Genomic DNA, 72,089 nt, shown 5'->3' with positions numbered 1-72,089 from the left:
CCTACTTTATGAAAAAATCATGGTACATCATTCTGTATCATATTACGAATAGATTGCATATACTTTCCATCTTGAGAAGTGTAATTTTGCAAATAGTCCTTCATAATAATATATATTTTGATAATAAAGTATGATCTTTATAATAAACATTTTGGGCAAAACTAAAAGGGTAGTATTTCAAAAGCACTGGTGGTGGTCGTGGGGTAATCCCCATATCTCGCATCAATACTTCGATATTGGAGATATTGATTTTTCAAAAAGAGAATCATTACATGACTTGTCTTCAAGGTATTAAATTTATAAATATATTTTTGTAATAAAAATATTGTTTAAAGGGCCTGGTAAGCTATCATAGTCGGTGACTCACCAAAGGACTCTCCACATCTTTCCTCCAGTTATCTTCTTCAGTGCGTGCCTAGTTTAAGTGGCTGAGGCATATCATCCTCTCTTTTAGGTTTGTATTTTCTGTAGTTGGTTGTCTCAGACAACCATACGAAAGGAAAAAAGGATATCCATTATTATGATTTCTTCCGCCAACTGCTGACATTTTGCGTGTCCTGTATGATATGTATTTTACTTACATGTTGAGTCACAGAAAACGTACGATGTTCATGGGGTTTCGGTACTATTTTCAAGATTTTTATATAAATTTTAATCATATTTATTCCCAAAGGTTGATACATGTATAAACCCATTTTTGGCTACTCAGATTTAGTGTTCTTCTTTTCTTGGGGTGTGGGGTGGTTGAAGTTATATGCTTTGTTCGTAAAATATAGAATTTTCAATAATTCCTCCAAACAAATGAAAATACTTATTTTGAAAGATAGATGACGAAGCTTCTTCATCATTCATCTTTGCTAATGAAGGTTATGTTATGCATATAACCATTCTAGATTAGAACTCTAAGGGACTATCGCAATTAAGTTTTGAATGATCCAATATAATGGTGTATAAGAACACAAATAAAAGAAAGCGGAAGCTTCGCGTATTAATTGAAACAACATGCATGCAAAATCCAATCTGATGCTTGTTTTTGTCTTCATGTTTATCTGTAGTTTCTGATGTTAATGAGAACTTCACAATTGCTGAAGGTTTGTAAACGAAATGTAAACCCAATAAGCGAACTGAACTCTCTAGAGGTGGATTCTTCTAAAAGAAGATACAAAAGACTCATACATCCGTGAAGATTTAATACAGCAATAAAAAGGCATATCAATTGTACCTCCTTAATACGTTTCATGTTTCAAACATTTTACAACCCTTTTACGCACTGGCCATCTGTAACTGATAATTTTGTGTGATTAATTGAATTCTTGCAAAACACAGTATTCAAATCTACCAGTCAACATTTGTGACCAAGCTATTAAGCACAGTCAGTTCTACGAAATATTGATTAAAATGATCCTCATTTAAGAGGGCAACGTGATGTAAGCCAGCTGCAAGTAAAATTCGGCGATACATGTCTTTTCGACACGCAAGTATCCGCAGAAGAATTCGATGATTTCTTTTGTAATCTATTTTCATGTATGATTTGAGGAAGCCCCATATTTTTTGTTCAAAAAAATATGGTGCAATTATAGCGCGCGCGAGTGTGTGTGTGTGTGTGTGTGTGTGTGTGTGTGTGTGTGTGTGTGTGTGTGAATTAGATTTTTAACGTAGCTTTAAAAAATATTTAGTCATATCGCTACGACGTCTGCGGTGTGGCAGTTTATAGTGTTGTCTAGCACTGGGGCATCATGCCGCAGACATGATGCCCCACCCAGTCACATTATCCTGACACCAGTCCAACCGGTCCTAACACTAACATCTTACTACTAAGCGCCAAGCGAGGCAGCTTTTGGTACCATTTTTTTTTTAAAACAGGATTTGAACCCGCGACCTCACTCATCCGAGGCTGACTCTCTAACCTCTTAGGCCACCAGAACGGTCTGGTGTAATTACAGCAAGGGAGTTGTGATAAATGTATCGAGATCATAATTCTTCACTCTGTGTGTGTGTGTGTGCGTGTCTAAATGTGTAACTAATAATTGAAAATGATAGTTTGTATTATAATCTGATTTGGATCTCAATATTTTACCTTCAGTCAGTGAGTGGTGTAGCTCTATATCTAATGGAACTTCCTCAGCGACTTTATAATTTACATTTGTGGTGGTCAGAGCAACTCGTATATTATTCATCGAGAGAGACAGATACATACATGCATGGACGGATGGACCGACGGATAGACAGAGAGACAGAGATACAGACAGAGAGATACACAGACAGAGATACAGACAGACAGATAGATAGATAGATAGATAGATAGATAGATAGATAGATAGATAGATAGATAGATTTTTCCAGCAATGTTTATTAATAAAGGAGGACTAGAGATAATTATTCTGACTTTGATGACAGTGAAAAAATGTTACGGTTAGATAAATTCACTCTATGATTGGATAAAGTAAAGAAGGGGTTAGCTTCCCAGACGAAATTCAATGTATTAAGTTCTCCCTCAAGAAATTAGTCCGTATTATTTTTTTGTGGGAAGCAAATATCATTTGTTGTTAATACGTTGCCAAAGGGATGCGTGTCTGGAAAGCGAGGGACACGGAACTTGAAAGGTTTGTCTCGATCGCTATAATATGTTCATTGATATAAGTCCTTAATTATGTGCAGTATTTATTCGATTTAAAGTCATATTTCATTTTTCCGTGAGTGAAGAACTTACTTGTTGCATTCATTTGTCTTGAATGTTATATGACTAATGTATTCAAAGAATGTCATACAAATCGTGTGAATTTGTGGATTCATCTCTCTTATAGACAGATATTATCATGTCTGAAATGAATTGGTTGTTCCATGTTTGCCAATGTATATCAGACCATTATTCGTTGTGTAATTAAGTGGAGAATTAATTTAATCGAAAGAATCGGCGAGGGCCGACGTACATTATTCAGCTAATGATTTACAACCCATAGTCGGACGTAATAGTTTATCTAAGATATCTAATTATGCCTTGGTTCCAGTTAGGAATGCTGAGTAGCAGCTACACAAATAAATTAATTTAATGATAATATGGCTGCTAAATGACCATATTAGCCTTTGTCTATAGTGTTACGATATGACGACATCTGACAAAACAAGAGTGGGAATATTATTCGACGCTTGAAAAGAAAAATCTGACAAATATTTAGGTTGCGTTTTATTTATTTGAAGGAAAACATACATCCATATGAACATGACGCAGTATAGAAAGAGAACAGACAGCCAAGTCACTGTTGATGACAGGGAGCAGTTGGAAAGATAGAGAAGAGAAAGGGTATGCGACTACTTTTATCTGTCACCAACAATGAATTTGGAAGGACCGGAAGCAACTATGCTATGCTAGCATGCTGAGCAAAATAGTAGAACCATCACCCGATTATATGATGAAATTCGTTTTAATCGTATCACAGAACGGCAAATGCATTTCGTATAATACTATTTCTAAGAGAAAGTGTATCATTCAAATGTCACGTTCTATTCCATTTTGTTTATGAATTTGATTAACTTGATATGATTAAGATACAGGGGCACGTGTTGTTTAATCTATATCCCTGCTGAGACTTCTGTTTCCTATCCCATAGTTTCATATTTTAATGCATTGTTTGCTCGACGCAGGCAATAACTATACGATCAATCATCTCCTAGATAACGGTAACCAACGCATCACATTTACAAGTGTCCCCCCCCCCCCCCGACAGATTACGTAAGGTGATCTGAAGAAAGCATTGAAAATACAGTAGGTGTTCAGTTGTGAACAAGTTTAAACTTAAATGATATAATATTTGTTGGCATGTTTATTAAAAACTTGAACAGCTCCGGTGGCCTAGTGGTTAGAACGTCCGCCTCGGATGCGGGAGGTCGTGGGTTCGATCTCCGGCCGAATCATAACAAATGCTTACAAAAATGGTAATAACAGCTGGCTTGCTTGGCGCTCAGCATTAAGAGGTTAGTGTTATGACTGGGCGGCCTGGTGTCAGGATAATGTGACTGGGTGGGACATCATGCTACATGTCTGCAGCACCAGTGCTAGACATCACTATAAACTGCCACACTGCATACATCGTAGCGATATGACTAAAAAATTGTTAAAGCTACGTTAAAATATATCCAAATCACACACACATTAAAAACGCGTTTTTCATGTTAAATTACAGGAAAGGTAAACATGCCATTTTTGCGTATGAAAATACTCAACATTTCTCAACATATTTTAGATATATGGGTAAATGTGCGACATGCATAGAATTACAATGAAGCAGTTGTTTCCTGAAGTTAAATAAAACCATTGCTAGTTTGAGAAGTTGCAACTACCAGCTACTATCTAATATAGCAATGGACTGGTAGAGCTGTGACAAGGTACTGATGCGTCTATTTTCCTTTAAATTACATTCGTCTACCCGCAGGGACCATCCATAGACTAAGCAAATCACCAATTAGTTCGACGAACTTATTGGCTTTTGAATCTCTCTCTCTCTCTCTCTCTCTCTCTCTCTCTCTCTCTCTCTCTCTCTCCATGTTGTGACTGACTTGAGCCAACGTCTTTTATTTGGACAGGTTTAAAATATCCATGTATATATATTACTGTACGTGTAACTAAGACCTAAGTCAAACAGACTTTAATATTGACGTGTCTGCTACATGTAGACACGTTTAGGAAGAGAACTATGTTTTACCAAGACATGCTTATAAAGAGGACCATGTTTTAAAAAGACATACTTATAAAGAGAGCCACCTTCTCCCAAGATATGTTTATAAAGAGATCCACCTTCTCCCAAGATATGCTTATAAAGAGATCCAATTTCTACCAAGACATGCTTATAAAGAGAACCACGTTCTACCAAGACAAGTTTATAAAGAGAACCATGTTCTACCAAATCATGCTTATAAAGATAACCACGTTCTACCATGACATGCTTATAAAGAGAACCAACTTCTACCAAGATATGCTTATAGAGAACAATGTTTTATCAAAACAGGATTTTTTATGAGAACCACGTTCTACCAAGACATGCTTATATTGAGGACTATGTTTTAAAAACACATGATTATAAAGATAACCGCGCTCTACAAAGACATGCTTAAAAAGACAACAACGTTCTACCAAGTCATGCTTATAAAGAGAACCACGTTCTACCAAGACATGCTTATAAAGAAGAGAACCACGTTCTACCAAGACATGCTTATAAAGGGAAATACGCTCTACCAAATCATGCTTCTAAAGAGAACCACCTTCTACCAAGAGAGGATTATAAAAAGAACCACCTTCTACCAAGACAGGATTATAAAGAGAATCATGGTTTACCAAGACATGCTTATAAAGTGAACGAAGTTTTAACAAGACATGCTTATAAAGAGGACCATGTTTTACCAAGACATGCTTATAAAAAGAACGATGTTTACCAAGACATGCTTATAAAAGAACGATGTTTACCAAGACATGCTTATAAAGAGAATCATGTTTTCCCATGTCATGCTTATAAAGAGGACCATGTTTTGCCAAGACATGCTTATAAAAAGAACGATGATTACCAAGACATGCTTATAAAAAGAATGATGTTTACCAAGACATGCTTATAAAAAGAACGATGTTTACCAAGACATGCTTATAAAAGAACGATGTTTACCAAGACATGCTTATAAAGTGAATCATGTTTTCCCATGTCATGCTTATAAAGAGGACCGTGTTTTGCCAAGACATGCTTATAAAAAGAACGATGTTTACCAAGACATGCTGATAAAGGGAACGATGTTTTATCAATATATGCTTGTCAAGAAACGCACGTTTCTACACAGCCAATCCGATCACGCATTTCTCTTTTTGATAGCAACTGCATACAAAACCTTTGCTATAAAGTATACGGTACTGTTTATATCGGTGCCTATGCATATGTTACACAAGACTAATTACTAATATCATCGCGCGTGCCAATATTTGATACTGACGGGGTTGTTGAGAATCATCCCATCTGTCTCAAACGTGGTTAATTCGGATTACCTCAGGATTGTTGCTTCATGCAAACAGGATGTGATGAATAACAAGTGAGCAAATAATATCGGGAGCCACTTAATTAACCCGCGAAGGCAATATCATTGCCAGTATACTTGACAGACGTGAAATAGGCAGATTAACTGCGAGGACTGATGTCGATATTTCATATATTGGCTAACCATTGTGGTGCCATGATATAAACTGAATAATTAGACACACACAAAGAAAAGAAACAGAGGCTGGGTTACACTGACTGAAAATCTCAGAGAAAAAATATCAGAGAAAAAAAGCTTTGTAAATTATTATGTCCTCGTTGTTATTTTTATATGTATGTGATATTTCCTCGCACTGATCATCTAAGACCAAAACTTCTACACAAAAGTGTGGTTTAAAATTATTAAACCAATCTATGCATCTTTATCGCGCTTTTTATATGCTTCCAACCTCGAACAAACCCTCCACCAAATATAATCCCTCCCATATCCATTACATTGTGTGTTGTTAAAACAATCCAACCACGAAAATAAGACGCTTAACACCCTTAACACATATTGTGTGTACATGGAAGTAAATGTATGTAAACTGTAACCGATATCGTCACAAATTATATATATATATATATATATATATATATATATATATATGATACAAATCATATAGCGAAAAACAATCCTTTCATGTGCATTGGATCCAGCAGGGATCACGTGTGTCAGGGATTGATTAAGATAAATGTAATAAACTGACTACGAACAGTTCGAAACTAGTATTTAACTAGCCTGAGCGCTTTCGACTATTTAATGAGTCTTTTTCAAAGGCAAATACAAAACATAGAAAAGACAAACAAATAAAACAGAAAAACAGTAATGTTTGCAAAACTTTACATGGCTGTTTCTACAGGAATTACACCTTTAACTTTTTTATGTTTCAGCTAGTTTATTTCAACTTGCTGCTGATACTGGAAAATATTTTTGTTGACCTCGAAATTGATGAGCCATAACGGAATCTGTTATTTTATGTACATTTATGTAAGTGCAAATTATATCCCGGATATTTCATTGTTATAATAGTCATTATAGACTATTAAGCAAATTTAGAGAATTATTTAAAAGAAAATGTGTCGGCTGCAAAATATAATTTTATTAGTGCATGGCTGTCTTTTTCTAGTCTTCTTGGTTTAAACCGCATGGTTTCAATGTTCTAAGACGGCGTATCCAGCAAGATTCCTTTTCTTTCCTGATTTGGGAACTCCAGTTGGGGATGTGAGCAACTGCAATAAGTGTTATATCACTGATAGTGTGGCCAGGGGAGGAGAAGTGTTCTGCGACCGGGCTTCTGTACAGCTTCTTTGTCATCCAGTCAGATCATTGAAGGTTGATCCTTTGTGTAGCTTTTCAGTTTCTCTGACATACTGAAGGCTACAGTTCTTACATGTGATGAGATATCTGTGTTGCACGTTTTGTTTGGACTATGTTTAGTTTTTCTCTAGTCACTGTGCTAGAAAATATCCTGGTCTCTACCATATGTTGACAGGTTTTGCACCATTCATCGCCACAGGGGCCAGATTAACTAGGGTGGTCTTGATTAGCTATTGGTGTTAGCTTCTCCCTGACTAGGATGTCCTTGAGATTAATTGTCTCCAGTTGGCTACTACAGGATTGTTAGGGAGGATTAACTTTAGTGCGTCCGACAAGTCCACGATGGGCCAGTGTTTCTGATTGATTTTACCTACTTGGGGTTGTCTGGATGATAGGTCAGGATAAATGATATCATATCAGCCTTTATCTTCTTTCCTATCAGACTTTTCCTTCTTGCCATATTTTAGTAGGTCATCGAGGTTTGTTTGTTTAGCCCTTTGTGTGGCCTCTGTAATCAGCTATTTGTAGCAGCCTCGGTAAACGAAATGTTTAGATAGCTCTTCTAAGAACACTTCTCCTCCCCTGGCCACACTTTCAGTGATCTAACACTTATTTCAATTGCTCACAACCCCAACTGGAGTTCCCAAACCAGGAAAGAAAAGGAATATTACTGGATACGCCTCTTAGAACATTGAAACCAAGCGGTTTAAACCAAGAAGACTAGAAAAAGACAGCCATGCACAAATAAAATTATCTTTTGCAGCTGACACATTTTCTTTTATATAATTCTCTAAATTTGCTGAATAGCCTATAATGACTACTATAACAATGAAATATCCGGGATATAATTTGCGCTTACATAAATTTACATAAAATAACAGATGCCGTTATGGCTCATCAATTTCGAGGTCAACAAAAATATTTTCCAGTATCAGCAACAAGTTGAAATAAACTAGCTGAAACATAAAAAAGTTAAAGGTGTAATTCCTGTAGAAACAGCCATGTAAAGTTTTGCAAACATTACCGTTTTACTGTTTTATTTGTTTGTCTTGTCTATGTTTTGTATTTGCCTTTGAAAAAGACTAATTAATGCGTTGAAAGCGCTCAGGCTAGTTAGATACTAGTTTCGCAATGTTCGTTGTCAGTTTATATATATATATATATATATATATATATATATATATATATATATATATATATATATATATATATAACTGGCGAAGGAAAATAGAATAATTGAGAATCTATTGTATGGTGTGCTCATGTTCTGTTTTTGAAGTAATCGTGCGTTGGTGTTTATCTTCTGGGTCACTTTTATAATCATACATTTGCATATTTACGTTTCATGACGTGGATTTATTTCTTCGGTTTGTTGTTTATTTCTTTGTTGTTGTTTTTACACGGGAAGACAAGTATCCATCTTGCTTACATTGAATCGCATTTTCTCAAAGATTGTACATTCAGCTAATGAAACTAAATGGTCGTTATGTTTTTGATATTTTGTTTCATTTTATGTTTTTTTTTGTTTCTCTGTCGATATTTGTTTCGAATTAAGCGTCTTTGTAAACATTTCTTGGTAAAGATTTTGTAGTGAAACGTTCTTCTTCGTCGTCTTCTTCATCGTCTTCTTCATCGTCTTCTTCATGTTCTTCTGTTTTTAAGGGTGTGATATCATTGTGTCTGTTTGCAAGGACACGGTCTTATAAACTATTCTTGTAAAAAAATTTAACTTACAAATCTACGGCAGTCAGAACGTTACTTGTACCAGAAAAAGAGGACGAAGAAAGAATGGGAAAATACTATTTGATCCAGGTATGAAAATGTTTCTACATAACCTAATGATGTCTTCCATAAATCAGTTTTTGTGCAATGTTATACGCCATGAATTGAAGAGGAAATAGGAAATACCATTCAAATGGGTGCGCGACGTATGTGGAAAAGTATCTCTTTTACAAAACATTTGTTACAAGTTGTTTGTATATATCTGCATGCATTCTCGCTTCCAACATGATTGCATTACCTGTCTGTTATAAATTGGAACATCATCTAACGTTATGCACGAATGCAGAGTGCAATGTTTAATCACTCTGCAGAGGAACAAGTCATTAATTGCCGTATACAGGTCTTAATATGTCCTAAAATATAATGGCGGCCACCGAGACACTATACGGTGCCGATTTCCGAGCTGAAACAATAAACTTTATTCAGTCAAACGTGGATATGATCTGCAATTCTAAATAATTGCAAGAGCCCTAGATATTGATAGTCTGTATTGTGCATGTTTTCGAACGGTTTATAATGTATGCAACTCAAGTCCGTACAAAACGACCCCATACTGCAGGAAACCAATAATTGATTTACCTGCGGAAGTAAATGAAAAAGTGCAGACACCATGCATATGCACATGTGCATCATAGTGCACTGCATGCCCTTAACACGATTTTGAAACAAAACGAATATGCCTAAAATGCCTACAAGTTGTACAGTGGTCGGACAAATGAGAGAGAGAGAGAAAGATATACATACAGACAGAGAGAGAGAGAGAGAGAGAGAGAGACAGAGAGACAGAGACAGACTAAGAGAGAGAGAGAGAGAGAGAGAGAGAGAGAGAGACGATTTTGAAAACACGAATATGCCTAAAATGCCTTCAAGAGAGAGAGAGAGAGAGAGAGAGAGAGAGGGGTTAGCTATGCTTTACTGATAGTTTAATGCACTAACATCATCGTGGCTTCTTTGAATCCTAGAAGTGACTCATGAAGTAAATAACAGCAATTTGTCGTCTCAAATTGTCCAAAAAATGAAAATTACGCAAAGCTGTATTAGTACGTGCGCTAACCATTTTATTATAATTTGCAACTCAATTAAGAACATCAATTCCCTTGATGCTCAGTTTGTTATATTCATTTTAAACAATTGGTACACGAACCGATTTTCTCTCGTTTCTGCTCCTTTCGCTTCCGATTCGTTTACCAGACATTACATTTATGAAAGACCGATATATATATATATATATATATATATATATATATATATATATATATATATATATATATATAAGAGTGTGTGTGTGTGTGTGTCAAGTATTATTTAACAAACAGAGGCCAGTGGCGTAGCAGCCGCCCAAACAACAACACGCTTCCCCCCCACCCCGAAATTGTAAGGATGGGTCGAAGTCTCGACCCAATGGCGGCACGATAATCTTATTAAACATTCGAAAGTGTTTTGTTTTTGGTGTTTCTTTTGGGGGGAACCATATTAAGCTCTGTTATGAGCCGAAGATATCTTTCTACATCTCTGACAGAGGCGCGTGCAGATGCCTTCTATCTTCTATTTTCAGCGCCGCAAGATTGTAGCGAATGTTTAAATAATTTTCATACATAACAATATCGGTTTCAGCTGGTTCAAATTCCACAATTTTGTGATGTCAGCTGGTTTCTAATAATGGAATTTTAAAAGTGATTTAACAGAACATTGGTTGTTTAAATACGCTACGCTAGTACTTAGTGAGGTTAAGCGATTAGTGTTAGGACTGGTTCGATTGGTGTCAGGATAATGTGACTGGGTGGGACATGATGCTACATGTCTTCGACATGATGCCCCAGTGCTAGACATCACTATAAACTAACACACTGCAGAAATCGTAGCGATATGACTGAAAAATTGTTAAAATTGCGTAAGAACAACGCAAAAACACACACTGGATTAATGAAATCATAAATAAATATGTCTATATATGTTTATGTGTATGTCAACACAAAACTGACCCCAGGAAAAGGCGAGAAAAAACGTCATAACCATAAAGAATCATACAAGATTTCGAAATTCAAATGATATGTGGATAAATAAATTATTCAAACCTTGTAAGATCCTCTTATCATAACTTATATATATATATATGTGTGTGTGTGTGTGTGTGTGTGTGTGTGTGTGAGAGAGAGAGAGAGAGAGCTCTCATCCCCTGACAACGATACCATGAAATATATAGTTCCTGTATGTTCAAGCGAAATGATCTATTTTAGTCTAGGAAAAAAGAAGATAAAATACACGTACAAGAAAGATACTAGTTATAAAGGTCAAAGAACTAAATAACCACAAATATATAACGAATGACAAAATATACTCAAACTAATTTGAAAGAAAGAAAGATGAGAAAATAAACAGACCGCATATCACTAAGGTGGCGGGAGGCCCAGTAACCTAGCTGGTAGAGCCTCATACATGCAACTGAAGGTCGCGAGTTCGATACCAGCCCAGGTCGGCTTTCTGTAAGTGTTTTTGGGAAAGGTATTTAATTCTTGCCATGGATATGGCCAACAAATTACTAAAATGTGCTGTCAAAACCAGCAAAAACAAAATAAATTTAAACAGGGGTAAGAAAATATGATAGACATAGTATTGGTTGCAATAAACGTTTCATTTTATGAGCAATAACAGCACAAAGACGTGTCTTACAATGCGTCTAAAACTTCACAAACAGTCACGCTTGCACCCGCATTACAGTTTCAATTATCTCTAGCATTATTTAGACATAAGTAGGAAACTTGCCTTAAAACACTATTATAACTTTTTCATGATCATTAGTATTGTACTCTTAAATAACAGACGGATACATCTTCAGTACACGTGTCTTTTATTGTTTATTCTTGCCATAGTGACGAAGTCTTTTGACAGTCTTAAAAAGGTGGTGTATGCAGTTCGTAACTACAAGTTCGATAATGTGAGTTCTAAATTGTTTTTTTATCATTAAAGCCTAACATTCTATCTACACCACTAGTCGATAAGAGCCTAATAAATCTATCTACACCACTAGTCGAGAAGAAATTGCATCATTGTCAAAGTTACTCAGAACATATGTCCCTTAAATCACTGTTTAGTTGATACCAACCGTTAACCTTTTATCCCAGTCTTCATATTGGAAATCGCTTGAAATGAAAAGTAACGTAAGCCAGTACTGTCACATGTTCTGTTGTAATTCATTACGAATTTTATTCATATTATAAATAAATTATTAAAATAACCATTTTCTTTTCGGTCCCATAGCATTTAGCACCTCAAAATCTAATTAGCACTCTATGGCATGTACCAATAGCCATGCTGTCGGCAGATTTTACTCGAGCGAAAAAAAAATATATCTATCATAAACAAGCATACCGAAACTAAATCATAACTCTATCTTAAATTCTGGAAACGATCCAAAATACCTCTCCAATTAAAGTGAAACATACACTTCGTTATCGCAAAACCTCAAAAATAGTTCTTCATTAGAGACGTGGAGTCAACCCTTGTCTAACGCAGCGGGAAAAGCTTGATCAAAAGCCATATGTAATTATATTTCCATTCCGCGATTAGACTGAATTTCCCCCATCAACTGCAAGCTGGCACGCCACAGCACTATAGCTGTGGTATAAAAATTAAACTAGATGCTGATGAAATAATTATTACAAGAGGTATGCAAAACGGGTGCATCATCGCTCGTGCACCTCGCGACCTCGGCATACGATAATCAAGCTACCGGGCGATCGAGTTGGTATAAATTCTCCATCCGCTCCGACGATAATAATTGCAGACGCTGAAGTAACACAAACCGCTCGATGTGCTAAAAGCCGGATTTTCTCTTCCTGCGTAGCTAACTGAATCGAGGATTATTAGAGAGAATTTTACTCGACCACTTCCCACCTTTACAAGCCAATAATGTCTGGTGTACAAGGTTTTATTGGAAAATGGCGGGAAGAGAGCAAAGACGGCTTTGATGAAATGGCCAATGCTTTGGGTAAGTCAATTATTTAATTTTCGTTTCCGTTATTATAAGCGAGTTTATACATTCCAAAAATGTAGTTTGGTGACACTTCTTATCGAAACAGAAGATATCAAGCAAAAACGATATTTTTCTTGGCAACAGCTCATCTCGTTGGCATTTTCAGTCCGAAATGCTAACGACTGAAGAAGGTAATAACCCAAATAATCGCTGCGTTTATTTAACATTGGTAACGACTTTCTCCCTCATCGGGAGTCATAACAGTGGTACATAGTCGGAATTCCACTGTCACGCCTTCGCTAAAAATATATCTGCTTATTAACTTAATTAACTTAAAAACTTAACTGCATAATCTGGCCTTGAATTTCAAATGAGAAATTCGAATACACAGTAACTCTGGGCTGATTTTTAGCAAACACGTGACAATTATATGACAATTTAATATACAATGTTTTGATAATTTTGTGAGAAAGAATTACATATTTTAGCAAGTTTTTTTTTTATTTTAAAACAAAAGGTTGAGACTTTTGTGACTTCAATGTTTAATAAAAAAAAAGGTTGCTGAATTAAAACTTTTCAGTCTCAAATGGTTCTATCATAAATATTTTATAATCACTAGCACAGTAATTCCAAACAAACCTTAATCGCGTGGTCGATCCCACGTAACTTACCTAACGATTGATCTCTGCGATTTACGACATCTGTACTCTAAAATAAAGCTTTTAGCAGCGAATATTCCACCTTCTTGCAAGTCTTTGTGCCCAGTGAACATCATGATTAAAAGACAAAACATAAGAATCCTTTAGGACAAATCATATACGCTATCATTAGAGTAGCCTAGATGTTTCAGGGCAGAAGAGGCAGAGTCAAGGCTGAAGTCAGCACTACTTCAACACTGAACAGCACGTGACGTCTTGAAAGGGTGAATGGATAATGATGTCACTTGCCTTGAACGAAAGATCTTAAGGCGATCAATTTACAGGAAAGGCAGAGAAAATAGCTTTATCAAAATGCCATGACTTCCTCTTTTAGATCGGAGAGGAAATATATAATTACCATGAAGTCTTACAAAATTTCAGAATGGTTCGGTATCAAGCTAACACAAATTACCAATTAATGTTTAGATCGTCAAAAGGCTATCTTTTTATCAAAATTTTAGAACCTTTTCTTCATCTCTCTAATGAAATTCGTTATGAATTTAAAAAGAATACTAATATTTTTAAAGATGCCTAGAGTGTTTATACAGGTGTTTATACAGGGCTCGCAATTATCAATATCCCACTAGTCCGATGCTATTAAATTTCCTTATGGACTAGAAGATTTCATATTTTCAATGGTCCGATGACTAATGAAGTTTCATTTAACGCCCGCGGCTAATGAGGAAGTACCGTTGAAGTTTCATTTAACGTCCGCGGCTAATGAAGAAGTACCGTTGAAGTTTCATTTAACACCCGCGGCTAATGAAGAAGGACCGTTGAAGTTTCAGCTGGACTACTAAAAATTCTCAAGCTACTAGTCTTTCTTACAACAAAGAAATTTATGTTAATTTCTAGGCCTGTTATACAGAGACGTTTCTCTCTGTGATCATGAAATTTTATGAAAAGTTCATTCATCTCTATAGTTTGTCATTATCTCAGCCCTGTTCAGAAGGAGATACATATTATATATATATATATATATATATATATATATATATATATATATATATATATATATATATATATATATATGTTAGAGAGAGAGAGAGAGAGAGAGAGAGAGAGGATAAATCCATATACAGAGGTTGATAAAGCAAGAAGTCGAAGGAGTTTTACAACCTACGTAAAATAATGATTTAATTTTGTTCGGAAACACCAGAAAACAACACCGAACACAATCATCTAAAACTGTTTAATGATACGCTAGTTTTGTGGTCATTTATACTGAACAATCTTCGATTTTTAACAATACGCATAACACTGCTTATCCATATAGGATATTTGCATATGCAGTCATTAGTTATCCTTTTAAACTTTAAGTGAGTTTCTCTCTCCTCAGTGAGTATCTCGCCTTTGCCTTACTAAATACCACACCGCCCTGCCGGTATATCCCGTCGCTTTACTAAACACCACATTGTCCTGCAGGTATATCCTGCCGCCTTACTAAACACCACACTGCCTCGCTTCGCATTATTAAATTCCACACCACCATGCAGGTATATCCCGTCGCCTTTCTAAATTCCACACCGACCTGCAGGTATATTAATTTGCCTTACTAAATACAACACTGCCCTGCAGGTATATCCCGTCTCCTTGCACCGCCCGCCAGGTATATTCCTTCGCCTTACTAAATACCACACCACCCTACAGGTGGTATACCTCTTCGCCTTACTAAACACAACACCGCCATGCAGGTATATTCCTTCACCTTTCTAAACACCACTCCACCCTGCAGGTATATTACTTCGCCTTACTAAACACAACACCGTCCGGCAGGTATATTCCTTCGCCTTACTATATTAATGTGCACTATGGCACAGAAACCATAAATTCATTTCAATTGAAAATCACTAAACCAGATTAAAGTTAGTAAGGAATAATCATTGTTTTCTTTTTCTCATGCATTACACTAGGGTTGAAGTCAATGTGCTCAAAACTATATCACGCGGTCAAGTGATTGGTCATTCAAAAATGTAATCAGGGGATAGATAATGACTTATTTGTACACATTAATGGATAATGGTGATACTTTAACTGACTAAATATTGATTAAAGTTTTATTTTTAAAAAATAGTAACGTAGGCTGAACATTTTTATTAATTATAAAAATATAAAATTTCTAAGCATTTCTTTACACTTATAAATTAGTTGCGTTTGTGCACGCCATGCACTGTTGCTGTGACGTCATATGTTTGAATGTATGATTACTACTGGACTTTCGTGTGTTCTGAACGGCACTCATACATAAATTAAAGAATACATCAAGGGACGAGACAAAACTAGTCATCTCTCTGTGCATATATATTTTCCTCTAGGCGTCCATGCCAAAGTATGTACGCATGTATGCATGTATAGTATGTATGTATAGAGCTTAAAGGCACAGAACAACAATCCTTGCTTTATAACCAAGCACTAGGTTGTTAACGAAATTGCAATAGCGTTTTGCCAACATCCCGAGGAAGGCGACCGCCCAACCCCCATATACCTACCACCACCCCTAACCAAATTGAAAAAAAAACTCTTGAGAAACAAGATAAAAGGTTTGAATGTCTCAGAAGCTCCCCAGAAAGTCATACCAAACTAACGATATAGATCAAACAGTGTTACACTCTTAAAATACAAAGTTTTCCCCATAAACCGCAGGCTTTTAAAAGGCTACGTCTTTTTCAGTTGGAACAACATCGCGTTACGCATCCCACAGCAAGCAGGTTTTATTTCCCTTAATCATCTTTTACGATATGTTGTAGGGACCTGTCCGGCCTGTTCCACATCCGATAAGCCGACATGTGGAAGCCTAGCAAGCAACTACTGAAAAAACAAATTTCGTATCGAAAAATGTATATCACACCAAATTAAGATCCTATACCATTCAGTATGTCACCTTATGATATTTTACTATAAAACCCTAGTTAGTTTGTTATCCTTTATTGTGGTGGTGAAAGCTCATTTATCAATATGATAGTTAATATTTAATTTATGTTATCTTGTAGTATCTCTCCATAAGTCTGCCTACTGATATCAATAAAATAAACTAGAGACGTGACCATTCAATATTTTTAATATCATCTAACAGATGGTTACCAGTTATTTATCGACATCAAAACGTGCAGTTGTGGAGCATTAATCAGGGTAATGAGCGTGTGTGTAATTAAGAATTTTAACGTAGCTTTAACAATTTTGCAGGCATATCGCTACGATGTCTGCAGTGTTGCAGTTTATAGTGATGTCTAAGACTGGGGCATCATGCCACAGACATGTAGCATGATGTAATCCCAGTCACATTATCCTGACACCAGTCCGACCAGTCCTAACACTAACATCTTAATGCTGAGCGCCTAGCCAGGCAGCTGTTAGTACCATTTTTTTAAAAAGCATTTGGTATGACTCGGCCGGGGCTTCGAACCCACGACCTCCCGCTTCCGAGGCGGATGCTCTAACCACTAGACCGCCGGAGCAGTCTTAATCAGGGTAATAAACATTGTAACGGTGCACATGTTGCAGAAAGAGTCATAAGCGATTTAGCTAAACTAATCATTACCCCCAATAGATCCTGTACAAGGTGCGCTGCTATGATGATAAAACGGGGGTGGGGGTTCCAAGTTATGTAGAAGAGGCATCGCAAATGCAGACGACAAAAAGAGACGTACAAAGAAATCAGACCTCTGTCCATTTACGTATTAAGTGTTGAAAACCTAAAATATTTACAAATGTGATCAAATAATCAATTATATTGTTTTGCCCTAAAGCACATATATAATGAATGGAGATTTATCGCTTCTGTTTCACCGAAAACTCGACTTAGGGCTATGTCAACATATAGTTGCACTCGAGTGGGGCTGGTTGCCGTGATCACAATGATAAACCACATCGATAGTTTGGCATATCGTCATGAACAGAAGGTTTTACAACTGAATGTGCAAATGAACAGAAAACATAGTTTGTGCGGAATGCTGCGTGCAAATATGTTTTACAGCCGTAGCGTATTAACGGGAGTGGGGGTGGGGGATGACGCGGCGGTTGCCCTGGGCGCAAAATTTTGGGGCTTGGGGTTGCCAAAACATATTTGGGCCATCATCGTCGCCTCGAGCGCTATTTAGCCCTAGTACGCCACTTTTGTGCAGTGTTACGGTAGTTGTGTTTAATTAATTCATCTTCGTACCATAAAGATACACCAGTGTTACGGTAGTTGTGTTTAATTAATCCATCTTCGTACCATAAAGATACACCAAAAATAAATATATATCACTCACATATGTAAAAACAACTACTATGTCTTCCAGTTGGTAGCTAATTGTAAACACCGTGCAACATATTGTCTCCGTGATGTTAGCTTTAGTGAAATAATAATTTGTTAGACCCAACATTTGTAACGTAACTAATACTTTGAAAGCTGTACAAAAGTCATAAATCTGCCTATTAGTGGATTCTCGTATATATCATATATTATAATAAAGATCTGGTTAATATCCATTCACATTAAACCATGCATTAATAACAATAAAACGGAGCTTTTCAAAAGAACTTACGCGGCCATTAAATCACCGGAAGTACGGTCTGAATATATTTTACGGTGTGGCCCTTGGCTACAGTGTAGAAGAAGAATATCATGAAACGCCTTAAAGTTAGAAATCGTCTAGTCACTCTACTGTATTTGCCAAAACTAACTATTTTCTTTAATTACACCATCAAGTTATAATTGTTTACGCGTTTTATCCAGCCATCAGTATTACATAAATTATTTTAAACACGGGATACTTTGTGAAAGAAGAGCACTGTGTAAAATATTCAATTGCTATACACGGGATACTCTACGACACAAATATATATGCAAGATATGATTCATTTGCTACACACGGGATACTTTGCGACACAAATAGACTATGCAAGGTATGATTAATTTGATATACAGGATTTCTACATTAAGCGCTCATTACGTACACAACCTATCGGAAAACAATTATTAAAATGATTTAATGGATGCACGTCCTTTGTCAACGGTCATTTCAATTTTTTTTTAATTCTGTAACATGCTATCGGTTGTTGCGTATTTTTAAAAAGTCTTCATATGGTGCATACAAAGATTTGCACCAACTTGTAAACTCCACAAATGAAGAGCTTGAGCTCCAAACATGAAGAGCCAAGTCGTACAGATCATTCAGTAACGACATGCCAGTACCGGGTATAATTTTCTTGAATTTGATTACAAATACAAATAAAAGCGGTTAAATAAATATTTATTTCGTCATTACAATTTACATTACAACTAACTCAATTAATAAAAAAAATAATCACAGATACAGCGTTGTTTGATGGAAGGACTGAAACAGTTTATTGAAATTAAATTAAATTTGTATGGTCCGAATCAGTAATGGACCGTCTTTGCTATGGGCCAACTACAGAATGGCTCGACCGTGACAGTCATTAGTTCGAACTTAAATTTGCATGGGCCAAATATGTAATGAGCCGACTTTGTTATGGGCCTACTCAGGATTGGTCCAACTATGTTATAGGTTGTGAACTCCATGTAACCATGGGGATACGGACTACATGCAAAATTTAGTAAACTCCAAAAAGGAAGAGCCTGACAACCTGCAAACCATTCGTCTCTGAAACAGAATATTGACAAAAAAATTGATCCAATAACCACGTGGAATTTTACTTTTACCAAAACACGTGTTAAGCCATTTGTAACGAAAAAGTTTGCTTACTTTCATTCAGAAGCAAGACATACATGAGATTGACATGAAAGTAAAGTCTTAACATACATACATGTCCGCTGAAATATAACGTTATATAGTAAATCAGCTGAGTCTTCATAAAGTCATCAAATAATAGTGCAAAAAGGTGACATTTTCTAACCGTTTAATACTGCAACAAAATGTCGTCAAATACAGGTAGAAACATTCAAATTACTCCAGAAATTTCACTTTTAAAGATTGCTCATATCAGGAGATCCTTCCTTCTCTTTTGTGATGTAATGGACATATACAGTGCAACATGACGATGCCTAGGAAGAAACCTTATAAGAACTGCAAGTAGCCGGGACAATCGGAACATACTAGGGCCTTACCGAAATTAATCCGAATAACACGAGAGAAACAAAAGAGTAACCGCCCTTGTATATACAAGTAACACATATATCATATGAAGTATTTGTACACATGTTACGCAATCATTACTTGTCTAGACCGAAACGTTCCAAAATGTCTGGTTTCAAGCACTAAGTAAAAAATATCTGTCGTTGACATAATTTTTATGTTAATTCCATAAGGATATCACAATGCTTTCAAAGTAGTTCTATTTTTTCTAGCGGACTTGAATGTTCGACTGAGCTGTCGGATATTTTCAGGCGATGTCTTCTCTTTTTTACGTTGTATCACTCTATCTGGGTACTTCCGAGATGGAATTTTCTAGGAGAACCAATACGTTTTCCAGATGGTATTCATTTCTTTACAATGTGCAGCATGTTGTCATTGTGATGATAACATTAGCAAAATAGAACTTGAAAGCTCCAGCATTTGCATTGTTTGTAACTAAATAACAGAACGTACATGATATACAAAACTAACCCATTTATCTATATCTACTAATTAGTTGATTTTCCGATATATAATCCAGTATTATAAACCATGTATAATAAAATAATGACTGATCTTCATTCACGCTGAACCTTATAATAATAATAATAATAATAATAATAATGAACTTTCAATAGAAACAACGATGGCCATTAAATCATTGGAAGTGCCATCAAATTATGAACACGGCATGCTTGTTGACCACGCTGTAGATAAATAATATCATAAGGCGCTTTAAAATTGGTCATCGTTGATTGTTTGTGCGTTGTATTCTAGCCATTGGCAGCATGTAAATTACGTTAAATTCATTACAATTTTTATTTTCTGTCCGGAGATTCAGTACAAGCGCTGGATGTAAGATTGAGGTACAATCAGCTGAGGTTGAAAATTACATTTCAAGTAATAAGGTAGTCATTGGTTTGTATTTATGAAATTACTTTCGGTCTGTACTTCAATATTGCTTGTAGATGATATTTGTTCTGCTCTGTACGACTTTCTTATTTCAAATAAAATCTATAGCAAAGAAGTTTTTGAAACTTAGGCAGAATGTTGTGATGTGTAAAGTGAATGTCATCCACGAATGTTTCTTATCCCTAAGTAACACAATTAACGCAAACAAAAGCACAAAAATACCCATGGGGGAGTAATGCAGTTAATAAAGAAAAAGCACATATAAGATGTTCTATTGTGATGCTACGAGATCACTATGTTTGGAGTCTGCTTTTACAGAAGAAATGTCTGGGTTAAGAACTAAAATGTAAAACATAAGATTAAACTCAAGGTAGACTGATAAATTTCCACAATATGAAACGTAAGCTCTCATATGATTGACACTGAAACTGTGCTATCACAGTTTATATGTTCCAAGTGTGACCTTGGCACACATTTTATGAACAATGATTGGTCTTTTCTCCTTCATTGTATATATGTGTGAGTTCATTATCTCTTGGTAAATGATGGTTTCTAATTGATGTCAACAATTTGTTTAACATTTTGTACCAAGACTGCATAGCATTGCTCAGGCCATGCTTATTTTTTCACAAACATTATTTGTATTGCCCTATTCACTCGTTTACATATGTGATGTAAATACATCATATACATATAACAGTTTTTAGGAGAATTTCCATAGTACCAACATTCAGTACCACTCGTGCCGAAGACATTGCTCGCATACCAACACCAAACACGTTTGTGTTCTAGTGTTAGTAATAGAAGGAAGACTATTGAAATATATATGTAGATTTGGCATAATGATAACTATAGGACTGTGTTTCGCCAAGTAATTAACAATACTATGAACTGTATCGGGATGCCTGTATTAATTGTCGATTTATTTTTATTCTTGTACATTCGGCATTTCATTTAATCATAGCAAGGTATGGGATTTAGAGGTTGTTTGAATATTTAAGTCAAACTAACTGCAAGCCTGAATAAGAAAACGATGTTCTTCATTCAAGGAAGAATACTACATATTTTGTGTGTGTGTGTGTGTGTGTGTGTGTGTGTGTGTGTTACGTAGCTTTAACAATTGTTCAGTCATATCTGCAGTGTGATAGTTTATAGCGATGTCCAGAACTGGGGACATCGTACCGCAGACTTATAGCATCATGTCCCACCCAGTCACATTATCCTGACACCATATCGACCAGTCCTAGCACTAGCTGAGCGCCTAGCGAGGCAGCTGTTAATACCATTTCAGAAGTCTCTGGTATGACTCGGCCGGAGTTCGAACCTGCGACTTTCCGCATTTGAGACGGACGCTCTAACCACTAGGCCACCGGAGCGGTCATGTTTTCCATCCGATGTAATAAAAACACATGAAACCTAGGAATAATTGTTTCTTTTTTATATCTACTAGCCGTATTTTCTCTCGATTTGCTTTTATGAAATTATCTCACATCATCCTCTGATAATCTTTCTTGATAAATACTTGGTTATTTATATTGGTTTTGCCTGCAGTCTGTACTGCGGCAGACGAGGGCTGAATAATATCCTTGACACCATATGTTTCCAATCATCATAAAATAATTCAGCGACGATGCTGGTTGCTTGGAATGGTGATTAATTTCTGCGGCAAATCTGTCACCTGTATGCATTCATCATCGCATGAACTAGTACATTCGAGTAACTAAATGAACCATAATCTTGACAGGGCATAAGCAAATGCACGACAAGAGAGAGGGAGAGAGAGAGAGAGAGAGAGAGAGAGGCGCATTTTTTTAACATATAAACCTCAATAATTTCATCCGGGCCTTGTATTCTGTGCGTACCAGATACAGATTAAACACCAGTCAGGGAGCAAGGGACAATTTTTATGCACACATTTAATGTTGCATTCACTGGCCTAATATAACAAAAAATATAAAATAAATAAAAAAAACAAGTGAGGTCAAAATGATCCGTATTTTTGGATAGCTATATTAAAATTAAGCATAAGAATGTTATTCGCTTGACCTGTGTAGTCAAAGGCAGTTCAAAGCAGACGAGTTTATGCACCAAAACCTCAAATTTATGCCTGTTTTTTTTTTCCGGTCAGAAGGTCATTGTTTGACGCCATGTGATGCAAACAACAGTCCTTTTCTTAGGGGATAATTCTACAAAACACGTTTGTACTAAACAGATGATGCAATTGAAAATAGTTTCCATCCAAGCCGTTTTGGAGATGTTATACTTGCCCAGAACCAACGTGCTTACTGCTATCGGGGGTGGGTGGGGTGGGGTGGGGTGTGGTGTGTGTTGGGCTAGCTCTTTTTCCTATCCGACTGTTGATATTTCACTATATATAGGCATATACTGCAGAGTAACTATAGGAGGTGTTCATACCTCACATAAATTACAAGAACAATACAAGCCCGAGAAACCAAGTTCAAAATATATCCATATCTTTAATTAGTAAACAATAATAGCTGGAGAAGTCACACCATTACCTTAAGTTCAGAAATTTAACAGAGGCCAATTTAAGAAACTATCCCTGCCACCTCAATAATGAATTTAACAGGGAATACCCATTGAGTTGCGAGGAGAGACGATGTGCATACAGACAACTGTCGGTTGGGATAGATGCAAGATTTTTGTCCTGATGTTAAAATTAGGACATACATGTATATACTTTGTAAATTAAGGACTTCTATTTGTACTTCGCCAACTGTGATAGACGTCTATAAATCACGTTTGATATGGTGCTTCGGGTTTTCACTCACTACTTTGACTAGTGCGATCGAAGACAATTCACTCAAAAGTAAATCACTCCCGATTTTATACATTGTTGTATGTATGAAATTAGAAAAATAATCCATTCTCCTTATCTTTTCTTTGAAATACGCAGCACAAATAAAACACTCCGTCATGGCATAACCTTGATATGGAGTGATGTACCAAGACCTGTTGACGGTGCCTAGATCTGGATCTAAATCTGCCTTGATATCTGTGATGGTTAATGTTATCAATTATTATGAAACCTTGGTCGAATAGTGAAAGTGTACTACGAGAGAGAGAGAGAGAGAGAGAGAGAGAGAGAGAGATTTTAAACATCAACAACATCTTACGGAATTCTTCTGAGCTTAAATCTTAAAGAATTTTGATTTTATCATAAAAGCATCGATGTACATACAATTCAGAATTCTGATGTTTTCATCTTGATGCTAAGTAGCGATCCAAACTAACTTACTGCGCTGACTGTATAAATTTATTCTCTGGATGTAACGTTGGTCTGTTATCTAATTTGTTTTGTTACGCCTTCCAGCTATTTTCGTTTTATTTCGTTATATGAAACAGTTGCCATCAGAAGCTTGGCACATACCTCTTACAGACTACTTCTTCTCTGATCATATCCTCTCTCTCTCTCTCTCTCTCTCTCTCATCATTCTTTTATTTTGTATCATAGTTGCGAATATAATCATGTATGCTATGTTCGAAAATGTGCCCCATCATATGTGACGATAAGAAACAACTTTCCAGTGATAATGATTAAAAGTAAGACAAAAAGTTTCGTAACTTTGTGTGTTAAAGAAAAGAAAATATGCTTCCTTTTTGTTTCTATATGGTATAGTAATAAATAAAATTACATCTTCATCTTTTGCCTCCTTGTCCTATATTTTGTTTCACAGGGATAAAGATTTAGGGTAGATGGATATAGATTTTCTTTCTAGCTATTACATTGCGTTTCAATTAATTATTTGTAACGTTTTACAGTGTAATGGGATAATTACAGTGTAATGGGATAATCATGAAATTGTCTGAAAACCGTAACAAGAACAAAACAATAACCTTTGAATATGTTTTTATTAAATCATTCCATGAAAGAATATTATCTCGGCATATTTCACCATTCTTTATATCTATATTCCATCTTGCATTTTTTGGTGAAAGCAGAAATGTGTTCTTGCATTACGGATGTCGTCCTGCTAGCTTGGTACTCTAGCTAGCTAGCTAGCTATCAACATTTAAACCGCCATTTCACCTTCCAAAGTACCCTATATGCTCTCTGATAAGCCTAGACCAACTCCAAACAGCATTCACCCTGATCTGCCTTCGCACGATTCGTTGGTGGATCAGGTCTTTGTTGTTTGTTTTACATATTTATCTTTGCAAACGGCATAGACACAGATCTGTTGGCGCATTATGAGACAGTAGATCTGGGTCTATGCACTTTGCATTTAAACTGTATTAGTAAGCTGGTATATACGATATGTATTGGGTGATGATTATTCCAAACACAATGGCAAGGAGTGCTTCCTTAATTGATTAATAGCCATGTGGATGATACCTGAAATATGTAGAACACGTTCTGGAGTTCAACAACTGTTTTTGTTAACACATAGGCTAGAAATTAACGTGAAATTTTAATTGCATTATTTTGTTTGTACTCTTTAATTTACGAAATTGCCAGGGCGTAGTTTTATGTACACAGCAGGATTATGTACGGAGAGTTTCCAATACGATAAGATAACCTAGTTTATTTAGGGACCAGGAAATAACGGCACTCACTTGCCGTACATGCATCTGGTTCATTACACTAGTGCACTAGTACATTACCAAAGGAGAAACACGTTTACTATTACAGGTACACGCAGATCACACAGTATCAGTTTAATACAATGGACGGGTCAATGTGTTTATCAACAGGGGACTTGAGGTGAAAGCAAAATATAAATAGAAAGACTCACCAATCTCCAGCAACACTGTGGCGTTACGAGTTTTGTGTGCGCTTTGTCAAACTTAATTAATGTGAGACGTGTATACACTAGCATATTAAGGTGATTATCCCCCATTTCTGGGCCAGTCCATGTGCACATATGTGCAGAACTACGGGTTCATAAACTCTTTGCTGAAAAGTAATGGAGGAATTACAATACTGGAACAGGAATTATATATTTTTTTTTTGAAGATCTAAAATTTGTATATGCCCGAGTTCGGCAGATAACTCACTTTTTGCTTGGTTGTTTGTTTTGTGGGTTTTACACAATTTCTCAAAACATGATACATGGCATACGTTACATTTTGGGAAACAGAACACAGAAAGATCTTGAGAAGAACCACTGACCCACGGAAAGGTACTGGCAATCTTGTTCACGTGCCCACGTTGGTTCAGCCGAGACTTAAACTCAGGTAGTAGTGACATGTGTGTGATCTGTAAAGACGATCGCATTCAACCACTCGGCCACCCACCTCCATCACTCAGTTGTGTATGTCGATTGATTTCATTAATAATAAATTCAGTGCTTTATGACTAAAATCCGTCAGACTTTTACAATTATTTCTTCACTGTACTGTTGCCATTCTTTCTGTCCTTTTTAAAACCTTTATCAATTGTCGATTAAACATTTGACACGGGTGACGGGTCTGTACAGTGGGACGGTTGCCGTCTTAAAAAGACGGTACACAAGTATCTACATAAAACTGCATTGATGTTTATTATTATTATTATTATTATTATTATTATCTGTACTTTTGGTGTATGCCTTTGCGCGTATATCCAATCTAGTTCATCAATCTCTCAAATCATTGAATCATGTAAGATTATAATTTATTATACGAAATACATTTATATTTGAGTCTTTCTTAAAGACACAACATATCCATGTATTGGTCCTTAAGCATCTCTTAAAAACACCACCTCTCCTTGTGTTGGTTCATGAGTACCTCTTAAAAACACAACCTCTTCTTGTGTTGGTCCTTAAGTACCTCTTAAAAACACAACCTCTCCTTGTCTTGGTCCTTAAGTACCTCTTAAAAACACAACCTCTCTTTGTGTTGGTTCTTAAATATCTCTTAAAAACACCACCTCTCCTTTCGTTGGTCCTTAAGTGTCTCTTAAAAACACAACCTCTCCTTGTGTTGGCCCTTAAGTATCTCTTAAAAAGACCACCTCTCCTTGTGTTGGCCCTTAAGTACCTCTTAAAAACACAACCTCTCCTTGTGTTGGCCCTTAAGTATCTCTTAAAAACACCACCTCTTCTTGTGTTGGCCCTTAAGTACCTCTTAAAAACACAACCTCTCCTTGTGTTGGTCCTTAAGTATCTCTTAAAAACACCACCTCTCCTTTCGTTGGTCCTTAAGTATCTCTTAAAAACACCACCTATCCTTGTGTTGGCCCTTAAGTATCTCTTAAAAACACAACCTCTCCTTTTGTTGGTCCTTAAGTATCTCTTAAAAACACCACCTTTCTTTGTGTTGGCCCTTAAGTATCTCTTAAAAACACCACCTCTCCTTGTGTCGGTCCTTAAGTATCCATTAAATACACTACCTCTCCTTGTGTTGGTCCTTGAGTATCTCTAAATGCAGAGATTCTCAAACTTTTCTTTTACACAAACTACTGCAGGTCTACTAGCACCATTCCGGGTGGGTAGGCGGGTATAAAGTTGTACAATAATCAGCTAACGGTTCAATCAACATTAGGAAAGATCATTAAGTGGTCCGCCGAGACCATAATCAGTGTTCAATTCGTCGTGAAAACAAAGTTTCGCACCACTGTCCTAATCCTGTATGTATTTGATAACTCGAATCTAGACTAAACACTACAGCTTGCTACTTTATGCGAAGATTTGGTTTACTGACATTCAAACGAATTGCAAGGGAAATCACGGAAACTTGGTGCTTTAAACTTTACCACTGTACCTAATGTATATTTGTATACGTAAACATGAGGAGAAGTAGTCCTTTGTTAAACATGACCCTGTCTGTTTTGCACCATCTTAAAGGAATTCCCTAATGGTACCGCCCAGTTAGAACGGTGACTATTACTGTCTTGGAGACACCTGCATGTCTGTAACAAATAAACTGCACGACCCCCGCCCCGCAATAGATGGAAGTGGGCAATGGTCCAGAATAAAGAAGAAACATCCTATACTCGCGGTAGGAAGCGATGTAGGTCTGTTATCTTGTTTTCTTTGTGAAGACATCCTGTTCTTTAAAGTTTTTTGCCTTTTGTTTATTGTATGCTTCTGTTACTGGAGAGTTTGATACCACTGCGTGCACTCGTTCAAGAACATCGATTTACGATTCACTGTCTGTCTGTCTGTCTGTCTGTATCTCTCTCTCTCTCTGTATAATACTATTTTTGAACAAGTAGTACACAAGCTGAAAGTGATACCCTCGCTACAAATAAATATTTTTATTTTTTAAACACAAAATTGAAGACAATCCGTGCTAGCATGAAAAACAAGCACGAATTTCCACGTTATAATTTTGGGAACACACACACACACACACACACACACATGCACACACACATGCGCGTACGTGCTTTTCGATTATTACGACGTGAAACGAGTTGTAGAAACTGACCAAGCGCTTGTGAGATCAACATATCCGTTTGTCGACTCTTACGACGCGAACGAACAAACATTTCAACACAAAATGTTTACAAGAATGCTTTTTTACACACGGTGAATCAAAATTGCAATCTAATACTGATATAACCAGAAAAGCTGCATTGTTTTAACTATTTACGTTGTATATTTAAATCCCAATTTGCAGGAAGATCATTCTGATATAATTTGCTTGAAAGATATTAAATTTATATGGTTACTGTAATCATTCCTTATATCTATGTTGTTACCGATCTATGGCGATTAAATTTTGTTTCCTCGTGTAACATCTGTTGTATAATCCATTAGTAAACATTGCTTGTCTATCGATTAGTAGACTTGTTCCAGTAGACTTGTTCCATTAGACATTTTCTAGTAGACTTGTTCTACCCGACTTTTTCATGCAGACTTGTTCATGTTATGCAAATACAGACTTGTTCGTGTTATGCAAACTATTAAATGATTACCACACGGACATTGTGCAGAAATTCTTACTTTTATCTTTGTTTCATTGAAATTTCCGTTGTATAGGAAACCATCTCCGAGACAAATGTTTGTGTAGCCCTATATCAGCCACAAAACAGCAAAATAGTAATTTTTCACAATATGGATTCTTGCTACAATGTAGGTAGTTCAAAAGTCTACAGTATCCTGCTTTGCATAGCATTAAGGATGAGTACGTTTAGTTTTAACGCAAGAAAACGGTACTAATAATATTTTCTTTTCCTTCTGTGCCTGTGTTTGTTCTTCGTTTGTGTCATCTGCCTTGAAAAAATGATCCGTATATCACGAAAAAGCCTGACTAGTTTTTTTGACTTGCCGTATACCGCTTCGTCATGTTACGTTCCACTTTGATACATTATAGTGGAACTGCTAATGAGTAACATATTCGGATCTTACGTTATTGACAGTCACACTGTCCAATCGTCTCTGTCGGAGCTGTCACATGCTATGTTCAAACAAGCATGTTTCTCATTCTTGTCTGGCGTCGCGTGACTGCGATTTACATTTATGATAATTTTTATCAGCATGTGTGTGTACAGAAAATTGTTTAAATTTTTAAAAAAATTCCAAAATAAATAAGATAGGGTTCCATACAGAAAATTATTTCAGTATGAATGTGTTCCATATCGCTTATTAGATTCACATATTTTGATGCACGTAATTTTTTTTTATGTCAATGTACTTTAGGTGGATGAAAAAGTATCGAAGAGACTTAACGTAATGTCAAATAGGAATGATGTACATTTAAAATGAATAAAATTTAAATGAGAACTTATTCTCATATTCTACAGTTTGTTAGCATTTTGGTGAAAGTGACCCAACCTTGAATAGCATCGAAAGTAAGAAATTGAGATGTTCAGGACTAGAACGAACGTCAGTCAGTGGCACATTATTTTTCCTATCTGGTATGGTACTGAGACCAACATACAAATAAGGGGTTGGATTTGCCTGAAATGGAGCAATATTGTGCAAAAACAATTCTTCATACGGGTTCTTTTTTTGTGTCTGACAAACATATTAAATTTATAAAATATCGTCTTTTCTCTTGGTAAATTGAAGGCAAAACGACCTGAATAAAATTAGATTTAAATAAGTACGAGATTAATACCAATTCCACAATAATTGGTGCTAGGTGCTCTTAGTGGCCTAATTCACACCTTCATGAATCGGTGTATTCAGAATTAAAGCGACTATCTCTAACGGTGTTGCGAAATCGATCAGGAACCCATTTAATGGTCTGGATCTTACAGCTTAATCCTCATACCATTTTTTCAGCACGAGTGCCTAACCACATCAGATACGTCTGGAACAGCAAAAAAGGTTCATGAAATTTGACCCAAATCCTTTAAAACATCATTTAGTATATAATGTGCAGAGAAAAGCTAGAAATAGGTTTGGGAAAAACTTACTTCTAAGAGAAGGGGACTTTTATGTTACTGTGTCAATGGTAACATCAATGCAACAGACGGGAGTTGATTCTTTAAGCTTCCGGTAAATTAGGATCTAGTTTTACATCTTTGAAGATGAACCTGCTTGGTTTTTTAATGTTCATGTAGGCGACTAGTTATCGCAGGATGAATGTTACCAGCACGTGTGCTTTACTCCTTGAAACAATATAATTGTTTTGCTACTTTACCACCGCTAACATGTATGCGTAGACAAAAGTCTGAAGAAAAAAAAAGAAAGAACGATAAAGTAAAATCATTTCATATCAGAGAACAACTTATATCCCGTATCAGACTTGTTTTGTGAAGACTTCCTGTTTCTTTTTTCTCGCCAACAGCGGGATGCTTTTGAGCGGTTACCTATTTATGATTACAACTGTTAATTCCTTCAAACCTATCCATTTATCAAAAATTTCACTCAACGCCCTCTTTCGTCCAAAAGTATATAGATAGCTCTCTGCAGCTGAATACAGTAACGGAATATAAAAATAACTATGTGGATGCCAAACTAAATGCGATTCCGTAACCGTAACAGTTGCTGCAATGCTATTTAGAGTATCTCAGAGATTACGGAAGATTGTCGACATCACCTATACAGTTACTTGGTTTATCCTGGAAAAGTAAAAACTAGCAAAATAATCTATGTCTATTCAATCAACTACCAACGTTATCGCTCTTTATTTATACCTCTTAAGTAGTGTTTATATTTAGAGTAAAATGCATTGGATTGTCTAAAAAAAATATCTTCAGTTCGATACTAGCAAGCAAACTCCCACATATTTAAAGTAACTTAATGAAAAGGCAAATTTAAGTCCCTACAAATATAACCAGCTAATGAGTACCCATTAAGAACTGAAGAATGTCTTATCTTCACTTTTTTCAAATCTATATTATGGAAATATCAGGTAATGATTTCATTTTATTATTTTTTTAAAAAAGAAAACGATTTCTCAGAGATTTCTTTCCCCTGTTTTCATTTTTCATTATTCTGTTCCTTCTTTCGCTGACAGAAGCATCGGAAAGATTTTTCGTTTACAGAAATGTTAAAGAAATGTTCAGTTATGCATCTTTCAAATTCTTTCCTAGCAAAATCAAAACATGTCATCAGGATTATTTTTATAGCTTGCTTCTTGACAATTTATTGTGCATGCATTATTTGTGCCTAATTCTATCATATGAAGAAGTGAATGTTTTTCTTAGGCTGAAAAGTGATGGAAGGATAGTATGGTTAGCAGAATACTGCGCCATAATAATGATGGTAATAACGGTATTAATAATTGCCATTGTTATTGTTTTTGTTGTTGTTATTGTTCTTCTTGTTAAAGAAAAATAAATAAATACCGGGAAAGCAAAAGAGCTCATGAACACGATTCGAAAGACATTTTTTAAATACTACTACTGCTGCCGCTACTACTATTACTACTACCGCCCTTATTATTATTGTTATTATTATTATTATTATTATTATTATTATTATTATTATTATTATTATTATCTTCATCAACATCATTATTATTAATAGTAGTAGTAGTAGCAGTAGTAGTAGTTATTGTTGTTGCTGTTGTTTTTGATCGATGCAAAAGACGGCGACTGTTTGAATACATTTATCTGGATCAGTTCTTAAGGGATTTTTTTTCCAACATAATGTATTCGTGTGTGTGTGTGTGTGTGTGATTATGATTTTTAACGTAGTTTTAACATTGTTTCAGTCATATCGCTACGATGTCTGCAGTGTGTCAGTTTATAGTGATGTCTAGCACTGGGGCATCATGCCGCAGACACGTAGCATGATGTCCCACCCAGTCACATTATCCTCACACCAGGCCGACCAGTCCTAACACTAACCTCTTAATGCTGAGCGCCAAAAGAGGCAGCTGTTAGTGCCATTTTTTGTAAGTCTTTGGTATGACTCGGCGTGGGTTCAAACCCACGACCTCCCGCTTCCGAGGCGGACGCTCTAACCACTAGGCCACCGGAGCAGTCTTTTTCAACATAAAGAATATTGAATATTTTGATGATTGTACCTATTTTATCTATATGCGATATGCATACAGAAATCGTTATCAAAGTGAGACAGGAAAAATATATTTAAAATGGATAAAGCATGATTTCGACAGAAGCTAAGAGTACCTTCAGGGTAATTCATTTATAAAAGTCTCAATCGTTCATTTAAATGATGTGTGTAGCATGAGACCAATAATGTATGGGTCATACAATCAGAAATGTGAGAACAAAGTACTAGAGTTTTGAATTCAATATTTCATGTCAGTTTCTGGTAAACTGAGTGTATACCTGGGTAAAGTGAGTGTATATCTGGGTAAATTGAGTTGGGTAAATCGAGCGTATACCTGGGTAAATCGAGTGTCTACATGGGCGTAAAAGCATTTCAATGTAGATCGGATGCCAATTAATTTCAATGATTGTGTGATCTGTCAATTAACACCTTGCAGATGCCGTCAATCTTCCCAGAGGCGGGGTGTAGGGTGTATTATTCGAGTGTAATTTGTGTAGGCATCTTACAAATACAACCATATTTCTTTCTCGTCCAATTTGTAGACATCCTATCGAAGATCTGATTCATTATAATTCCAAATTAGTGTTTTAGTCCAAGAATATTATCGATGACTTTGTAATTCCAGTGAATATTAATACGAATAAATAAATCCTTCAAATTAAAAAGTGAACACAACAATAAGACTGATTCAGCTTTGGATTTTGAGGCCATAGTGAATAATTATAACGTAAAGAACATTATATGCCCCTTTACTGGGCGTAGGTCGCAGTTACCATTTTCTGGAAATACTATCAATTTAATGGGAAATTTCCTTTCTGGAGCTTTCTAAGGTCAAGATCGAGACTGTATTTGAACTCAAACTGAAGTAAATCTGTTTACAATTAGAAGTGATCTGAATATTTTATCTAAACTCATTGAGAGATATTAACTAAGTATTGTGCTGTTTACAAAATAAATGGCACTGATCAGGTACACGTTAACTTCAATTTGGGCAAAAGTCAGGTACAAAATACAAATATACATCACATATACTCATGGAAAAAAACAGACAACACATATTCAATATACACAACTTTTTGGCATCTAATCAAAGGATCTTTTCTGTGATTTTTAGTTGTGTTTGTCTGAAAATTAATGTCCAAAAGTCAGCTTTTAATCTCCACCGACACCCACACAAACTTGAAGATGGAGAACACATTATGGAGATGGAATTAGTCCAATGAAAACTGTCTTTGTGGTCGCCTAAATACCAGTATGTCAAACAGATCAGCTCTATATCCATACATATGTTACAAGATATATAATTTAGAAGACCTACTTCCAATCAAAAGGAAACAAAAAATAGCAAAGTACAGGAAAGATACATGCAACTCTAATACGTGTAAATATGGCCGTCTTTTAATGTCACACTTTTGAAGAGAAATATAACATATAAATTCTCGCTAAAGCCATCGTAATCTTAAGCACCGTTTTAAGACCATGCACCATTTCAAAGCGGCACCGTGGCTTTTAACAGCCACGTTAGATTTATTATTATATGTGATGGATGGTGGGGTCTGTATGAATGAAGGAGCTCTCATCCTCTCAAATCAATACCGTTATCAGAGCATTTAGTTCATGGCTATCTAAATAAAGATTTTTTAAAAAATCGCGTGTAGCATTAAAGCTATCTACTGTAAATCATGGTACCAATTGGTATTGGAACCCATATTGTGCAATGAATATAGAACATGATCTAAATGATATTTTAGCAGAATGAATGATAATTTTCCCAACTGATTGATTCCATTTTATCCTATTCCGGAGGCAAAAGGGTGAAATGAAAAAAACACTGCTTGGCTTGTTTCTGCTCACACTATACATTATACACATGAAAACGTTTTTAAAACAATTATATCCAATTTTAACAAATTTGAACGTTATTTAAGCGTAGACTATATGGTGCCAATGAATGGAATTTAATTGAATCTAGTAGCCAAACACAGACGTATCTGAAAGCACCAACATCATTTTCTCGTCTTCACGTGCTTCACGTGCATGTGTAGAATAATACCACTGCAATTAAGCTGTACTTATAGCTTGCTGTTGTTCTTTTGAGTTTAACGCCATTTCTCAGCGCAGGATATGCTGTGCATAGCGACCAGCATAAACTGGTGGAGGTTGAACTATGGAAAGCCCCTTTAAGAACTACCGACCTACGGGAACCTACTAGCAGATTTCTCACATACCCACAATGGCCAAGATCGAGACTCGAACCCATGCTGACTGAGGAGAGATGGTATTGATCGGTAAAGGCGAGCGCTGTAGACCACTCGGCCACTCTGAGCCCAAAAATATAAATAGGGGTTGAGTGGGGTAAAATATCTCTTGAACAAAACCTTACGCTTTGGAAACATCACTCAATTTACACTGCATTTGCTGCGCTCTTTTCTCTACCGTGAATGGGTAGAGAACGGGAATATTTTGTTAAATACTTAAGAGGAAAAAGTGCAGAATTCATTGCATTCATTGATGGAGCACATAGCTGAGGATAATATAACAGCACGCGGCATAAACAGCAAAATACTGATGATGTCATAATGTAGGACATCTGAAACGTCAACCAGTCTTGTTTACAAAATCTGTAATAAGACATACAATATAGCAACCAGTCAATGTACCCGGTGTACAATTACAGGGAGACGAACATGCTTCTATTGTTATTGCCTAATCTAATTCCTCTTCGATCAGTCTGTATCGTGGAATCTTTTCAAACGCTGCAATCCTACTAAGAATTCACCATAGATCAGTCCAACGGCCATTTTTATTCTTTATCAAACTGTTGGTGCGTGCATTTAGGCCGTCTAACTGAGACTTGTAGAACCGGTCAGTTATGTCTAAAAATAAATGAATGAATTCATGTCCAAGGTTGAAGATGTGGTTGTGAGTGACGAATAAAGCGCCTGATTTCTGGAAATCAAATAAAATAAATTCGTATTAAAAAGTTTGTGTCAAAGGCTTGACATTACTTGTAAACTTCCATGTTGCACTTCAGAAATATAGTGCATCACGTGAGATTTATACAGTAGTGATTACGGAATCATATTACAACTCTTTGTCGTTGTGTCTCTGTCTGTCCCTGTGTCTGTCTGTCTGTATCTCTCTCTCTCTCTCTCTCTCTCTCTCTCTCTATATATATATATATATATATATATATATATATATATATATATATATATATATATATATATATATATATATATACATTTCATGGACACCTATACACACTGTATTTATTATTTCTCTACCCAAAAACATTATGCCACACAGTAAATAGGTAAATAGATTGCTTCCGGGACAAGTGCGGTCACCATGTTTGAAACAAAATGCCAATAATCATGCTATTGATTGTAAGATCTTTGATGTTAAATGCATCTGCTAATGTGCCACTCAGTCTAGACTAGATGATAATTGCATGATAATATGTGCATATTTTGCATAATAATAAATGTCATAAGTGCAAAACAATTGATATTCTACGACAAGTGTAATAATTAAGCAGAAACAATATTTTATTTTTTCATCCAAAATTAAATCTGATTTGAAGTCTACGTGTATTCTACATTTCTTTATCCCAGCACTTTAGCATCATAGATTGTGACATCCTCTGTGTGTACGTCCGTTTCTCCCTGTGTCCATCTGTGGGTAGTTCTATTTCCTCCAGAACAACTGGCCGGAAGTTTATTTTAATATATTGCATAGACTGCCTCAGTGACAAGAATCTAAGCATCAGTAGAGAGGTATCGTTTTGGAACTCCTTCGTTGTGGTCGTTTAGTAGATGTGTCCAAGAATAAACGAGTAAAATCTGCAATTACGTTCCCTTTTTAAAATACATAATATTCCATTATTGTAATGTAGTACTAGCGTGAGGAAGCATCATAAATATGCAATACATTTTGCGTTATTGCTTTTCAATCTGGAACGGTAGGGATGTCGAAATTGGGGCTCTAGGAGATACGGTTGTTGGTGACTGTAATAAACATGGATGTGCAATAGCGAGCCATGGAAACAGATCACGTTTGGATACAGTGCGTATCAAGTAGAATGTCCACGTACTATTTCTACTTTATTGAATACGAATGGCAAGTAGAATGTCCACGTACTATTTCTACTTTATTGAATACGAATGGCAAGTAGAATGTCCACGTACTATTTCTACTTTATTGAATACGAATGGCAAGTAGAATGTCCACGTACTATTTCTACTTTATTGAATACGAATGGCATTGCTAATATTCACAGCATTCTTGCCGAACTAAACAGATTGTACAGTACAGAATTTGGACCTGCGTAACTTATTCAGGTCAGGTGCGTCTGTACCCTTCGTGCGGTCATCATTAGTAAGACCTAATTCCACAGTACTTACCATATTATGCATTTTAAAAAAAAAAAACATTCTAAAGGTATTACTTGATGTCTCTTCCTCAACACATTCCAGACGATCGTGGAGATTAATTACCTGGGGACTTGAATTTTCTATCAGTATCGTAGTGCGTATGCTAGTCATGACCAAATTACTGTATCGAATTAGGCGGTTGTCACAAATAGTGACAACAAAACAATATGTCATTACGAAATACCTACTCATGGATATATATAATATTATTAATTGGAATGGGCTGTCGTTACAATGTCCTGATCCAAATATTTATGACACGTGCATGATCTCTCTCTATCTCTGTATGTATGTATGTATGTATGTATGTATGTATGTATGTATGTTGACGTTATTAGTACATCAGCCCAATGATCAGTGCCGTCTTAAGGCATGGGCACGCTGGGCAGTTGCCCAGGGCCTCACGCTTCTAGGGGCATCATGCTGCCCGTATTGTTAATGAATATTGAAGGATCTTTTGGCAATTTAATTTGCTTTAAAAGTGCAATGGGAAGCACGTTTCCCAATTTGAAAAAATAGTGACATCTAGCGAAATTCCTGTGGGTGGGTAGGGCCGGTAGGGGGCCCCAGTGCATTGCTTTGCCCAGAGCCTACAATGTTGTTAAGACGGCCCTGCCAATGATGGCTATATGGTGCCGACTAAACGTAAAGTTCCAAAAATGTCAAACATAGAGTTGCACATAATATTCGTTAAATTAATCCTTCGAAAGAAATGTTAACTTGAAGTATTAGAAGAAAAATAAAATTTGGTAAAGCTGTTAAAATTCTCTTAAAATGCATGTAAGAATGTAGATAATCAACACACAAAAAATGGATTCAAAATATGCCATACACAATGATTTCCCTGAATAAGTTCAAGATTATCTAGGTTGACATAAACTTTCCAAGCCGAATTTATCTTAAAAATACGTCTGCATCACGTATTTAAAGTCAGTTACTAAAGAAAAATTAGCTCAGATGTAGGTGGACGTTGGAAGGTTATGCACTGTGGTTGAGATTCAAACATCGGAACGTATACATGAGTAACTATTATTTACATATACTCACACGATGCAAAGTAACACACGGATACACTAAAACTTCAGATATGCCATTAAATAAATCTACATAATTCTTTACATTCAAACTTTATTTGTTGATCGTTAGCATATAATGGACTCTTTTAAAATTATTTAAATGTATTATTTTAGCTACCTCTTTTCTATAGTTCATTTGAATCTTGCAGAGTAACGATACGTTTTGCTAATGTTATAGTATATAAAAAACCGAGTACCTTACGTGACCTTAGCAGGTGCTTGTGTTTGTAACGGGGAAGGTAAAAAGTTATCAATTACATAACGAACTAATGAGAGCAGTTCACACAGTAAATAGCTAATCTTCATGTCTCATTACGTTTTTCTTCCATTCTAAAAGCAATCTATTTTACATTGCTGGGCAGAATCAACTCTGAAACAAATGCCATTATCGCTGGTGGTTCTTTAAATTCTCACAAGGTTTGGAAATTACAAAGGTGGATGGCCAGAGGGAGTCAATTCAACTATTGCACTAAATAATTTATGCAATTATACATAATTGAACTTTAAATCCGTACTTTTTTTTTAACATGAAGACAAGTTGTTTGATGTGGAAATGTTGTGACAAACAACATGAGGAAGCTTGGTGTAGTCTAGACGTCAATATATAATTTCTTTTAAAAATAAAATATCAAACCGAACAGTTTTGTATTCTATTTGGATAGAGTGAGATCGTGCCTGTCGAAATATCATTGATGAAATATTAATGTACACCATGTGTCATGAAACACAGCCTGTGGTTTGAAAGGATAATGTAAAAAAACAAAAAAAGATTGTATTGATAGGCTCTTTGAATACAGCTGCTTTTTAATAGTGAAAACAGTTCTCGTCTTTTCTCATACCGGATGGTCATGCGGGAATTCATTAACTATATACTACAGAAACTGATATCTCACAGTTTACGGTGACTGTAACGACTGCTATTTTACAGTTTACGTTTACTAATGACTGCTATTTCACACTTTGCACTGACTGTAACGAATCCTATTTCACAGCTGACATTGACTGTAACGACTGCTATATCAGCTTACATCGACTCCAATGACTGTTATTTCAGTTTGACTGTAACGACTGCTATTTCACAGTGTACATTGACTGTAACGATTGCTATATTTCACAGCATGCATTGAAACAACTGCTATTTCACAGTGTACATTGACTGTAATTACTGCTACTTCACAGTTTATATTCACTATAACGATTGCTTTTTCAGTTTACACTGACTTTAACGACTGCTATTTCACAGATTGCATTATAACGACTGTTATTTTTTCAGTTTACATTGGCTAACGACGTATATTTCAGTTTACCTTGAATATAATGATGTCTATGTCAGTATTTATAAGGATCGTAGCGAATGAGAGTATTAGAGGTATTTGTTTCAACTGAACGATAAAAAATGTATAAATAAAAATTTGGGCTGTTGTAAATTTGTATTGCCATGTCAGCGCTCCTATGTATTCCTAAAAGTAATGTCTCTGCATTAATATATTAATATTACCTACTTAGCAAATACATAATAAAAAGTAATAAAATGAAAACCAAAATAAATATAAATGAACTGTCAGCTGTTTGAGGCATATTGGCTTCCCTTATTTGAAGGAAAACAGAAATAAAAACACAACACCATACTCTTAGGTTGCAAAACAGGTCACAATTATTTGTTTCCTGAAACTACATGTATTCGGGCTAAAAGCAAGTCAATTAAACATGTTCAATCTAAGAAATATATTGTTAATAAAGCAACCTTTTCCATTATATATTTTTTTCTAATTAATCGTTGCTTACATTTTGGTATACACACTAACTTAATATTTAGACACATGATCCAGTCACATGATGGATTCGTTTTTTATTACAAGTAATTAAAGATGACTACGTCTGTGACATATTTGGTTTGTGCTTTACTGAATAGGCCGAGGATGTTCTAATTGATCTAACCATGCAAAACAAACGGTTTCCTGAATAGGACGAGGATGTTCTAATTGATCTCACCATGAAAAACAAACGCCTTACTGAATAGGACGAGGATGTTCTAATTGATCTGACCATGCAAAACAAATGGTTTACTGAATAGGATGAGGATGTTCTAATTGATCTGAACATGAAAAACAAACGGTTTACTGAATAGGACGAGGATGTTCTAATCGATCTGACCATGCAAAACAAACGGTTTACTGAATAGGACGAGGATGTTCTAATTGATCTGAACATGAAAAACAAACGCCTTACTGAATAGGACGAGGATGTTCTAATTGATCTGACCATGCAAAACAAACGCTTTACTCAATAGGACGAGGATGTTCTAACTGTTCTGACCATGCAAAACAAACGGTTTACTGAATAGGACGAGGATATTCTAATTGATCTGAACATAAAAAACAAACGGTTTACTGAATAGGACAAGGATGTTCTAACTGATCTGACCATGAAAAACAAACGCCTTACTGAATACTACGAGAATGTTCTAATCGATCTGACCATGCAAAGCAAACGCTTTACTCAATAGGACGAGGATGTTCTAACTGTTCTGACCATGCAAAGCAAACGGTTTACTGAATAGGACGAGGATGTTCTAATTGATCTGAACATGAAAAACAAACGGTTTACTGAATAGGACAAGGATGTTCTAACTGATCTGACCATGAAAAACAAAAGGTTTACTCAATAGGACGAGGATGTTCTAATTGTTCTGACCATGCAAAACAAACGCTTTACTGAATAGGACGAGGATGTTCTAACTAATATGACCATGCAAAACAAACGGTTTACTGAATTGGACAAGGATGTTCTAACTGATCTGACCATAAAAAACAAACGCCTTACTGAATAGGTCGAGAATGTTCTAATCGGTCTAACCACGAAAAACAAACGGTTTACTGAATAGGACGAGGATGTTCTAATCAATCTGACCATGAAAAACAAACGGTTTACTGACTAGGACGAGGATGTTCTAACTGATCTGACCATGAAAAACAAACGCTTTACTGAATAGGACGAGGATGTTCTAACTGATCTGACCATGAAAAACAAACGCCTTACTGAATACTACGAGAATGTTCTAATCGATCTGACCATGCAAAGCAAACGCTTTACTCAATAGGACGAGGATGTTCTAACTGTTCTGACCATGCAAAACAAACGGTTTACTGAATAGGACGAGGATGTTCTAATTGATCTGAACATGAAAAACTAACGGTTTACTGAATAGGACAAGGATGTTCTAACTGATCTGACCATGCAAAACAGACGCTTTACTGAATAGGATGAGGATGTTCTAACTAATCTGACCATGAAAAACAAAAGGTTTACTCAATAGGACGAGGATGTTCTAATTGTTCTGACCATGCAAAACAAACGCTTTACTGAATAGGACGAGGATGTTCTAACTAATATGACCATGCAAAACAAACGGTTTACTGAACTGGACAAGGATGTTCTAACCGATCTGACCATAAAAAACAAACGCCTTACTGAATAGGACGAGAATCTTCTAATCGATCTAACCACGAAAAACAAACGGTTTACTGAATAGGACGAGGATGTTCTAATCAATCTGACCATGAAAAACAAACGGTTTACTGACTAGGACGAGGATGTTCTAACTGATCTGACCATGAAAAACAAACGCTTTACTGAATAGGACGAGGATGTTCTAACTGATCTGACCTGGCAAAAAAAAAACGCTTTACTGAATAGGACGAGGATGTTCTAACTAATCTGACCATGCAAAACAAACGCTTTACTGCATAGGACGAGGATGTTCTAAATGATCTGACCATGCAAAACAAACGCTTTACTGAATAGGACGAGGATGTTCTAACTGATCTGACCTGGCAAAACAAACGGTTTACTGAATAGGACAAGGATGTTCTAACTGATCTGACCATGAAAAACAAACGGTTTACTGAATAGGACAAGGATGTTCTAACTGATCTGACCATGAAAAACAAACGCTTTACTGAATAGGACGAGGATGTTCTAACTGATCTGACCATGCAAAGCAAGCGCTTTACTGAATAGGACGAGGATGTTCTAACTGATCTGACCTGGCAAAACAAACGTTTTACTGAATAGGACGAGGATGTTCTAATTGATCTGACCATGAAAAACAAACGCTTTACTGACTAGGACGAGGATGTTCTAACTGATCTGACCATGCAAAGCAAACGCTTTACTCAATAGGACGAGGATGTTCCAACTGATCTGGCCATGCAAAACAAACGGTTTACTGAATAGGACGAGGATGTTCTAATTGATCTGACCATGAAAAACAAACGCATTACTGAATAGGACGAGGATGTTCTAATTGATCTGCCCATGAAAAACAAACGGTTTACTGAATAGGACAAGGATGTTCTTACTGATCTGACCATGTAAAACAAACGCTTTAATGAATAGGACGAGAATGTTCTAATCCATCTGACCATGAAAAACAAACGCCTTACTGAATACTACGAGAATGTTCTAATCGATCTGACCATGCAAAACAAACGCTTTACTCAACAGGACGAGGATGTTCCAACTGTTCTGACCATGCAAAACAAACGGTTTACTGAATTGGACGAGGATGTTCTAATTGATCTCACCATGAAAAACAAACGCTTTACTGAATAGGACGAGAATGTTCTAACTGATCTGACCTGGCAAAACAAACGCTTTACTGAATAGGACGAGGATGTTCTAACTAATCTGACCATGCAAAACAAACGCTTTACTGAATAGGACGAGGATGTTCTAACTGATCTGACCATGCAAAGCAAACGCTTTACTGAATAGGACGAGGATGTTCTAACTGATCTGACCTGGCAAAACAAACGGTTTACTGAATAGGACAAGGATGTTCTAACTGATCTGACCATGAAAAACAAACGGTTTACTGAATAGGACAAGGATGTTCTAACTGATCTGACCATGAAAAACAAACGGTTTACTGAATAGGACGAGGATGTTCTAACTGATCTGACCATGCAAAGCAAACGCTTTACTGAATAGGACGAGGATGTTCTAACTGATCTGACCATGCAAAGCAAACGCTTTACTCAATAGGACGAGGATGTTCCAACTGATCTGACCATGAAAAACAAACGGTTTACTGAATAGGACGAGGATGTTCTAATTGATCTGACCATGAAAAACAAACGCATTACTGAATAGGACGAGGATGTTCTAATTGATCTGACCATGTAAAACAAACGCTTTACTGATAAGGACGAGGATGTTCTAATCCATCTGACCATGAAAAACAAACGCCTTACTGAATACTACGAGAATGTTCTAATCGATCTGACCATGCAAAACAAACGCTTTACTCAACAGGACGAGGATGTTCCAACTATTCTGACCATGCAAAACAAACGGTTTACTGAATTGGACGAGGATGTTCTAATTGATCTCACCATGAAAAACAAACGCTTTACTGAATAGGACGAGAATGTTCTAATTGATCTGACCATGCAAAACAAACGCTTTACTGAATAGGTCGAGGATGTTCTAACTGATCTGACCATGAAAAATAAACGCCTTACTGAATAGGACGAGAATGTTCTAATCGATCTGACCATGAAAAACAAACGGTTTACTGAATAGGACGAGGATGTTCTAACTGATCTGACCATGAAAAACAAAGGGTTTACTGAATAGGACGAGGATGTTCTAACTGATCTGACCATGAAAAACAAACGCATTACTGAATAGAACGAGAATGTTCTAATCGATCTGCCCATGAAAAACAAACGGTTTACTCAATAGGACGAGGATGTTCTAACTGATCTGACCATGCAAAACAAACGCTTTACTGACTAGGACGAGGATGTTCTAACTGATCTGACCATGCAAAGCAAACGCTTTACTCAATAGGACGAGGATGTTCCAACTGATCTGGCCATGCAAAACAAACGGTTTACTGAATAGGACGAGGATGTTCTAATTGATCTGACCATGAAAAACAAACGCATTACTGAATAGGACGAGGATGTTCTAATTGATCTGCCCATGAAAAACAAACGGTTTACTGAATAGGACAAGGATGTTCTTACTGATCTGACCATGTAAAACAAACGCTTTAATGAATAGGACGAGAATGTTCTAATCCATCTGACCATGAAAAACAAACGCCTTACTGAATACTACGAGAATGTTCTAATCGATCTGACCATGCAAAACAAACGCTTTACTCAACAGGACGAGGATGTTCCAACTGTTCTGACCATGCAAAACAAACGGTTTACTGAATAGGACGAGGATGTTCTAATTGATCTCACCATGAAAAACAAACGCCTTACTGAATAGGACGAGGATGTTCTAATTGATCTGACCATGCAAAACAAACGCTTTACTCAATAGGACGAGGATGTTCTAACTGATCTGACCATGAAAAACAAACGCCTTACTGAATAGGACGAGAATGTTCTAATCGATCTGACCATGCAAAACAAACGGTTTACTGAATAGGACGAGGATGTTCTAACTGATCTGACCATGAAAAACAAACGCTTTACTGAATAGGACGAGGATGTTCTAACTGATCTGACCTGGGAAAACAAACGGTTTACTGAATAGGACAAGGATGTTCTAATTGATCTGACCATGAAAAACAAACGCCTTACTGAATAGAACGAGAATGTTCTAATCGATCTGCCCATGAAAAACAAACGGTTTACTGAATAGGCCGAGGATGTTCTAACTGATCTGACCATGCAAAACAAACGGTTTACTGAATAGGCCGAGGATGTTCTAACTGATCTGACCATGAAAAACAAACGGTTTACTGAATAGGACGAGGATGTTCTAACTGATTTGACCATGAAAAACAAACCAGGAAATCTACGTTCCAGAAGCTTTAGTAAATAAGATGACGTACGACGTATATGACTCACATGGCCACGCTGCATATATAATTAAATGGATGGTTTGTTTTTCTTTTGTATAAAACCTACGATATTTCATGTCTATTAGCACGACGTTTGTCGTCCATTTACACGAAGTTTTGACCTAGTACGCATTTTATTGGCACTTACCACAAAGTGTATTGACCCTAACAAGAAGTTTATTGACCTTTAGCACGAAATGTTTGGCCATTAGCACGACGGATTTTGTTCCTTAGCAAGCAGTTTCTTGGTCCTTAGTACAAAGTTTCAAAATTACACACAAAATTTACTGTTTACTTTCAAAAACATTACTCGTTAAAGCGGTTTTCATGTTCGTTCCGAAATACGAACTAAATTATCGAGCTAAAGACCAATTTAGATATTGGTAAAATTGGACAACTTCTTGAAAAAGCGAGTGACAAGAAAGCAATAAAAACTAACAAGAGGCCAAGACAGAAGCTGAAGCAATAAATATAAAAATAGCGAAATAAAATATATTTTTGTCATTTTGTTCGTTTGGCTATTTCTTTTCTACAGAATAACGCCCCCACCAAACCCAACTCAATGACGTTAGATGCGACAGGAAATTTATGTTCCATTGTCTTAAAGGCGACAAAACAATGAGCATAGAATGCCATATAATAGTGACAAGCAACACGCCATTGCTGTCACTATGTCGCTTCGTTTTCTGGCTAATTCGTGTTGTCGTTTTGCCGCGATATACTTTTTTTCCTCTTTGTCGTGTTTCGTTGGATATGAACACTTAATCGCGTCGATACCGGTTTAAAAAAATTAAATTAAACATGACGTTATGTGCTGAACTTTAATATATTAAATTTAAATATGTAATTTCAAAAAATGTAGCATGAAAATCGTTACGTTACTTTAAAATGAAACATCAAGTCAAACAAAAGTTAATGCGACAACACATGGACACGCCAACACACCTATTCGACAAAGCGTGGCGAAAACACATTTTTGATGGACTAGTGCGTGTAGGCAAGGCGATGGGTGTCGTTTACCCGCGGTCCTGGGTTTAAATCTCCGTAGAATACGATTTAAAAATTCTCTAACCTGTATGATAGTATTATTTGTATTAAATAAACAATTTGCCTAGTATTAACAAGCGTTCTCCTGTAGACTCCAGAGATAGCACTTTCTGTTCTGTTTCGTTTAATCTCTCTCTCTCTCTCTCTTTCTCTCTCTCTTTCTCTCTCTCTCTCTCTCTCTCTCTCTCTCTCTCTCTCTCTATATATATATATATATATATATATATATATATATATATATATATATACATATATATACATATATATATACATATATATATATATATATATATATATATATATATATATATATATATATATATATATATATATATATATATATATATATATATACATATACATATACATATATACATACATTACATATACATATACATACATACATACATACATATATATATATATATATATATATATATATATATATATATATATATATATATATATATATATATATATATATATATATATATATATATATGTGTGTGTGTGTGTGTGTGTGTGTGTGTGTGTGTGTGTAGCAAGCAGATATAGTGAGAGTGCATTGAATTCAATAACATTTTGAAATCAGTAGCATTTTGTTATTTTGTTGAAGGTTGATAAGGAAATCCGTGGCTTAGTCGCACAGTCACCAAAAAGTTATTTATTCATTGATGAAGCAAACGCCGTGTTTAGGTATCACCCACTTAAATCTCATTATATTCCAATTGATTTATTCACTTTCCACTAAATATTATAGGAGCTACTCAACTTATATTTCAAGATCGTGTACAGTTTCTCAAATTAGAACCCTGTATTTTCATTATTTTAGTAAGCAAAGTGAATTAATAGCGCTTCTGTTTTATGAACGAACAAACATTCGTGTGTTTCATCTGTAAATAGAGGCTAAAATGATAACTACATGTGACAATTAAAAACTGAAACAATTGAATCTTAAATGTAGTCAAACATTGCCGTCTACATCAAACATTTAACTGCCTTATACATCTGTTTTATGGTTTCTGTTGTATGGTCAAACGCCATTTTTTTTTGTATAGTACAAGATAGGATATATATGGCGGCCAGTATAAATGGTGGAGGAAGAACCCTGGAAAATCCAGTGAAAGAACCACCGATCCACGAGAAGCTATTGGCAAGCTTTCTCACATACCACCCCGTTTTATGGTATCTTACACTCAATTACTGTGGACACCGCCCTCTATTAAACTGCCCCTGTCATCCCAAACGGGATTCCGATTTAAAAGAGGTGGCTGGGTGAAGAAGATTGGACTATTAATAATTCACAACAGTGTAGAATCACTTTCATTCTCAACGTTCAAAAATGTGTGCGGATATTTTCTAACCCCTACTCACCCCCAATCCCCCCCCCCACGCCCTTCACCTCTTCTCCCTCGTTTGTGTCGTGCAATATTTCTGGTTATGCTACAAATTTCAGGAGCTGTCTCATTGCTTCGGAATATATCTGCGTTTGGTTCGAGGACGTACATAACATACATTTTATATGCATTCGACGTTTTGGAGACGAGAAGTGCTGTAAATGTCCCCCCCCCACACACACACACAGAGACAGACAGACAGACATATATATATATATATATATATATATATATATATATATATATATATATATATATATATATATATATATATCTGCAAATGAAGTCTTAATATATCTCTTGCATCAAATTAAAAAAAAAAACAATTCAAACTTCGAATGTGAAAATTTTGATCAATTTGACGAAACACGGTAAGAATTTTTATCCATCAATCGCCCGGTAGCAGTACCAATATGTAACCGAAAGCTAATGGAAATGGCGCGCACTAACCTTTATTTTCTGGAAATATGATATGATGAGATAACCACATATAATTCTTATTCCGAGAAATCGATGATATTTCATAGTCCCCTAGCAGGAATCACGTATATTATGTGCTCTCACACAAAATTGTTTTTATTTTTGTTGTTGTCAGAAGTAAATGCATTACAAATACATGGAGGAATAAATATAAGTTATCTAAATCACAAAATATGTTTCAACAAAGCCGGAGTCAAATTTCCCAATCAATATATATGTCGGAGATGTAGACTAGATATGTGCATTCGACGCGTTGGAGATGGGAAATGCTGTAAATGTGGCATATCTATCTATCTATCTATCTATCTATTAATACATATTATTTATTATAATTATACATACACTTACGGTATATCTATCTATCTATCTATGTCTGTCTATCTATCTATCTATCTATCTATCTATTTTCAATCTGCAAATGAAGTCTTCCTATATCTCTTGCATCAAATTAAAAAAATAACAATTAAAATTTCGAATCTGAAACTTTGGATCAATTTGACGAATGGCGGAAAGAATTTGTATCTATCAATCACCCGCTAGCAGTACCAGTATGTAACCGAAAGCGAATGGAAATGGCGCGCACTGACTTTCGATTTTCTGGAAATATGATGTGATGCGATAACCACATAAGATTTTTGTTTAGAATAATCGATGACATTTCATAGTCCCCTAACAGGAAATATGTGGATTATGTCATCTCACACAATATTGTTTTTACGTCAGAATTAAATGTATTACAAATATATGGCGGAACAAATAAAAGTTACCTAATTCACAAATTATGTTTAAACAAAGCCGGAGTGAAATTTCCTAATCAATATATATGTCAGAAATGTAGACTAGACCCGTTGCACTCTCCTCTGGTATTGACTAAGCGATTCCATTAAGTTTTGTGTTGAATGGGTAAACCAAGATGACTGAAAATCATTCGTTAATTTTTGAGTGAGTGACTTTTAAGAAATCGACGGCCCCATTAGTATGCATCGTAGACTCTCGCCACTTCAAGGTCCGTTTTTTGTTTGCAGTTGTACTCGACCTATAAGCGAGTGTAGACCACACATTCTAAAGTTAGATATTTCATATATCACTGGTAGATTTTTAGACAAAAAAATCATTTTTGTCGTCAAATAACAACGAAATCTTCCAGAAACAGAATTTGCTATCAAAGTTTCAGAGTTTAATCTGTATGAAGGTGATAAATCGGGCAAATGCAATATGTTAACCTTTAAAATCGAACAAATTATAATTACATGTACGGTCCATGCTAATACAAAATGTCAACCTTTAAAATCGAACTAATTATAAATACACATACGGTCCATGCTAATACAAAATGTCAAAATTTAAAATCAAACTAATTATAATTACATGTACAGTCCATGCTAATACAAAATGTCAACCTTTAAAATCGAACTAATTATAAATACACATACGGTCCATGCTAATACAAAATGTCAAAATTTAAAATCAATCTAATTATAATTACATGTACGGTCCATGCTAATACAAAATGTCAACCTTTAAAATCTAACTAATTATAAATACACATACGGTCCATGCTAATACAAAATGTCAACCTTTAAAATCGAACTAATTATAAATACACATACGGTCCATGCTAATACAAAATGTCAAAATTTAAAATCAAACTAATTATAATTACATGTACGGTCCATGCTAATACAAAATGTCAACCTTTAAAATCGAACTAATTATAAATACACATACGGTCCATGCTAATACAAAATGTCAACCTTTAAAATCAAACTAATTATAATTACATGTACGGTCCATGCTAATACAAAATGTTAACCTTTAAAATCGAACTAATTATAAATACACATACGGTCCATGCTAATACAAAATGTCAACTTTTAAAATCTAACTAATTATAAATACACATACGGTCCATGCCAATACAAAATGTCAAAATTTAAAATCAAACTAATCATAAATAAACTCCATCCTGATACAAAATGTCAACCTTTAAAATCAAACTAATTATAAATACACATACGGTCCATGCTAATACAAAATGTCAACCTTTAAAATCGAACTAATTATAATTACATGTACGGTCCATGCTAATACAAAATGTCAACCTTTAAAATAAAATTAATCATAAATACACATACGGTCCATGCTAATAAAAAATATCAACCTTTAAAATCAAACTAATTATAAATACACATACGGTCCATGCTAATACAAAATGTCAACCTTTAAAATCTAACTAATTATAAATACACATACGGTCCATGCTAATACAAAATGTCAAAATACACTAATTATAAATATACATACGGTCTATGCTAATACAAAAGGCCAACCATTACAATCTAACTAATTATAATCACACATACGGATAATCTTCCTAAGGTAAGTTATGACGGACTGAGTTAGCTCATTAAAATCTACACAAGGTGTCACTTGTATGTCATATAGCTTAGAAACCCAAATGGCCTTACACCAATGGTCCACTATCCTATATACAACAAGGAAAACTGAAGAAATAATAGGCCATTTAAAAATGTAAGGAGCAACCAAGAAAATCGAATGTGCCTAGTTATTGCTCAATATTGCTCTTATATGAAAATAATTGTTTTATTTATATTGGGTTATATAAGGAGACCGTAAAAATGAATTAATATATACAGTAAATGTTATACTTTTCTTGTTGTTGGCCAAGCCGTATAATGGGCATGTCACTTCGAGTTTAAGATAGATTTATTATAGATTTCTGGTCGGCTGATTATGCGGTCATTATAGGAAAATCCATTTACATTTAGAGATAAAGTTTATTATTGGAGTGGAAGTTCATTTGAAAAATAAAATTTTAATTCTGAATAACAACATTTTTTGTGTGAAAAGGAACAAAATTTCACGATCATCCATGACACAAAGAAACTCACTCCACCTTTGTAATATCAACAGTATAATATGGATAGCTCAGAAATGTAAATGTAAATTGAATTATAATGTTGAAATCTGTGCAGTTTGAAGTTGTGTCCGATTTATACGGTGCTAAAGAGGAAATGTCTGTATGTACTGAGTATACGTAATTACTTTATCCAGATCAGTGCTAACCTAGCTTAGATTTTCCTGTGCAAAATCATTGTAAAGACAATAGCAGAAATCATGGCATAATCGACAATGTTTCATTTCATACGAGTGTTGTGTGTGTGTGTGTGTGTGTGTGCGTGTGTGTGTGTGTGTGTGTGTGTGTGTGTTTGTGTGTAACCGACATTTACCTTAATAGGTTGAAGATAAATATTTCTGTACCAATTTAAACTCATGGCGTTGTTCTTAGTACATGCTGAATATCACCAAACCAAAGTCAAACATATTCAGAAACTGTGTGTAATAAAGCGATTCAATGCAGTATTTTTGTAAGAAAAACGCTTCTACTGCATTTCCTGCTGACAGAAAAAGCTGAGACTTGTTTACATAAAGACAAATCAAGCTTAAGTATAGTAGAGAGTATTGTTGAGAGCATTCCTACGCCTGTGGTACCATATGCAGGAACATATCAGAATCCCAATGAGTATTTACTGCCACTAAAGGAAAATACATTTATCAGTTCTTGCCTTTTATCAATACAGATCGATCCCTTTGTACTCTGCTTCTCCCAAATTAAACTTTTTCCATTGCCAGATCGAGGGAAAAGACGGGAAATACGCACCTGCTTTAGATGTATTGTCTGATGAAATGGGCTCCCAATTGGTTGACGTAATCAAACAGACATTATGCACTTTCAGTTTTAATCAATACGCTCCACGTTTATGCCTTACATATTTAGATAATATTTAAATACAAAAATATAATGACATACATGCTATAGAATCCGCCCTCCTCTCATCGCCATCAAAGTAAAACAATTTTAGGTGTAATGTACTGTCTGCGCCTGGTTTTATGCTATGAGCCGTGAAACTCCTCACCGTTAGAAAGTCACAGCTTGATCTTGCATTGCCAAGACATTAATATAGTTAACAGTTGACAAGGTATACAGTTTGTCGTTATATTGACAGGGCCCTATTTTACTCGAGGTGTAACAGCTTGTCGTTGTATCGACAAAACTCTAACGGAGTTCACAGTGGGCATGGTATACACATAGTCGTTGTATCGACAATACTCGATTGTAGGTCACATTCTACAAGATGCACAGGTGCTCCACGCAAGCTTGATGTTGAAAAAAAATATAATAATCTGAAGGGGAAAAAATGATACAGAGTGACAAAAATACCTTAGATTACCCCAGTGACCCGTTCTGACATAGGACCCTGTCTATCATAATATATAAGAGAGAGGGTACGGAACTTCCAAATACTTCGTTCCACCCATGACGCTCGATTTCCTTCTGCAATTTCCGTCTTTAAAGGCACACATCCATACTGTAGGGCTTGTTTTACTCCTGAGATGTTTCTGTTTATCAAGCCATCATTGACTTTTCTGCGTTGTACCAAACTGAAGTTACGGGTTCCGAAACGTGCGATTATATCTTATATATTATGATAGATAGGGTCCTATGTCAGAACGGATCACGAGGGTAATCTAACGTATTTGTGTCACTATCATTTTTTCCTTCAGATTATTTTTTTCTTTCTTTTTTTCTTTTCTTCTCAACATCAAGCTCGCGTCTAGCAACTGTGACAAGATGTACAACTTGGCGTTGTATTGACAAGACACTATTGTTGTTCACAGTAAACAAAGCATACAACATGTCGTTGTATTTACAAGATACTATTGTAGTTCGTAGTGAACAACGTATACAGCTTGTAATTGCGTCGAAACGACATTGCTGTAGTTCATATTCGACAAGGTACATATTACCCTGCTTTCAGTTAATTCACCAGAATATAGGCATCGTTAATTGGAAGCCAGATTCGCCTTTTTATGTAGTTTAGTTGTTCTGGATAGCCGTACTAACGATCATCATGCCAAAGTGAATCTGATTTTGATGCTGAATACGATATACATTTTCTGACATTGTCTATACATCCAAGCCTTTAAATCTGACCTCAGAATGTTTCACATAGGCATCTAGGCTATACATTACTGATATAATGTCTGTAGTTTCACGCCCATATAATCGAACGTTACCCAGTCTCATTTGGAACTCCTTAGCTACTTCTGCAAGACACAAGTGTGTTCGGATGAATGTTAACTTACTAATTTCAAAACAATTCATACATATTCTTCGCCGAAAACATATCTGTAAGAAAGGAAACGGCAAGTTATTCATCGCAGGATTGACCAATACATGCATCGCAACTTCTCGGTCAATCTTTATTTCTTAAAATGCCGAAGTGGTCAAAATGGCAGCTTGAGGCATATATTTGGGATATAATAACCGATAAGTTTCTAATGGCCCAGATTGTACCATTATTGCGAATTTGCAGTTATCGGTCTACTATAGAAACTACGCACAATTATTGTTTGTTTTGTATCAAGCGAATACGCTTTGATCTAATCTGATCTAATACGCTTTGAGATTATCGATTCATAATGTAGCGCACGCCAAACATACACAAGGTTTGCTTACAACTAAATTGTTCTAACAACAATCTACCAGAATGATATACATTTTATTTTCCTTTATATTAAATGTGTGAATTGATATGTTTTGTTTTATTTAATGAATTAGTATACCTGTTAATGAACTGAAAGCACCAAACTACCTTTTTCTTTCCTATGTCCTAATTTGACTACCCATTGAATAGCAATTTAAGCCGAAACAGATGTGGATACCGAATCTAATGACCTTAGAAATTATATGGTGTTGTCTTCAGATCTGAGAAACATAAATATAATACATTTATGCGAGATAATAATACCCTTTTAAATAGATAGTGTTTCATACATCGTTGAATGAAAGATCGAGACCAATGTGCTACAATACATGAGTGACATCAGTACTAAATCAGGGAGTGTTGTGAATCATTGGCACAATAATTCGTAGGCGTATAACATTACGGTATGCCCTTAGCATTTCCGATAACCAAAAATGTCATTTGGGGAACAAAATGATTATTAGCCCCCAGCCTCCTATTTTAATTTGTTCTGATGACTTTATCTACATAGTATAGTTAAAACGTTCATAACCTGAATTCATGTTTTGAATGAAAGAAATATTAACCCCATTTGGATATCCATAAATAAATCATAGCAGGATATGTGTCTGCATTTATTGACCAGTAAACAATTTGATTTGTAAGAACAATTGGTTACTTTAATAATATTAAATAAAGTCAAAGCTCTAGTGAATTCATTAAAGGTAGTCATAAAGTAGAGTGTATTATTTAATTTTTTACTGGTTGTCATATTGACAAGAATGATTTAATGTGATTCTTTGATATATATATATATATATATATATATATATATATATATATATATATATATATATATATATATATGTGTGTGTGTAAAACAAAGCAATTTTTTCATTAAATCTGAATACATGACAATAAAAGATGGGTTTCGTTAATCGAAAGGATAGACACAAATTCACCAGAAATATTTTTTTCTTCTATCGCCCAGGTAAGATATTAATTAATAATGTATACCGACTATTCGTAGGTTTTACGTCTAGTCCAACAAAAGAAACCATCACCACCACCCCGTAAAACCATACACCCTGACCATCCGTCACGTAATGTACGAGAAGATCAGGGTCGATGTTGTTTGTTCTACTGATTACTCATAACAAATTGCATAGACACAGATCTGTAAGAGAATTATGCGACGGCAGATCTGGGTCTATACGATTCGCACTTGGACCTGGCGTATAAGCGAGCACGGACTGTGATCTATCATGGCTGGTTAGAATATACTATTAGCCATAAATTGATCAGAATTAATCGATATCTCCATTAGTGTGCAATTCAGACTCCTGGTTAACTCGTGCTTCAGAGCCACGTCAAGTAGTTTATTTGTTTTGGAAAATGAACAAACTTTCGAAACAACTCATTTTTGGCGGTTGATTGAGGGGCAAAAAAGTAATATAATCATTTGTAACTTTCAGGGCAAAATAGGGAAATTTTATATATTTCAAGGGAAAGATGATATCAGAAAATATTGAATAAAATTATTTTTAGTTTCACAGTTTAAAGCCAAATGGAAAACAAAACCATCATCCATATATATCGACTTAGAGCATGTCAATATATTCTTTAAGTAGAATTAAGTGCCTTTTTCATATCCAAAACACATTCTCATAAGACCATATGAATCAATCCATAAAAACTATGTACTATCTAGACAGTGCAAGACATCATATATATATATATATATATATATATATATATATATATATATATATATATATATATATATATATATATATATATATATATATATATGTGTATATATATATATATATATATATATATATATATATATGTGTGTGTGTGTGTGTGTGTGTGTGTGTGTGTGTGTGTTGTGTTAATAATATATTTTAAACGTTAAAAGACACATGTACATACATTTAATCTTGTTTATTCGTTATGGACCGTCATGATTCAGTTTCTGTAATTACGTTGAGAATCAATTTGACTGCTTTGCAATTTTACGACAAGCCGCCTATATACTGGTGTCGTTGTGGTCACATCAGCCTACGCAAAAACAAATATAGATTTTATTTCGTTCCATCATGAAAACAAAGAATTCCTGGCAGTTTCCTAAACGATTGTATTTTTATGCCGTTTTTTCTCTGAACATGGGCTTTGAAGTATAGTTGACAAATGTAAAACAGATTAAACATTGAAAATAGCAATTTATTTGAAAAACGTCTGCAACAAGATTTCATTTCAGTATATTCATAATTATTTGATTATTTTGTATAGTTTCCATTTTAAGTGATGCAATTAGGCAGGAAGAATGTAAATCTGTGCCCGACTTTAATAAGCGGAAAGAATATTATAGCCATGTTTCTAAATATAATCATACAGTAAAGTGCTGCAGTAAACTAATACTGACGTGAAATCGATACCACTGCAAATCCTACTGACAGGAAAAGCCAAGCCCAATTTACCGCGAGGCACGAGAGCAATCAATACTAAATCAAGGGCTGATTTGGACCATTTCGCCTGTAGAATGAATGATAATGTAGTAATGCCATATTGCACCAATATTTCCAGTAAATACCATTGAAGATGACGAAGCTTATCAGTCAGGCGCCACCGACATTATCGTTTTTGTTCTATTTTATTTTTTGTTGATATGACGTATAATGCATACAATTTCCCATTAATTTTTTCAATTGCTCCTCTTTTTTCTTTCTGAGAAAAAAATGACATCGATTTTCCAACTCAGATACTGTAAATGTAGAATATTATTCAAGTTTGTTTCAATATTTCGTCCTTTATAAACATAGATATCTGCTGGATTTCATTTGAATATGAACTCTATGGGAAGATTCTGAGAACAAGGTTTTAAAAACCGAATTAACTTCTAAATCTACATGTTATACTTTTAAGTGTGTTTCTAATTATGGAAATTAGATGATTATAACTTTTCAATCTCTACACTGGAAAAACACGTTTATTTAATTTACTTTGCTTGGGGGGGGGGGGGTAACGCAAATTTTCAGCACATGATAGGCTATACATGTCTGCCAGTATAACTGATGGAGGAAGAATCAAGGTGAAGAAGAAAAAACCGGGAAGAACCATCGACCCATCGGAACCTACAGGCAAGCTTTTATACATACCAACATTGGCCGAGCCGAGACAAACCCAGGCGGACGTTGGTGATCTTTAAAAGCGACCGCTTTAGTCCACTCGTCTATCCGGGACCCCTCAGTGATTTCTTTAATTCATTCTGAAATTCTTATTTGACCTGTTACACTCCTTACTTTGTTTCTTCGAACTGAGCTTGCTTATAAAGAAATGTATCTCGAAAATACACCGTCGGTTTCTTATGTTTTTTTTTTTTGGGGGGGGGGCATAAAATAAAGTGACATTTTAGTATGAAATTATCTGTATTTTGTGCACATTTATTTCTAAATGTTGAGAGGAAATTGCATATTTACATAGCTGATGGAGGATTGTGTACGGATTTTGTAGTAATATAATAATACATATACGTATCAATGGAGATTGCACATAAATACTTCGCATAGTAGATGAAATAAATCAAGAATACTACGAATTCTGTCCGGTGACGTGTCGCAGCAATTATAGATGTTTTATACAAGAACTTTTATGAACATTTATATTCAAATGTCAGCTGTCCTAATAAGTAAGCCCTTCTAATTAATACGCCAATTAGGGTTACTTATGATGTTACTTTATATCATTTTGGACTGGCTGAGTCTTGATTCGCTTCATATAGGCCTTTGCGTTGTTGCAGTCTAGATACACGTATTTTCTGCGGCTGTTGCACGGCGATTTTACCTGTACCTCAGGTATTAATTTTCTTGTAATACTCGTAAAACATTCCAAGAGGGTACTTGCGCTAATTGTTCAAGAGCCATCTTGATGCCAGCGTTCTGTCTAATTTAAAGTTCAGTGCCAGACATTGCACTCACTTGCTGTGTTGAAAATTAGGCGTACCGTATCATTTTGATAAAGAGCGTGCATGTGGTTATATCACAGTTATTTGGTACGTAAGGTCTCCTTTAACACAGTCATACACCGAAATCAGCTTTGTGAATGAGTGGAGCGAAACATACGTTGAAATTGCACAATATATGAAATATTATGGAGTAAAAGAACCAAACAAATTAAACAATTATGTTAGAGAGCTGAATACTTGACTAACATAGAAGGAATTTAATTTAGTGTGTATCAGTTTTCGTGGTTTACAAAAACACCAACATTAATTGGTGGATTTGAGAAGTCCTATGCTTTCATTGGAAATGCCACTGTTTGTTTGGTCCTGATACCGTTGCTAGTATCAGTCACGAAATCAGCGAAATTCACAGGTCACAGACTCAAGGGTCCAACATGAATGTACATTATTTAACTCATAGAGAAAATTATATAATATAGCACAAGCTGTTTGCTATACGTTAATTTTTTTTTATTCAACGGGTTTCGACATTAATGAGCCCTTTAGCCACAATTGTGCTGATTTGTCGTAAAATGCCATTACAGTTATTTTATTTATGATGAATATCATTTTTAGTTTCCGTTTATAAAAACGTTTCCTTTTCAATGATTTTATTTCATAGCATTGTTACCATACCCAAGGAGTGAACGAAGTACTGTATATAAAAACATCGTATTTCATAGTATGAGCTTATGGGGGAAATTAAAAACTGTTATTTAGAATATAAACAGTTATGTTCAAACCAGGCACAGCATTTTCGAACCATTTTTTGCGATTACTTCAATCTCGATCCAAAAGTTTGAAAAATGAGTTTTGTTTTTATTTTAAAAAATCATTTTTAACGTAGCTTTAATAACTTCAGTCATATCGCTACGATGTCTGCATTGTGGCAGCTTAAAGTGATGTCTAGCAATGGGGCATCATGCCGCAGACATGTAGCATCATGTCCCACCCAGTCACTATATCTTGACACCAGGCCGACTAGTCCCAACACTAACCTCTTACTGTTGAGCGTCAAGCGAGGCAGCTGCTTGTACCATCTTTATAAGCCTTTGATTTGACTTGGCGGGGATTCACACCTGCGACCACTATCATCCGAGGCGGACGCTCTAACCATTCAGGCCACGAATAGTGAAATTTATGCAATTTTAAGAATGATCAGTATACAATCACAGACTTTGCAAGATTTTCTGAACTTTATCTCCTGCTAAAATTCTCGAAAGTTCACTATCATAGCAAAACTGCAAGTTTCCTATCCGATTATGTTGTTGCTCTAGATTGGAGCTTGCATTTAGTACCAAACATGTTTCGAGAAATCTGTGGCAGAACTTACTTCCTGGCCTACAGTTGTGTCGGCCATTAAACTTAAAAGTAAGACTGCCTCACACGAAGGCATATTTCGAAAGATGTCAGCCGAGAAATCAAAATGAGCCGCGACTTACTTTTGATTTTCTTGGGTACTAATTTAAAATCTGTCTGTGAAGTTTTGCACTGATGAAGACTCGGCTGCAGACAGTCTTAACAGCAGGAGTAGTAGGATTTCATAGAAAGAATTCTCTGGATTAACTTCATGTAAAAGTCATAAAACATTCGAAGATAATACCCGTGCTAATCATTTTCAGAAGACCGTGATTGATATTAACGCTCTGCCTAATTTAAGCTTATGTAATATACACTGCACATGCTGTGTTATAATCAGTTTTTAGAGCATGCTTTCAATCATGGGTCGACCGGCGGTTATAAAACGGTAAGGCAACACATATGTTATAATCAGTTATGTCCTATACTTCCAATGACGGGTCGACCAGCAATGATAACACTGCACGTATAACTCAAGAATGTGAATCGTGGTATATCGTATACATCCGATCAACAACTGACCGGCAATAATCAAACAGCAAATAAAACAGATGTGTTATAATCGTGTTATACCCCATACCTCTAAAGAAGAGGCGCCTAGAAGTTATAAAACAGGAATTATAACTCGTGTGTGAGAATCATGGCCTGTCATTTATCCGTTGGTGGTGATAACATAGCAAGTACATCACACGTAGTACCCATGGTAAATGCTATACTACCAATAATGTATCGACTGGTGGTTATACCACAGCGCGTACAACAGACATGTTATAATCATTGCGTACCACAGATTTGCAATCAAGAGTTGACAAGTTGTTACAGCAGAGTAAGGTGCAACGCATATGTCATAATATATATCATGTACCTTCAGTCAAGAGTCGAACAGCATGTGTAACTCACGTGTTATAGTGGTGGTATATCACATAACCCCAATCAAGATTCGATAAGCAGTTATACCACTAGATATGCATCATGGGATAGCATATACCTCAAATCCAGAGTCGACTTGTGGTTATATCACAGCAAGTGTAATTCATATGTTATATCTATGGTATATCATATACCTACAATCAAGAGTCAACCAGCAGTTATAACACATGTGTGACTCACCTGTTATAGTCATGTTATTTCGTTTACCTCCACTCAAGATTTGACCCGTTGTAATATTACGTCAAGTTCACAATATATGTTAAAATCATGGTGTATCATATACAACCGATCAAGATTCAACCGACGTTTGGCAGCTAATGTGTTATTCCAGTGTCGGGTTCCATGTATGTAACTCTAGTATCTAAATTAATAGTGTAAAAATATTGAAGCAAGATATAATTTAATATTGCAAAAAACACACAAAACTCTGGGATACAATATTTAAATGCATACAGTAAAATATCTAATTAACATTACGTTTAATCGTACAATAGTCTATCAGGAAAGGGTATCCACTATCATGTAGCGGACCGTATGAATATATTAGTACTCTATCCGGAAAGGGTATCCACTAATATCTAGCCGACCGTATGAACATTGTAGTAAGATGTACTTATTCATCCAGGACTTAATGATCTGATGTCATACATTTATTTTTCAAAGATTCGTTCTCCTTACAAGCTGGAGAGACATTTCTCAAAGATCAACTCTGAGTTTAACTTTGGCAAACGACATTTAACGCCATCATCGGGCGTAGATCAAGACTGTAATTTCCAAAAACTGGGAGGTGTTTCTGGAAAAGATAACCGTTATATGAGGGATTGGTATTCGATAAAACAGTTTATCAAAATACCATACCTATGGCCAGTGGTACATGTGAGAATTCCAACTGCGATAAAAACAATAGAGACCAAACATTACTCAAAAATAAAAAACGACAACAGAAATACATGTTTGTCTTTAGAAGTTGAAGACAAGGGCTGTTCAATCAATCCATGTCATTATAATCTTGTTATTGACGCTCTACGTTTTGATCTTCAAAGATTGCAGAAGTGTTCCGAAGTGATAGTCATTCCAATCCGATCACTCATTTGGTTAACCACTGTAATGAGTCTTTTCTCGCTTTTACTTAACACTTCAAGTTTACTTCCTTAACTTTCAATGTCTTCCTTAATCATTAATTTTAAAATTATGACATTTCATAAGAACACTAACTATGAATCAAAGATTAGAATTTAACAATATTTAATCTATGAGAACAAATCAGGTTTCCATTCCGTTTTTAAAAACAATATTAACTAAGTTTATTGTACATAGCTTTTCATCGCTCTCACTATATAGCCTAGTGGTTAGAGCGTCCGCCTCGGATGCGGGATGTCGCGGGTTCGAACCACGGCCGAGTCATACCAAAGACTTTAAAAAAATGGTACAACCATCTGCCTCGCTTGGCGCTCAGCATTAAGAGGTTAGTGTTAGGACTGGTCGGCCTGGTGTCAGGATAATGTGACTGGGTGGGACATCACGCTACATGTCTGCGGCATGACGCTCCAGTGGTAGACATCACTATAAACTGTCACACTGCAGACATCGTAACGATAAAACTGAAAAAATTGTTAAGAGCCGTTAAAAATCTAAATCACACACACACACACACACACACACACACACATATTGTGACCTAACCCTTAAGAAGAATCTAGTGTTGTCCTAATGTTATTGACACGTAATTACAAACTATAAAATTGAAAGAAAAGGCTTGGAAATTTAGTGAAAACTTGCACGGTCATGATTTCATACATTTACATAAGAGAATGAGACTTGCCTCCTAAATTCTAGATATACTATCTCCAAAGGTTTCTATAATGTCTGATGTCCACTGTAGCCCTGTCTAACTATGAAATATTCACTGGAGCTGATTTTTACATTTTAAATTTAGAGTACTTGTGAAAGCGTTTGGCTGAAACATTTGAATATTTGTCCGTCGATGACAAAGGACTTAACTTATGTAACGTCACTTTTGATTGGCTGAGAGTGAAAGCTCAGTTTCAAGGAGGACTCTTTTTCTGTAGGGTGAAAAAGTTTGTGCTTCTCGATTGAATGAGTCTTTGCTTCATTTGTTTTTATGTCAGTATTATAAAAAGCTGTATTTTCTTCCCCGCTGAGATCTGTATATACGGAAGTAATTAGAGTTTAAACAATTATGGTCTTATCGTTAGTACTGCAGACTATATATAATGATCAAAATTGAACTATTTTACATTGTTTACAAAAAACGTGTTTTCATCCGCTAATTTATAACTTGCAAAATTGTACGGATTTCTTGACGCTATGAATGTCTCCCAAATATGACGCTTCCCTCCCCCAGTATATTAAATTTTTGTTTAATAAATTTAACAGTTTTAACAATAATAATAAATTAAATAGAATATAAAATAAAATGTCGGATATTTTTTTCACTTTTTGTGTTCGACACCTAATATTCGTTTGGGATCATAATACTGTAACCAAATCGTTCTTTATAACAGTTAGATTAACACTAAATTTATATCATCATGCTGTTTGTAGATTTCGCTTTTATTTATTTGACCATTCTCCGAACGAACACGCGTGTCTATGAGCACCTGTGTGATGTAAAATGTAGCCTAACCAAGAAAATGAACACATTTTACACCATACAGTACCCGTTGCTACCGTAATTCTTCGTGCATTTGCATTCGTTTATCGGTCCTATCGATCTCTGATCCAATCGGTAATTCCCATTTCCGGGAAGAAATTGATATAGCCTTGTATGAATGCCCGCTTTTTGTAATTTGTGTGTTTCAACTAGAATCAAAATCCCGATAAGATTTGTTTTAATGTTTAAATAGATCAACAATTGCGTTCGTGGAACAGTTCAATCAGATACGTAAGCATTTACACACAAGCGCCTCTGTAGATATAATCTCTGGTTCGCTGGCAAATCGTGGTGTAATTTTTTATTCCAAATGATGGGTTCCTTGACTAAGTCAGTCTTTCGCCCGATTGTGTCGATCATGCAGAACATGAGCATCCCCATGAATGGCATTTTCAATCAAACAGAAAATGTTGTGTTTATCGAATCTATCAATCAACTGATGCGGAGAAATTATTTAGTATGATAGAGTGCACATTCATTAAATTCATTAGGCCCGCACACACAGATTCGCCATCGTTCTATTGATTGATATAGCAGTAGAGAAGTATCTATCAATTTATCAAACTCTGTTTGTGTCAATGTTTCTCTTTTTATAAAACATAATCTGTGTATATCTTAGGTTCGTCGTTATCTTTTGTAGACCTTGCCAACGTGATCTTAACAGTAAAGAGGGGTTTTTGTGTGGATGTTTCTTTTGTGGTGAGAGAATGTGCAAAATGTGCAAAGTAAGCGGAATTCAGTCAGATGCAGCCTAAAATATTCTCCAACTTTCCATTTAGAGAAAATGATTTCAGTTGAACAAAATGCAAATTTTATTCGACTTACACAGTCTTATCTACTCCTAATGGAATGTGTATGTGCGACGTTAAAAAGGTGACTCGCCTCTTTTCATAACGTAATCTTTAAACTGTGATAGAGCTGCCTAAAAGTATAATGGAATAATATTCATGACATTAAGCTTATATTTGCAGGCATTCCAGAGGAAAAGAAAGCATTCTTCAAAGGGGCAAAAACAGAAATTGAATACGCCCAAGACGGGGACCAGTGGGTTATTACCGTAGGAATGCAAGGAGTTCCAAATGGCAGAACATTCCGATTTAAACTTGGCGACTCTTACGATTCCGAATCCTTAGACGGCTCGAAAATGAAGGTCTGTAAAAGTGATGTTTATCTGTACAGAAATAATAACGTAGTTGACAGTTCGCTCCAAGTTTGGTTAATGCCATCACGAGTTTCGACTAAACAAACTACTACAACACTTCCTTTACTGTTGTCTCAGCCAAAGGCCTCCATTGTGAGATGCCTCCCCTGACATTCATGTTTTTCTAGGTCACCTCTAAATAACGGCGTTGTGTAGCATGTTCCGAGGTCAACTAACATCGGAACGAGAAATCAGATTTTCAGGAATGTCTCACACACATGGCAGCCCATATCGACACCTTTTTCAAACTAATGTCATATTGCTTTAGTCGGGCTTTTCTTACTCTGATGTCTTCCTTTCGAATAAATTCAAATTCAGAGAGAATCAAGAAAATCCCCCCCCACCAACAGAACAAACACATAAAAAGAAAAACAAAAACAAAACGTGTTTTCATATTCCGTTGATTATAATTCAGTTGGCTGGAATGCGATGGAAACTGGGAATGTCAATGTCTGTTAAAAGAATGATAAGTATCTTGAAAGAAACGAAGTTATCTAAATACTTTATTAAATATCAGCATATGTTTTATTCGTTTCGTCAAAGAAATATACTTCAACTTGATCTGATTTTTGCACTCCCAGATTCCCCCATGTATGCTAGGATTGTAGTTGCAGCAGCAGTAGATTAAAACATAACTTTTAGTCTATACTCCTACTGAGGGTGTCGAGATTTTGAAAAAAATGAGGTACTTGCAAAAAATTGTTTGTGGTTAAATTGAAAATACGGTTTAGTTAATATATTTATAATACAGCAGCAGGGGTTGTATGAATTAATGTTTTACAGTCTACCTAGAGGTAGTAATATTAATGTGTGCTTTGCAGCCAACGTGGCGCTAGTACTATGCTTTTTATGCTTTACAGCGTACGTCGCGCTAGTGGTATGCTTTTTATGCTTTACAGCCTACGTGGCGCTAATGGTATGCTTTTTTATGCTTTACAGCCTACGTGGCGCTAGTGGTATGATTGTGTCCTTGATAACCTAAGTGGCGCTTTAATTTCTCAAGCAGTCGCCAAATTTTGTCATGAAAAATACCGATACGGATGATTCTGGAATGTAATAGAAAACGGGATGCATTGTGGAAGTATTCTTCTGTTGACTCCCAGTTCACCTGAGTCATCGTCCGTTATCAAGAAAAAAAGTCGGTCACAGCGTTTATGCAACCTTAGAAATACGTTTTATTATATGCTCATTTTTTTTTCTCCGTTAGCTTTACATTGTAAGAATCGTGCAGTAATTTTCGATATTGCCTTCACGTGTACTTCATAATGCACTCACGTGTGCCCAATAGTATATTAGGAACTACTTTGTAAACAAATCATGTAAACTCACGTAGTAGACGCTTTACGTTTCGGTTGATTCAATTTGGTTCTGAATGAACTAAAGCGATGTTTCGCGGACTGCCACATACCAGCTGCTTTGCCACATTCCGTGTTAACTTTCTTGATACAATATTTCGCATTTAGGCTAGCTATAAACGCCAGACAGGTCATACAATTGATGGGTCCCTACAAATAACATGCAAGTGACAAGGCATAAACTGTCTTTTTTATAGCTGGTAATAAGAATGACAAAAAATATACTTGTAGTTTTACATCCTAAATTTCCTCAAAATGTACTTTCATAGTTTTACAAATCCGAATTACATGAGCCATGTCATGGATTCTCAAGCTTGATTACACATTTCGAAATTGTAATGTAATTTCGACTATATTCCAAGTGCAATTACATCCTCCTTACTGCACGCTAAATGAAATAAACATTATATTCTATAGCGTCTTTTTGATAATGACAGTTGAAAGACTTCATAATTTTTCCACATTATGATTTCAAAACATTCAATGACAGAACTGAAACACACTTACAGATGTCAACATGCTGCTCCCTCGCTGCTGAAATTAGATGTACTTCATGTAGAACTGACACAGATAAATCCAGTCATCATCACGAAATTTAACAGATTCGTCAACATACCAAAATCTATTCATTCCAGACTAAAGCTGTTGTTGTGCGCATTCATTCACAGTACGAATCTAAATTTAAATTTTAAGTAGACCAAAACGCCATTTTCTTTAGACAGTGATGTCTAGCGCGCGACTAAGTTCAAATTTATCTGGGCTGAGTTATGTGCGCATTACTAACGTTCTTGGTGTGTACTGATGAATCTGCGCTTGTGTATTTAGTTTGGAATACGGCATAATTTTAGTTACTTTGTTTCTTGTAGTGCATTTTCGTTTATATAATTAAGCATTAGGTAGAATAAGAAAATGAGCATATAATAAAAATGTCACTGCATTTGTATGGGAAAAATATGAATTCGTTTTGTCGGATGGATATACTGCACTCCCAGGGTTGTGCAGTATATCCATCCCAAAAACTCTTTCTTATTTTCTCATTCAAATGCAGTAACCTAGAAAAAATAGCTGACGTCATCGATTTCGCCGCAAAGTATCTGTAGGGAAGGGTCTACATTATCAATCTCATGAGCTGTATCACTTTGGGCGATTTTGGCGATTACTCCGCAAGCATGGATGGCATACTAACACTTCAATGTATTTATGACCCATAGGTGGATGGCATAACAAACCTGAATTCATTTTGGATGACAAAACAACATTTTAATGCATATATGGATGACAAAACAACATTTTAATGCATATATGGATGACAAAACAACATTTTAATACATATATGGATGACAAAACAACATTTTAATGTATATATGGATGACAAAACAACATTTTAATGCATATATGGATGATAAAACAACATTTTAATGCATATATGGATGACAAAACAACATTTTAATGCATATATGGATGACAAAATAATATTTTAATGCATATATGGATGACAAAACAACACTTTAATGCATATATGGATGACAAAACAACATTTTAATGCATATATGGATGATAAAACATTTTAATGCATATATGGATGACAAAACAACATTTTAATGCATATATGGATGACAAAACAACATTTTAATGCATATATGGATGATATAACAACATTTAATGCAAATATGGATGACAAAATAACATTTTAATGCATATATGGATGACAAAACAACACTTTATTGCATATATGGTTGACAAAACAACATTTTAATGCATATATGGATGATAAAACATTTTAATGCATATATGGATGATATAACAACATTTAATTCAAATATGGATGTCACAACAACACTTTATTGCATATATGGATGACAAAACAACACTTTATTGCATATATGGATGACAAAACAACATTTTAATGCATATATGGATGACAAAACAACATTTTAATGCATATATGGATGACAAAACAACATTTTAATGCATATATGGATGACAAAACAACATTTTAATGCATATATGGATGATATAACAACATTTAATTCAAATATGGATGTCACAACAACACTTTATTGCATATATGGATGACAAAACAACACTTTATTGCATATATGGATGACAAAACAACATTTTAATGCATATATGGGTGACAAAACAACATTTTAATGCATATATGGATGACAAAACAACACTCTATTGCATATATGGATGACTAAACAACACTTTATTGCATATATGGATGACAAAACAACATTTTAATGCATATATGGATGACAAAACAACATTTTAATGCATATACGGATGACAAAACAACATTTTAATGCATATATGGATGACAAAACAACATTTTAATACATATATGGATGACATAACAACATTTTAATACATATATGGATGACAAAACAACATTTTAATGCACATATGGATGACATAACAACATTTAATTCAAATGTGGATGTCACAACAACACTTTATTACATATATTTTGTTAACATGGATGACAAAACAGCACTTTACTGCATATATGTTGTAAACATGGATGGCACAACACCGTTTTAATGCATATATGTTGTAAACATCGATAGTACAACAACACTTTAATGCATATTCGTTGTAAACATGGATGGCACAACAACACTGTAATGCATATATATTGTAAACATGGATGGCACAACACCGTTTTAATGTATATATGTTGTAAACGTGGATTGCACAACAACACTTTAATGCATGTATATTGTAAACATGGATGGCACAACAACGCTGTAATGCATGCATATTGTAAACATCGATGGCACAACACCGTTTTAATGCATATATGTTGTAAACATGGATGGCGCAACACCGTTTTAATGCATATATGTTGTAAACTAGGATTGCACAACAACACTTTAATGCACATATTTTGTAAACATGGATGGCACAACACCGTTTTAATGGATATATGTTGTAAACATGGATAGCACAACAACACTTTAATACATATATGATCCAAAAGGCAAGTAGCGTAAAGCGCTTGGTCCAATAACATCCTAAGCTAGCCGATCTGTGCTGATTCCACTAGTGGGGATCAAACACATTACTTGCTATACCGAGTCTAATGCATTAACAATCTAGGCTATGCTAGTAATATTAGTAATAGTAGTAATACTAGTAATTGATATTGATGTTGATGGTGTAGGAACGGTAGGGACAATCATAACGCCAAAAAATAATAAAATATGAAAGTATACTTAAGTGAACTATGTTCTGGCTTTGTCGTTCACAAAAAAGAACTGGTCCTAGTAAAGAGTTAAGATGATCAAACCGCCATACAACTGGGCAGAAGGTGTTTACAATTTAAAATTATAGAGTGTTGAACAGCTTTGTTTGTTTCAGCATATACCACGAACATGACATCATATGAAAGTAATATTGCTGTGTCTAAACCACATACTGTTTGATGTCTGTTTTGAAGTTGTGAGCGGGTTCCATTTATAACGTGGTTTATATACAATATTTGACCACACTGAAACTGGATGAATTTCCATTTTCTACATATAAGAACCCTGACCCCTTAAGAGGAATCCGAACTGTTTTGCGGCATGTGAAAGTGTGCTGAAAATCGTGGATTAGTGTCCGTTTGTACTTTCAGGATAAACAAATTGATTAAAGTAGGAAAGGAACCAACCATTTTGGCCATGTGGCCGCATGTTTAGTTTAATAAATTAAACAGCAACCATGTGGTACCGCAATAATCGTATTATCATTCTTCTTCTTCTTCTTCTTCTTCTTCTTATTATTATTATTATTATTATTATTATTATTGTTTTTCAGAGTGTTATGATAGCTGATGGAGATAAATTTGTAGAGAAGCATATCGACGAAAGTTTGGGAGCTGAAATGAACATCACTCGATGTATAGAAGGAGGTAAAATGATCGTGGTGAGTCAGACTTTTTATATGAATCCGACACCTATATTTTCAGACTTTAACATTATCAAAAACTACTCTCAAGAGCAACAATGTGCACATTATAGTTTTTCTTACCATATTCAACTTTTATATTATAAAAGCAAACGACTGAGCTGGTGAGGCAAGGTTAAGAGGATGGTGTACAAAGCTTAGAGTTTGGCTATGCATATTTACGGTGACCTCCAGGCGTTGTTGTTGTTGTTGTTGTTGTTGTAGGGTTTAACGCCATTTTTCAGCACACGATAGGCTATACATGGCGGCCAGTATTAATGGTGGAGGAAGAACCCGGGAATCCCCGGAAAGAACCACCGACCCTCGAGAAGCTACTGGCAAGCTTTCTCACATATCCACATTGGCCAAATCCGAGACTCGAACCCATGCAGACAGAGGTGAGATGGCAGTGATCCGTAACGGAGAGCGCTTTAGACCACTCGGCCACTCGGGGCCCCCTTCTAAGCGTAAATATTGCCAAACTGTAGAGACGGCTACTTGGTCTACTGGAATTATTTGTCACCCTAGCCTGTACTACGTCACTATATGATCGTGACAAGTGGTGGGCCTGTCCGGTTCCGTCAATTTTCCATGGACCCGGTACTGGAGAGGGTGATATAATGGTTTACGAATCTGGTGAGATAGTGCTGAGCGTCCCCGCCTAACTAAGCAGGGCAGAAATTGGTTTGACCCGATGTGGGTCGCTGTCCTGAGTCGGAAAATTGGTGCACCGGGACAACAACTCACCATAAGTCATCCCGGTTGTAATGAGCGTGTATTAATTCGTTGATCGCAAATATTGCTGACCATTTTTCTGAATATGAGATTGTTTTTCTTCATGTGACTCGGTCATGAGGAAGTAAGCGATGGTTGCGGTTTCAGCAACACTTATAGCATCACCATCCTTGTGTGCGTTGTTTTCCTTCTCCCATTAGTATTGGTTAATTGCATGGCTATGACGGTTGCCCATCTTTTTTTCTGACCAATGGAAGCAAACGTCGCAAGTATGGTTCGAACTCACTCTTCATGTCCTCCGCCAACTTGAAGCGCTTGCATACCACACGTACAATCCTGCTCATCGCTGTCATTTATTTAACGAAAGCATAAACAATGGCATATATAGGGGGAATCAATGAAGCTTTGCACTGAACTTTCATTAAAGTGCAAACTATGAATGAAAATAAAAGCCAAAATGACAGAATGACAGATATAAGACTCGTTACTTAGAAATAAGTTTTAATAAAGGTCGAATACTGGGACTAAATTTAAGGCCACAGTTCAAGCGATCCAGATGGTGCTGGTTAGCCTATCATACTTCGAAGTTTTACAGTAAAATGCAAAATAGATGTCAGAATTGAAATTTTCCCAAAATGCGAAAACTTGGACAAGTAACTAAGTGTGACGGAAACTCAAAATGTTGACGGTATATGTGAAACCTCTGGTTGAGCGGAAGTAATAACTAACAAATGGCGAAATTTGACGCAATTTTAGTTTTGACTGCATCCGTTGCAGACAGAAGACTTTGTAGTACTTTTGTTATTAAAAGAAGCCAGACGACGTTATGCACATCTGTTTTGCCTTGAAAGGCTTGTGATTGCGAACGAGTGGATGTTCAGCTAGTGTACTATGATCGGATAATGCATCTGTAGAATAAACGAATACAGTGTTCAACATACTCCAAGATTTATGAAGCATGTAATAGGTCTGGTACACTCCATAATGAGTCCTTCCTTCTTAACCAATCCATTTCAACACCAAGTATACGCTTTTGTGTGCAAATTCATTAGAATTTACAGAATATTTCATAATGCTTTCTATTTCACTCTTTTCATAGGAGACACTGTGTGGGGGAATGAAGATGAAGTCAATATACGGTCGGATATAGAACACTTGAAGATTTCTGCAGATCAAAGCTACCAATCAAACACTTCATTTGGCTGTACTGCTACTTTTGGCACTGAATATCAGCGATCTAGATTTTAAACTATGTCATTTACTTTCATTTGCTCAAAAGGCTCGTAGATATAAAATATCTATATGCTTAAAATAAACTTTCGATAACTGACGGAAATTCTGTGATCTGTTTATATGTTGTATTATGTTTTTACTTGTAAATGTCTCTATATTGAAGCAAAACGCATTCCGAATTCGACTGATTGACTATAATAAAATACTGCAATGCTTACCATTTTAAAAGAGGCACTTGTCACCAGAATATTACGTTTAAAATAATATTATTTTGGACACACCGGATACCACCCCCGTGTTTTCGTGACTCGCGATATGTCGGCCTATTCTGTGCATAGCTTTGAAAAGATGTAATGTTTACTAATCGGGCTATAAAATGAAATACATGAGTTTGGACTCTTTCTGTCAGCATTTCGGTCGAGTAATTAGGCCAGTTTTATAGCTGGTTTTACAATCTTCAGCGTAACAATGCCAATAAATGGCAATATATATTATGCAAACTAAACTGATTGTGTAAACAAATTAGTAAAGTTTAACATCTTTTTTAAAACAAAAAGTTTTTCTGTTGAAGAGAACCAACAATGAATAGGATGTAATGCGTTTACAAATTCTCGTTTATGGGAAAACAAATTACTCAACAATTTAGAAAAAGTCTATACGCAGGGGAATTTCTTGAGAATCCCGTTCTGGCGGCAAGTTCATATTTTGGATAGCAGACGATTTTGTACGTGTGTGACAACTTCCTGCAAAATTGGAAACTTGGATTCAAATGCAGGATTGTTTTATGGTATCTATTTCCATCTTTTATATTACGTATTTATTTTATGATTCTAAAAGATACATATTAAATATGAGTTTCTGGGTTACAAGTGCAAGAAGGTCATGGAGTGGGTTTTCATGTTGACATTCAGCAATCACATTTTCATATGCAAATAGGACCGAATTGTGGGATATTTTTGTAAACTTCTTGAATATCATTTCCTTAATAAAATCATGATCGTACTTTCTTGATACATATTGGATATTCGACCAAAGACAACACGTGATCCCATATTTACTGGCATGCCGTATCTCTTTGCGCAGAATTAGCCGACATGGTGGTGTGTATATATATATATATATATATATATATATATATATATATATATATATATATATATATATATATATATATATCTATATCTATATATATATATATATATATATATATATATATATATATATATATATATAATACAAATAATACTATCATAAACGTTAGATAATTTTCAAACGTACTCTATGGAGATTCGAGCCCAGGACAGTGGGTAAACTGTACCCATGTTGCTCAATCTCAAGGTATATTAGATACATAAGAATTAATTACTAGGTCATCATGCGAGTGTGTCTGCTAAACCCGAGTGCATATACCTCAAGGTATAATTCTATATACCTTGATTTCTTTCATAGGAATCAGGAATGACTGTGTAGATAGATGAGAATCAATTACTAGGTCGTCATGCGAGTGTGTCTGCTACACTCGAGTGCAAATGACACCGACTGAGTAACATCAATTTTTGGTGATGTGTGCTTAGTGGTGAGGGAATGTGGGCTCGTATGTGCAGGTAAGGCGATGGGTGCCGTTTATTATTAGCATT

The 72,089-nt window shown here is 35.5% G+C and overlaps 1 protein-coding gene across 1 annotated transcript; it reads left to right on the top strand.

Moving 5' to 3' along the window:
• The first annotated feature begins 12,928 nt into the window (after window positions 1-12,928).
• LOC149777868 (fatty acid-binding protein homolog 9-like) lies at window positions 12,929-70,549 on the top strand. The gene is made up of 4 exons (XM_089938968.1): window positions 12,929-13,141; window positions 62,967-63,145; window positions 68,356-68,463; window positions 70,319-70,549. Exons 1-4 carry the CDS (start codon window positions 13,063-13,065, stop codon window positions 70,367-70,369), a joined length of 417 nt encoding a protein of 138 aa, XP_089795094.1. The 5' UTR covers window positions 12,929-13,062; the 3' UTR covers window positions 70,370-70,549.
• Window positions 70,550-72,089: the final 1,540 nt, after the last annotated feature.

The sequence above is a fragment of the Sinohyriopsis cumingii genome, chromosome 17 (assembly GCF_028554795.1).
Source record: "Sinohyriopsis cumingii isolate HCF-2022 chromosome 17, ASM2855479v2, whole genome shotgun sequence".
Classification (NCBI taxonomy): Eukaryota; Metazoa; Mollusca; class Bivalvia; order Unionida; family Unionidae; genus Sinohyriopsis; species Sinohyriopsis cumingii.
The sequence above is the reverse complement of the archived record's forward strand: the minus strand, read 5'-3'. Positions and strand labels throughout refer to the sequence as shown.

Excerpts from the sequence above, each read along its gene's own strand:
- LOC149777868 (XM_089938968.1), top strand. The coding sequence starts at position 13,063 with ATGTCTGGTGTACAAGGTTTTATTGGAAAATGGCGGGAAGAGAGCAAA. Across the intron at positions 13,142-62,966 it reads TGAAATGGCCAATGCTTTGG|GCATTCCAGAGGAAAAGAAA; the intron begins GTAAGTCAATTA and ends TTATATTTGCAG. Across the intron at positions 68,464-70,318 it reads AAGGAGGTAAAATGATCGTG|GAGACACTGTGTGGGGGAAT; the intron begins GTGAGTCAGACT and ends CTCTTTTCATAG.